The sequence below is a fragment of the Mobula hypostoma genome, chromosome 4 (assembly GCF_963921235.1).
Source record: "Mobula hypostoma chromosome 4, sMobHyp1.1, whole genome shotgun sequence".
Taxonomy (NCBI): Eukaryota; Metazoa; Chordata; class Chondrichthyes; order Myliobatiformes; family Myliobatidae; genus Mobula; species Mobula hypostoma.
Window position 1 is genome coordinate 122,188,826 of NC_086100.1, and position 60,948 is coordinate 122,249,773.

General features: G+C 41.4%; 1 protein-coding gene across 2 annotated transcripts; it reads left to right on the forward strand.

Moving 5' to 3' along the window:
• The first annotated feature begins 17,690 nt into the window (after positions 1 to 17,690).
• lsm6 (LSM6 homolog, U6 small nuclear RNA and mRNA degradation associated) lies at positions 17,691 to 43,050 on the forward strand. 2 transcript variants are annotated; one of them, XM_063046447.1, is made up of 5 exons: positions 17,691 to 17,829; positions 29,301 to 29,476; positions 39,113 to 39,229; positions 41,440 to 41,553; positions 42,705 to 43,050. In XM_063046447.1, exons 3-5 carry the CDS (start codon positions 39,136 to 39,138, stop codon positions 42,737 to 42,739), a joined length of 243 nt encoding a protein of 80 aa, XP_062902517.1. In that variant the 5' UTR covers positions 17,691 to 17,829; positions 29,301 to 29,476; positions 39,113 to 39,135; the 3' UTR covers positions 42,740 to 43,050. The 2 variants fall into 2 exon arrangements, with proteins under 2 accessions (XP_062902517.1, XP_062902516.1); XM_063046446.1 differs by lacking the exons at positions 17,691 to 17,829; positions 29,301 to 29,476 and adding an exon at positions 34,926 to 35,078 and having other exon boundaries at positions 42,705 to 43,045.
• The last annotated feature ends 17,898 nt before the right edge of the window (positions 43,051 to 60,948 follow it).

The following is a 60,948-nucleotide window of genomic DNA, read 5'->3' on the forward strand; positions in this document are numbered from 1 at the left end:
CAAGAGGATCTTCAAGACAACTCTGAAGATGCTTCGCTCGGTAGGGTTGATTCTGGCCAGCAGGGGATCCCCAACCGTCATCAAGCTACTGCTCATAAAATTAAAGTAACACAAAAGAAAATTATTGCCACTTGGAATGTAAGAACCCTATATCAAGCAGGAAGATTGGACAATGTGATAAATGAAATGGAAAGACTAAAGATTAACATTATGGGAATTAGCAAAGTTCATTGGATGGGTGCTGGAACATGTCAGATTAGAAATAAAACACTAGTTTATTCTTGTGGAACATCCCATACTAATGGAGTAGGAATTCTAATGGATGAAAACATAGCAAAAAGTGTTTTAGGACATTGGGCAATATCGGAAAGGGTGCTCCTTGTTAGATTCAGAGGACACCCATTTGATTTAGCAATTATACAGGTATATGCACCAACAACAGATGGAACAAATGAGGATATAGTTAAATTCTACGAAGAGCTTGAACAAGCAAAGAATGGATGCAAATCTCAGGATATCGTTATTGTCATGGGAGATCTAAATGCTAAAGTAGGACAAGGTGCTGATGGAAATACCATAAAAAAATTTGGACCAGGGGAAAGAAATGAAAGAGGTGAGAAATAGGTAGAATGGTGCAAGATGAATAATCAGATCATTATGAATACCTACTTTAAAAGCCATCCAAGATGCTTGTGGACCTGGAAAAGTCCAGGTGATAACACTAGAAATCAAATTGACTTTATTACTATAAACCAAAGATTTAGAAACTCAGTGACTCAATGCAAAACATATCCAGGTGCAGACTGTAATAGTGACCACAACCCAGTAGTATGTCATGTAAAAGTAAAACTTAAAAAACTAAAGAAGCAAAAACCTGAACAATCCCTTGACTACTTGCAATTAATTAAAGAGGAAAACTTAAGACAAAAATTTACTATTGAAGTAAGGAATAGATTTCAAAGTCTAGAAATAGAATCTGTTGAAGATGATAGCAATCATGTAGAAATGAAATTTAACTCTCTAAAGGATGCCTTGGTAGAATCAGCAAAGTCAGTGATTCCTAAAAAAGAAAAAAAGCACAAAGAATAAATGGATGACAGATGAAATCAAAAACCTAATGGATGAAAGGAGACAGAAGAAAACAAATCCTATAGAATATAAGTCCTCGGATAAAAAAGTTAAAAGCTTATGTCAAAAAACCAAAGAAGAATGGTTAAACCAGGAATGTGAGCAAATAGAAAGAATCCCTATTACTGATCCAAAAAGGTTACATCAACAAATCAAGAATATCACTGGAAAAAAGCTCCTCTGTTCTTCAGGTGGATGTTTGAAAGCAAAGGACGGTACCATTATCATGGAAAAAGATGAGATTATAAACAGATGGACTGAGTATATTCAGGGATTGTTTGAAGACGATCGAGGCGAAAAATCAGAAACTAAGAAAAACGTTGAAGGTCCAAGTATTTTAAAATCTGAAGTTCGTAATGCAATAAATAAGATGAAGAAAGGAAAGGCAGCAGGTCCTGATAAATTAGTAATAGAACAAATTATTGCTCTTGAAGATTATGGAATTTAAAAACTTACTGATTTAGTCAATGAAATTTATGAGACTGGAATAATACCAGAAGAGATGAAAAAATCAGTATTTATCACGCTTCCTAAGAAAGCTGGAGCAATAGAATGTGAATTACATAGGCCCATAAGTTTAATGAGTCATATCACCAAGATACTTCTAAGAATTTTGTTGACCAGAGCTAAAAGTAAGATACAAGCTGAAATAGGTAAAGAACAATGTGGTTTTGTGAAAGACAAAGGTACAAGAAATGCAATATTGATGTTAAGGATACTATCAGAACGAGCTATTCAAGTGCAAACAGATTTGTTTGTTTATTTTATTGACTACACAAAAGCATTTGATAAAGTGAAGCACAATAAGTTATTTGAAATATTACAGAAATCTAGATTCGAAAGACCTCTGCCTAATCAGAAATCTGTACTGGGAACAAACAGCTGCTGTAAGAATAGATGGAGAAGTGAGTCAGTTTACGAGAAGCAAGAGAGGCGTTAGACAAGGGCGTGTTTTCTCCCCTGATTTATTTAATGTGTACAGTGAAACAATATCACAAAAACTAAGAGGCAACTTGGGAATCAAAGGTGACGGTGAAAACATCAATAATTTCAGCTATGCAGATGACACTGTGTTAATTGCAAGTACGGAGGAAGAACTACAAAATTTAATTGATATAATTGTTGAAGAAAGTGCAAAAATGGGTCTATCAATTGCAAAAAGACAGAATGTATGGTGATATCCAAAAAGAAGGAGAATCCTATCTGCAAGCTGAGAATAAATGGGGAAGACATAAAACAAGTAAAGAACTTTTGCTACTTAGGAAGATGGGTGACATCAGATGGCAGGTGTGACTTGGACATCAAAAGAAGAATAGGGATGGCAAAAGACACCTTTACAAGAATGAAGAGTATACTGACCAATACTAAACTAGGCATGACAACCCACCTCGAGTACTGAAATGTTACGTTTATCCAGTTGTGTTACATGGCTCAGAATGTTGGACAATATCTAGTAACATGAGGAAATGAATTGTAGCATCAGAGATGTGGTTTTTGAGGAGGATACAAAGAATATCATGGACGAAATGAATATCTAATGAGGATGTCATGAACGGGGCAAACATAAAAAGAGAAGTAATGTATGAGATCATGAAAAGGCAACGTAACTTCATTGGATATGTGATTAGGAAAGAGGAGTTAGAATGCACGGTAATTATGGGAAAGTTTGAAGGGAAGAAAGCAAGAGGAAGACAAAGACAAATGATGATGGAGACAGCAGCCAGAGAACTGGAAATGAATACCAATGAATTGACCCGAAACAGGAGTGTGTGGGTCATGGCAGTTAAAAATCAAATGGCACGGCACCAGATGATGATGATGATGATGAAGATAGTAAGTCATTGACATTGCTATCCAATAGGTGTCACAAACCAACCCGATGTTTGTTTCAAGCCGATCCCCGCTTTGCCTTTACAAACCCATAACATCACTCTCCACAGAATTTGAAACAGCAAGCATCTTTGCTATACATGCTACCTCGCTTCCATCAATCTGACCACCTGTGTTTAATCACCCTAAATCTGTGGAAAGTTAAAAGCACAAACACGAGGAAATCTGCAGATGCTGGAAATTCAAGCAACACACACAGAATTGCTGGTGAATGCAGCAGGCCAGGCAGCATCTATAGGGAGAAGTACAGTCGACGTTTCAGGCCGAGACACTTCGTCAGGACTAACTGAAGGAAGAGCTAGTAAGAGATTTGAAAGTGGGAAGGGGAGGGGGAGATCCAAAATGACAGGAGAAGACAGGAGGGGGAGGGATGAAGCCAAGAGCTGGGAAGGTTGATTGGCAAAAGGTATACAGAGCTGGAGAACGGAGAGGATCATGGGACGGGAGGCCTGGGAAGAAAGAAAGGGGGAAGGGAGCACCAGAGGAAGATGGAGAGCAGGCAAGGAGTTATTGTGAGAGGGACAGAGAGAGAAAGAAGGAAAAAAAAGACAATAAATAAATAAGGGATGGGGTAAGAAGGTGAGGAGTGGTGTTAACAGAAGTTAGAGACATCCCATTCCTATTCTGATATGTTAATCCACGGCCTCCTCTACTGTCAAGATGAAACCACACTTAGGTTGGAGGAACAACACCTTATATTCCGTCTGGGTAGCCTCCAACCTGATGGCATGAACATTGACTTCTCTAACTTCTGTTAATGCCCCTCCTCCCCTCCTTACCCCATCCTTTATTTATTTATTTATTTATTTGTGTATTTTTGTTTGTTTGTTTATTTATTATTTTTTCTCTCTGTCCCTCTCACAATAACTCCTTGCCTGCTCTCCATCTTCCTCTGGGCTTCCCTCCCCCTTTCTTTCTGCCCAGGCCTCTCATCCCATGATCCTCTCCCTTCTCCAGCCTCGTATCCCTTTTGCCAATCAACTTCCCAGCTCTTCCCTCCCCCTCCTGTCTTTTCCTGTCATTTTGGATGTCCCCCTCCCCTTCCCACTTCCAAATCTCTTACTATCGTTTCTTTCAGTTAGTCCTGACAAAGGATCTCGGCCCGAAATGTCGACTGTACCTCTTCCTATAGATGCTGCCTGGCCTGCTGCGTTCACCAGCATTTTGTGTGTGCTGCTGTGGAATTTTTACGGCTTTTTCTCTAATACGATCCTTCACCTAACCTAACGCAATTCATCTCATTGGTACATCACAGTTACAAACATGTCTCTCTTGTCACATATTGCGACAAAGGACAATGTGAAGCCCCAGACAGAAGTGGATCTGGGATGCCATGGACTGCTCGCAACGAGTACAACTGGTAACATCCCACCTTCCTGGTAACATGTAATGTGAAATCCTGTTGTTTTGGTCTCAGCAGTGAAAATGAAATATGATCACCTTCCTGATAATAAGATATAACATTCTTTTCTTGCCAGGTTCTTTTTTTTTTGAATCACTTTACAGGATTGTTGGCAAAGCTGGCACTTATTGCCCTTCCTTGTTTGCTTTTGTGAGAGTGATGACGAATTTCTTGAACTGCTGCAGCATATCTGGCAGAGATATTCCCATTGTGTTCTAGGGCAGGAAGTTCCGGGGTTTTGACCCAGCAACAATAAAGGAGAAACCACTTCAGAAGGCATGCAGCACTTGTTTTTCAATGTGATGGATTTGGATGTGGCTCGAGAACATTTCTTTTAGATGGCACATACTGTAGATAGTACAGGGTGTGAACACGGCTTGACACCAGGGGAAATATTCCTTTGAAGTCCTGACTTGTGTCTTGTCAATGGTGGAAAAGACTCTACATGTGAGTCACTTACCTCAGAATATCAGAGTATTCATGTGCCGATTCCAAGTGGGTTTCTGGATATTCCTGGTGGGATCACAATGATGGCGATGACAGTGAGTCCCACCTCTAGTGAAATAGCTGAAGTTGGCTGGTTCTAGGACATTGCTCTGGGAGCTTGTGTGGAGATATCTAGAGTCGACTCTGGATATCAAGAGTTGACTGCAATCATTTCCCTTCATGCAATTTATGTCCGTTCACTCTCCCAGTGGAGGATTTTCCTATTGATTCTCATTCACTTCAGCTTTACCACAGCTTCTTAATCCCTCACCCAGTTACATCTACAGAGGCTCTCATACATACAGATCTCTCTAGCTGAAGAACTCTGTCAAGGAGGCTGCTTCATTCTGAGGGTGCACTGTTACATGAATCACGCTTACTGCACATCAGTTCAAATATACACAAGAGTGTGGATCCAGTTACATAAATGGTTGGGTTTTCATTTGGTGACTCTCAGTTCACCGGTGAGCCAGCCAACTGTGGGAGGGACAGCTCTGGAAAGCCTGTGTAAAGGGCAGAGCCTTCTCCAAGCCAACACTGTACTCTGGAGATATTGATGTAAATGCTAATCTCTGAAAGGTTGCAGAAGATTGGCACTGATTTGGCATGGCTTCCAGCAACACAATTCATGATTGCAGAGGTGACGGTCACATCAAGCATGAATGCTGTAGGGAACTGTGTGGATATTTTCACTGACCAAAAATTTGACTCCATGGAATATGCTTCAAGTCAGTCAAAATAGTACATGCAAAACTGGATCATGTTCAGAAGATGTTGCTCAAGCTTAATTAGGAATGGCATAGGAGGAGATAAACAGAGAGGTCCAAGTGGGTGTGGAATGGAGAACTAACTGGAATCTTAGGTTGAAACGTGGGAGCTACCGTGCTCTGGATTCAACAGTTTCAGATAACCAGCCATCTAGTTTGTTTCAGAACTGGCTGGTCTGGTTAAAGAACCAACTTGAATTTGTTTCTCATTCTCCACAGTTGATGGTGCAGTATTTCCAGGATTCTCTTTCATCCTGGATTTCCAATAGCTAGATAGAGTGCGTCAGATCTCACAATTCCAGCATTTGTTTTCTTTTCTGTTTTTAATCGCATCCTTCAATTTACATCTTCTCTGAACAGATGAGCTCCATTTTAACAACTCTCCACCACCCTCTCTAAGTCAGCACAACCACCAGAATTTCAACATTTCAACCATAGAACTCAGCCAAACAATGCAATGGCTGGCAGCCTTTGCATCAAGGCATATCAGGATGAATGCCTCTTGCAAATACACTATGCCATAATTCACTCTTATTGAATGCACTACGCCAAGCTTTCCAACTCTGTATAAGTTAACAGATCTTTTCAAATTTCCAGAAAAATCCAGAGAAGTTCAAAGAGAATTTGCATCTGGATACCCTTCTCCTTGGTATAGGTGTGAACATTGTTACTACTATAAGTTGTTAAAATTAAAAGAGATATAAATTTCCAGTAAGAAATACATGTTTTTTTAAATCTTATTTGTACCTGTGATTTAAATTGGCTGCTGATTTCTCTGGATTACAATACCAATTATTTGTTAGAAATACTGCATTTTCTATAAAGCTATTTGAGAGATTATGATGTGAAAATGTTGTATAAATATAATTTCTTGCATACCTTGTTCATAAAATGTATCAAAAATAGAAGTTTAGTCACCGGGAACAGAAATAAAAATGATCATAATTGTCATGACTGATATTTATTAGCTTATAGGTCAAAATACAAAAGCACATAAAAAGCAGTGTGAAGACATAATGCATGAAAATGCATTTAATGCATTTAAAAGACTCAAATCATGATATATATGCACATTAACCATAATAATTTCAAGAGTCCCATACCCCAGCTGAAACTAACTGACCTGTCCTGATTCATACCATATACCTACACCTGCACCAACTCATTATCCAGCTTGGGTTGAACTGTAGAAATAAATGTTGGCACCGACCCAAGATTGGGCATCTTCTTTAACTAATGCCAACCTCAACATTCTGATAAAAGTGATGGGCGTTGGAAGAGAGGTGCGCTGCTTGGGAATCCTGGAATCCCCCCATGACAAAATGAGAAGACAATGAGAGAAGTCAATCAGGAAGGTCATCACATTCTTTTCTTTTTAATTCTTTTTATTAATTATTATTGAAAATCAACAACAGAGAAAAATACATCTAAATAATCAAGATAACATACCCATATGTAGAGTAAGAGTTAAACTATCAACCAGGCTGAACAGTATATCGATAATAGGTCATCACATTCAATATTGCCCATTGAGCATGGTTCCAGATTGGTCAGAAGTTTGATGACTTCACACATATGATCAAGGTCAGAGTAAGAGTAAACAACAGTAAAGTCCATCTGCCAACTATTACATGTGGACCTGTTCTGTGCACTATCACCACATTATTCACATAACAATAATGCCCAGCCATCAACACTCCTATCTATGCCCCAGGACACTCGCATGCTTAACACTGTTCCAACAATCATAGGCTCATTTAAAACCTTTTACACTTCTAGCTTTCAAACCTGGCAGAACGTTACACAAACACATTGCAACAGTGTCATTAATATTCTTCAATCCACTTGCAGAGGAAGCTAGTAAGGGGAAAAAAGAATTGGCAGCCATAGATGGCAGGAAGCCCTGCCATGCTTAAAACCCTAGCCACATTAAGTAAAGGACGCCCATGACCTTGAACTCAGCCATTGCAGATCAATGTTCAGCAGAAGAATAGATCTTTTTATATATCTGAGTGCTCAAAATCAATCCTTCTTCTTACAGCTCACTTCCTCATCATCCCACAACTCGCCTGCCTTATTCAATGGAGGTGGCTTAAACCAGCTCCTCTTAGTTGCTCTTCTTGTAACCATGACTGCCACATTGAGCCAATTCAATTTCAAGTACCTAGGAAAAAGCACCTGACTTGTCCCAGCTGATGATCTACCATAGCTGGACGGAGAATACATGGCCTGAAAAACCTGTATTCTCTCTATTTTTTCAGCATTATCAGTACACCACCCGTCTGCTTCATGAGCACAAAATAAAATCACAAGTGTTCAGTCACTTCCACAACAGTGCTAGCGAACTCCCTTGTATAGCACTACTGTTTCTGCAACAGTAGATCTTATGATTGAATATCCAGTGTTAGTAGCACCTTTCTTCAGAGCTCTGACCTCAGGAAGTGGCACTGAATAACACACTTACCAAAGCTGAACCATACCGCCAGCAGTCCTTCAGTTATTAGTCAGTGTGGGAACGGAATGACTCTATGATACATTGGTGGGAGACAGTGACAGAACCAATATGGATGATATATATACTTGGCATTAATCTCATCGGCTTAGCTTTTGTAGATCAGTTCCCGGTGACAGGAATGATTCCTGCTCAGTGCTTGTGGAGACAAGAGTCCAGTCATCATTTTAAAGAAGCCTTTCATTGTACTGTGTCGTACTACTAACATACAAAATGCAATTGTCTCTGGCAACTGAAAACTGGGCAGTGAGTCATCAGCAGATGAAGAAATAGAAACCACCATAACCTGTACCCACATGTCCTCTTTGGTGTTAAAGTTCTTGAGTGTTGTAGAAGCTTCACCCAGCCAGACAGTTGGAGAATATTCTGTCACACTCCTGACTTACCCCAGTAGATGGCAGACAGGCTTTGGGTGAGTTTCTTGCAGCAGGATTCCAAGCTTCTGACCTGGTCCAGAAGCCACATTATTTATATGACTACTCCAGTTTAGTCTGGGGTCAGTGGTATTGGCGGTGGGTGATGGCAATGCCATTGAATATCAGGAGATGATAGCTCGATTTCCCCTTGTTGAATATCGTCATTGCCTGGGGCTTGTATGCTGTGGCTTTTACTCGACCCCTATCAGCCCAGGCCTGGATATTGTCCGGGTCTTGATTCATTTGGTTGTGGTCTGCTTCATTCTCTGAGGAGCTGAGTATAGTGGTGAATATCAGTGGTCATCAGGGAACACCTCTAGCTTCCTCTATTTAACACTGTACAACAGAGATGGTGTAGTCACACAGCTAGTTGATCAGCTGCCTCTATTCTGACTTGTGGAGTTTGCATTTCTCTCTGTAATTACATGATTTATTCTGCGTGTTCCGTTTCCCTACCACGTTCCAAAGCTAGAACATAGACTCTAGAACAGCACAGCACAGTACAGTCCCACCAGCCCACAGTGTTCAGTCCACCTTATATGTTACTCGAAGATCAATATAACCCTTCCCTCCTACTGGTTTGTATTGGTTAATTGACTACTGTAAACCTTGGGGGACCATTAACAGGAATGTGGAGAGTATTTTACAAAAATGGTATGAGTGTAGATGAGTACTTGGTGGCTGGCATCAGTGGCTAGAGTCTGTTCCTATGCTGTCAGACCCTCTCTCAGTGAAATTTTATAAGGCTGTCCACCAATACTGTTATGGTCTGCTTGTTGTACATACCAGCTCCATAATTTTAAATGTATTTTGGGTAGAAAATGCAAAATATTTACGAATATGCCTAAATGAAGATATATTTTCTTAGCTGGTTTAGTTCCTTGAAAGAAGTGTAGAAGTACCTTTTGTGGCACAATTGTGGTTCACTGTTAAAATTCCCTGAATTAACCAGTTGGCAGTTTTCTGAAATCATCCGCGAAAACGGCTGTAATAAAATGAGTCCAAAGCACAGCTACAGAGCACCATATTGCCACAGGTTTCAAGCCCACATAAAGCTGCTGGATCAGGAGCTCCCACAGTAGACAGATTTGACTTTGTGCTGGGGATTTTATGGGCAGGGAAAAAAAAAGGATATTCAACTCTCCGCAGCTTGGGGCCTGGGAAATTTTAACTGTCTGCTAAATTCAATTTGTTTTCTCCTGTTATCCTTAAACAAAGCTCTGTTTAGAATGTTTGAGTTTTTAAACTTTGCAGCTGTTCTGCCGACAAGTTTACTGAGAACAGCTCAGCCACAGAAAATCTGTCAGCAATCGACGTGTTTTTTTTTGGTTTCTGTCAGCTGACAAAACAAATGGGCTGTGGATTCCAGAGAATCTGTTTGCAGAGTTGGCCATTCTGATTTGGACGAGCTCACTTTCAGCTGATGGAACAAAGGGTAGAGGTCAAAATGCTGGCTCAGAATTGACTGACTGCACCATCTGTGTTAAGTCAAGAAGAACAAATCTTTGTAGTTTGAAAGGAGCATCCTGTTCCACCCCTTCCCAGAGTTCCCAAATGTGGTAATTAAAATATTACACTTAACATCTAACAGAAGCATCCTTTGTTTTGTTTTGTTAGTCTGAGAAATAGTTAAAATGAAACTGTGCAGTAAAGTTAAAGGAAAGTTGTTGTGTCCCCCCCGGGGGCGTTTTCAGGCAGGCTCTGTTTTCTGGAACAGCCTGTTCTTATAGTTCAGCTGCACAGGCTGCATTTGGCAGCAGCAGGAAGGCTGAACTGTTACTAACTTTTTATTGGCTGCCACTCAAACTTTCTGATCAAGTTATTTATTAATCTTACTTTTTATATTCTGTTATTTTTTAAACTTCAACTTGTCCAACATAATGCTATCAGTTTCATCACAAATTCATTTGGTGAGAAGTGGTGCATGGCAGGCTCTGCTGTCTCACCTCCTTGTCAGTCATGTTTCGTTGAATCCTGAATCATTTTATTGTGGCACTGCTGCACATATCAGGTGGTGCAGATCATATTTAATATATTTTCAGTTTAAATATAGTTGTTTCTCATACTGAAATAAAACAGAATATTTATCATTTACCATTTTGATTTAAACTGTTTTCATAAACACTACAATATTTCAAACAGCATCTGGACTACAAATTCTGTCCAGTACTTCAAATTTTTATAAAGATATACTCTGGACTGGCTTGTAAATGATCATGTGAATGAAAGAGAGGGAGGGAAGAGGGAGAGGGAGAGGGGGAGAGAGGGAGAGAGGAGGAGAAGGGAGAAGGGGAGAAGGGGAGAAGGGGAGAAGGGGAGTGGGAGGGGGGAAGAGAGAGAGGGACAGAGAGTGAGAGAGAAGGAGGGAGGGAGGGAGGACGTGTGTGAGAGAGAGAGAGAGAGAGAATGAATAAGATTTCTCCAATGTGATGCACTTTAATTAGTTAACCTCTATGACATAGTCAAAGTTTAAGGGTCAAGGTACATTTATTGTCAAAGTATTTATGTCGTATACAACCCTGAGATTCGTCTTCTCCAGATAGCAACGAAACTAAAAGAAAATGAAAGGTGTTAAAAGAAAAAAATCAACCCCAGCACAAAAAAAAGTTGTGCAAACAGCAACAAGAACATCACCCCCCCATATGCAAAAAAACAAATTGTGTAAATGGCATCAAGAACATCAACCCTGCTCCCAACACCCTTCCGCCCACGCTCAAAAAACAAACAAACAGATCTTGGATATATCAGCAAAAACGTGACTGATCTTGAATTCAAAATTCAACTGTTTATTCTTCGAGCATATTGCAAAGTAACTGACGGTTCAGAACCCTTGACTGTAAGTGGACAATGAATATCTTAGTGAACTCAATGTCTACTTTGAGAGGACTACGTCTACATGCCACAGTAACTGTAGAAGTTCTTGGCACAACGTCATTAAAATAGATATATTAATAGACACCTCTGGGAAATGATCTAATGGGTAGATAATTGATAGATAATGCACTAAGTGACATGTTTAGAACAATGTGACATTATAATGATGTAAAGTGAATCAGAGGTAATCACAAGCCTTCAAGCCATGTGGCCTATCATTCAAAATGTACTATGTCATTTCAGTGTTGATTCTATTAACATTGTGACGTACTGACAGACCATGATTTTAATGGGCAAATGATCTCAAAGTTTTTGTTAGTTAGGGATTTGTTCCGTAGGAAGACAGTGAGCACTGGAAGTGTCATAACTATTACTCAACTTTCCTCATTATGAATACTGTAGCAGGAACATACTGGGATTTCAATATCTTGAGTATTATACAGTGAAATTTTCTATACTTCCTGCATACAACAAGAACAATATTTTCATCAATAACCAACAAATGTCAAAAAAAAACTAAGACTACTGCTTTAGGAAATTGGGATAGTTATACTCAAAATATTTCAGAGTGGAAGTCAATAGTAATTTCAGATTTAATCACACATCGTTTAATCTTGTTCCTGACAAATATCTTGTAAATAAAAGTTAAAATACTGCATTGTACTAAGATATTGGTTGTTCATGTGTAAAGCGCCCAAGGTGGGGCTGAAGTGATGAAGAGATGAGTGAATAACAGAAGGGAATGAACGATTAGCTGCCACTGCTGAGGAGATTATATGCTATATTAGGTTGGAAAGACAGAGAGAAATGTAAGGATAGAAGCTCTAAGTAAAGAACTGTGCTAAAATTCTGTGCTTGTGTCTTAATAGCTTCATTTAATTGAATGATTTAGATCTGAATTTGGATCAAGCTCATCCATAGCCCTGGGCGTTGTAGGGAACGGCTACTGGTTAGCTTATTTCTGACTCCTCTGTAAACACATTGAAAAACAGAAGTCAGTGATGAGCTGGAGGTCAATGCCAACATCCTCTGGTAATCCTGGACAGTCCACTGTATCCAGTGGCAAAGCACTGTGCATTCAGTCTCTCAGGTCTACACCACCCATGTCCAGCATAAGTTGCATAACCACTCTGAATAGATACGTAGTTTATTTCTTTTCCTTCATGTTTTAATTAATTTTTTTGAATTTCAGGACACTTCTTATTAAATTTACTTTGTAACTGATGTTTATTTTGTTTAAAACATGTCTAAATTGCTGTTCTTGGTCTCTAATTACATAATATTTAAATACACCAGACGGAGGGAGCCATGAGAAGTCGTCACTGGCTATATACTCTATCCGTGATTCTCATAACTTTATGCACTCAGTGGCCACTTTATTAGTTACCCTCTGTACCTAATAAAGTGGCAGCTGAGTGTATGCTTCTGGTCTTCTGCTGCGGTAGCCCACCCACTTCAAGGTTGTGTGTTCAGAGATGCTCTTCTGCACATCACCGTTTAACATGTGGTTATTTGAGTTACTGTCACCTTTCTGTTAGCTTGAACCTGTCTGACCATTCTCCTCTGACCTCTTTCATTAACAAGGCATTTTTGCCCATAGAACTGCTGTTCACTGGTTGTTCTCTGTTCATCACACCATTCTCATGTAAACTCGTGTGTGAAAATTCTAGGTAATCAGCACTTTCTGAGATACTCAAATCACCCCAGCTGGCACCAACAATTATTCCACATTCAAAGTCACTTAGATCACATTTTTTCCTCATTCTGATGTTTAATCTGAATAACAACTGAATCTCTTGACCATGCTCGCATGCTTTTATGTATAACTTGCAGCCACATGATTGGCTGATTAGATATTTGCATTAACGAATAGGTGTACAGGTGTACCTAACAGAGTGGCCACTGAGTGTAAATTTCCATCAAGTCTCCCCTCAGCCTTCACTCCTCCTGAGAAACCACCCCAGGTTTGTCCAACCTCTCCTTACAGTACATGTTCTTTACTCCTGGTAAACCTCATCGAAACGAACTCCATAGTCCCCACATCCTTCCTATAATGGGGTGACCAGAACTGAACGTGAAAACTCCAGTTGCGGCCTGATCAGAGTTTTATAAAGCTGCAACATCATTTCCTGGTTCTCTTACTTAATTCCTTGACCAATAGAGGCAAGCATATCATACATCTTCTTCACTGCCCTATCAGCTTGCGTGTCACTTTCAGGGAGACATGGATATGGACTCCAAGATCCCTCTGTACATCGGCCCTGCATTAGTTCCTTTTACATTTGATTCTCAAAGTATAGCATCTAACACTTGCCTGAACTAGATCCCGCCTGCCATTTTTAGAAAACCTACAGCACACTACAGGCCCTTTGGCCCACAAAGCTGTGCTGAACATGTCCTTACCTTAGAAATTACCTAGGATTACCCATAGCCCTCTATTTTTCTAAGCTCCATGTTGTGTCTGGTTCCATTCATGAGTGACCACGGTGATTTTCAAGAAGACCAATTTTGTCCCCCGCCATACCCCTGCTCCCAAATATATCTGTAGAAGCCCCATCCCATCCGACCGAGCAACCCCACATCCACCCCCAGTCCTCCTGATTCCCCGTCCAGCATTCTCCTACATCTCTCACACTTGCCAAGTGCCTCACTTGACAGTAACTTTCAACAACTTGAGGGTAATTAAATTTAATAGCAACTTGATAGTAGTGGCACATAATTTCCATTATGAAGAAAGCAAGGCAGCACCCCTACTGCCCTGGACGTTTGCTAAGATTCGGCATGTCAGTTCAATTTTTGATAAATTTCTGTAGATATGTGGAATTGAAAGGATGAGCATGGTGAGACTAGTGTTCTGAGTATATCTCAATACAAGCAGTATTATAGGAGAGGTGGGCACGCGTCCAAGTGGTTAAGGCATTCGACCATCGATCTGAAGGTCGGGAGTTTGAGCCCCAGCTGAGGCAGCATGTTGTGTCCTTGAGCAAGGCACTTAATCACACATTGCTCTGCGATGACACTGGTGCAAAGGTGTATGGGTCCTACCGCCCTTCCCTTGGACAACATCAGTGTTATGGAGAGGGGAAACTTGCAGCACGGGCAACTGCCGGTCTTCCATACAACTTTGCCCAGGCCTGCGCTCTGGAGAGTGAAGACTTTCCAGGCGCAGATCCATGGTCTCGCAAGACTAACAGATGCCTTATATAGGAGAGGTAGATGAGCTCAGGGCATGGATCAGCACGTGGAATTATGACATTGTAGCCAAGGGATAAGAAGTGGGTGACCACATTAATGGGATCATATTACAAAGCACTATCATGCCGGACCCTTTGATAGTCCTCTAGTCTGTCTACAACCCAATCAATCTTGATGTAATTGGCAAACTTACTAAGCCACTCATCCACATTTTAATCCAAGTTATTTAAACATATCACAAACAGCAGAAGTATCACTTCAGGTTCCTAAGGAACACCACTAGTCACAGACCTCCAGACAGGATAGAACCCATTGACCAGCTACCCTCTATTTTCTATAGGCAGGCCAATTCTAAATCCAAATGGCCAAGTCAGCATGGATCCCATGTCTCTTAATCTTCTATATGAATCTACCATCGTGGACCTTGTCATATACCTTACTAAAATCTGCCTAGACAACATCCACTGCTCTACCTTCATCGATCACCTTGGCCATCTCCTCGAAAAGCTAAGAATGTGCCCTGCCTTGCACAAAGCCATGTTGACAGCCCCTAATTATTATTCTTATTTTTGTCTTGAACAAACTACTGCTTCAGCCTGTAAATGTTTAAGAATTTTGATCCTCTCCCTCAAATTCAGATATTGACTTGGGTTCTGGAGCCAGCTAAATCGCTATTTTCACTCAGAACAACTCAGGAGGTCACTTCTGGCGAACAAGTTCACTGGACTTCAGGTCCGCGGTTGACTGATGAAAAACAAGTTTTAAATGATGGCCATATGCCACTTCTTTCAGAAAATGTTTTTGATGACTTCTGATGACTGGTAGAAGAATATTGCTCAAGCTTAATAATACAGAGTTTGTTAAGAAGTCTTTGCTGGAAATGTGTGTGGTTATTATATGAGAATAGAATTTATTATTAACACATCTGAGATCAAATAATGAGCGTACACTCAGTGTCAACCTTAGGTGTGGTGAATAGCCATGTGGACAAGGTATGTAGCTGATGAAATTTCAGAAAGATTGTTTACAATAGAATTATTTATAAATCTAGGCAAATATGGAAGCCATTTTCCACACGGAAAGAGAGTACAAACTACAATGAAATAACCACCAGTTAAATCACGAACAAAAGAAAATCTGTAGATACTGGAAATCAGCTACAACCTTGTACTTCTTCCTTTCCTTCCCCCCCCCCCCCACCTTCTTACTCTGACTTCTAATCTCTTTTTTCCGGTCTTGATGAAAGGTCTCAGCTCGAAACATTGACTATACTCTTTTGCATAGATGCTGCCTGGCCTGCTGAGTTCCTCCAGCATTTTGTGTGCATTACTAATTATCAGTTAATCTGTTTTTGGTGGCGTTAGTTGAGGGAATAAAGTTAGCTCCAATGTACTGAAAGTCCCTTTCACTTATTTTCACAATCTACTTGAACAGGGTTAGGGAACAAGGATACACAAAAGAATGCAGATTCTGTAATCTGGAACAAAAAAACTAAATGCCAGAGGAATCAACAGGTCAGCCAGCATCTGTGGAGGTAGATGGTTGGTTCACGTGTTGGGTGTCAGGGTTAAGGTAAAGTTGGTTTACTTTCATCTGAAAAATTTCACTCTTCCTTCAGTGTGATACTGAAGTGTTTATTCAAAGTCATTGTCTTACTGGAGGGGCACATCTTGAATTTGCAATGTTCTCTTTCAAAGATGAGAATTATACTAATTGAGCCAAGCATGAAGAGCATTTTGGTCACAAGCAGTTATATCCCTCATTTGAATTAGGACAGTTAACATACATTTGGCCAAAATAGATTTCTAAACTCGCTTTAACTGCATTATAAAGTCAGATCTTTCTTCCCTTGTTGGTCCTACATATATAAGTAATTTATGCCCCTCCCATAAGGTAATATACGTGCACTTGAAGAAATAATTGAATAGTTCAGTCATTGGGATCTGCGATTCGCTGACACTCTCTTGCTTGATTCTGATACTTTCCTATACGTGATAATGGAAATTTAGAGCAGCACGGTAGGGCAGTTGCTCTACAGAGCCAGCAGTCAGAAGATCGAGTTACAATTCCTGCCGCTGTTCGTAAGGAGATTGTATGTTCCGCCCGTGACCACATAGATATCCACCAAGTGCTCCAGTTTCCTCCCACACTCCAAAGACATGTGTGCTGGGGTCAGTAGTTAGAGGTTGGCACTGGAAGCATGGTGACGCTTGCAGGCTGCCACTAGCACATCCTCAGACTGCGCTGGTTGCTGATGCAAACAACACATTTCAACTGCATGTCTCAATGTCTCGACGTACACGTGAAGAATAAGGTTAATCTTTCTTTAATCTTTGTACAGTTTTCACAAAAGAGCTCAACAGGTCAGGCAGCATGTCTGGAGAGTAATGGACAGTCAATGTTTGGGTTGGGACCCTTCTTCAGGATTGTGTCTCCATACAATTTATGATACTTACATTATATTTTCAAGCAATAATTGTTTTATTTTTTAACTCTAATTTTTTCACCTTATCATTTATGATATACTGAAAATATAGGATTACGGTGCACACAAGTTTCCAAAACAAAAAGCAATTCCACTTTATACTTACGTGTCTGTGTAATACACCTCCCCCTACTGCAAGATTTGTGATGGGAACATAGTCTTTTTTTCTAAGCCCCTTATTATCGCCACTCTGTTCCTAAAATGATTGGAACTGATTGGAAATGATTGGAAATTTGAGAATTTCCCAAATTTCTCATCTCCTGGGGGTGTGAGGGAGTGTAAATTTAAAGACAGCTGTTCCCTGAAGTAATGCTATTGAGCTTGGAAACTCCTCGGAGGGCAACACAGTAAATTTCATGAGTCACAATGCCCAACGCATTATTATTAAATTCTATTTTTTTCCTGTCTTTTAGCAAGGGAAGATGTTTAATAACTACATCCTGTTTATGAGAACAATTTGTTTCACAGGTGAGAAGAGGATGTCCTTGTTCCAGACTTGCACAATACTTGCGAAAGGTCACTGAATGTTTTTGACTGTTATTCAGGTGCTCAATCATAACAACTGCACCCAAACTTTTTCTGAGATATGTTTTTCTACCTGGATCATCCCTGGAGCTGCATCTTAACATCATCATTCATCGGTACTTGTGAAAGAGAAATGCTTTTGACAAGAGGTAAAGGAACATTGGCAGTGATTAATTCAATGTGAAACACCACAAAACAGACAGATTGTTTTCTGATTTCTGGGTCAGATCATATCTTAAAAAGTTTGTAGTTGCTTATTTTGTTCTTGAGGTGTTTGCATTCCTCCTTTTTCGTTATCTATTTTTGTATATCTGTTCCATCGGTCTTTTGTTCATGGTGTTCAGCTCAAATACATCTTTGGATGTATTGTGCTGCCTAATAATTTTAGTGCCTATGGAACTCTTCATGGTTTTCTGTATGTTATATTTAATTGCAATTGTATTTACTACATTTTGCTTAACTTTCTTCAGATTTTATTACTATCAAAATTTTAATTACAGTACACATTAATTGAATGTTGGTAGATGCGAGGTCGTCCACTTTGGAAAGAAAAGTGAAAGAGCAGATTACTATTTGTATAGTAAAAACTTGCAGCATGCTGCTGTGCAGAGGGGCCGGGGAGTGTTTGTACATGAATCACAAAAGGTTGGTTTGCAGGTGCAGCAGGCTATCAAGAGAGCAAATGGGATGTTGGCCTTCATTGCTAGAAGGGTTGAATTTAAGAGCAAGGAGGTTCTGCTGCAATTGTACAGGGTACTGGTGAGGCCACATCTGGAGTACTGCGTGCAGTTCTGCTCTCCTTACTTGAGGAAGGATATACTGGCTTTGGAGGTAGTACAGAGGAGGTTCACCAGGTTGATTCCAGAGATGAGGGGGTAGACTGTGGGGAGAGATTGAGTCGCCTGGAAATTCCAAAGAATGAGAGGAGATATTATAGAAACATATAAAATTATGAAAGGGATAGGTAAGATAGAGGCAAAAAAGTTGTTTCCATTGGTAGGTGAGACTAGAATTAGGAGACATAGCCTCAAGATTCAGGGAGTAGATTTAGGATAAGGATGAGGAGGAACTGCTTTTCCCAGAGAGTGGTGAATCTGTGGAATTCTCTGCCCAATGAAGCAGTGAAGGCTATCTCACTAAATATATTTACGGTAGGGTTGAATAGATTTTGCATGGCAGGGGAATTAAGGGTTATGGGAAAAGGCAGATAGGTGGAGATGAATCCATGGCCAGGTCATGATCTTATTGTATGGTGGAGCAGGCTCAACGGGCCAGATGGCCTACTCCTGCTCCTATTATGTTCTTATTTTCATGGTTACTAACTATAGCTGCATTATCAATAAAAAAGGTGCTATTTCATACCACAGATCTTTGAAATGTTTAACAGTTAATGGTTAAACTTTGTACCTTGCTAACTATTCTGATGCATTTCCATTTTGTATCATGAATCTGAGAAGCTGTTGGATACAAAGATTAATAAACAGGACTTCAAGGTCCACACAGGATGTATTCAGAATTGTGGTGTGGGGTATACTGGTTGATTGAAGTTATGAATGCTTTCCGAATGACATAAATGTTGAAGAGATTCATTGGTATTGCAATCTGTCTTTGGAAAGTTATATTCAAAATATATAATTAAGATATGGGAGCATAGGAAATAGAAGTAGGAGATTTGATGCCTTATATATTTTAACCCCTGGCTTGTTATCTTGGAGGTATGATTAGCTACTTCTACAAACTGAGATCACTGTTGTCTAAAATTGATTCACAAGAAACTGAAGATGCTGAAATCTGGAGCAAAATGCAAATTGCTGGAACAGCTCAGTAGATTGAGCAGTATGTGTTGTGGGGCGGGGGAGGGGAAGAATTGTTAGTATTTTGAGTTAAGGCCCTGCAACAGTCCTTTAAAATTGATATCCATCAGAAACTACAAAACATGAAGAAAAGCTGAAGTTGCAAGGCAGAGATAGTCAGAACTTTGCAGACAGACACTTTCAAGATGAGTGGTAAACGTCACAGGGTTTCACTGATGACTGCTCGATCTAGGCTAATATGCCAGATATAGTCACTTAGCTAATCTTAGCTCACAAAGTGTTGCAATGCTGCTATACCTGGGCTTGGATGGATCAAATCATCTGAGTTTAGTTTCATAGATTCATTGAGTTATACAGCATGGAACAAGTCCAACTCACCCATGTTGACCATGATGCCTATCAAAGCTAACACCACCTGCTTGCATTTGGCTCATATCTCTGTAACCCTTTCCTATCCATGTAAAGTTTCTGATATTCAGTGTTTCCTGTTGAAAGATACCCTTGCATGAATGGCTCGTGCAGCCAAACTCAGATGGTCATAAAACCCACCAAAACATCTATTGCTTGGGTTCACATTTAAATGTGTCCACCAAGAGGCAACTAAGGTTGGCCATGGAGATGTACTTTAATATTATTTGCAAAACACTGGGAAAAATATATTTGAGTGAAGAGGATTACGTTTCACACTCGCCCTTATGTTGCCAAGGAATTTGTTGATGAATGTTATTTCTGTAATACTTCTTGATGCTGAATATACTGGGATCTGTGCCATAAAAACAATACAAAATTTTACGTACCCTAATGGCTTGGTATTAAATTCAAAATATTTTCAACCAAAGAGATTAACAAGACATTAACACTAACCAGTGACATAGTAAGACATGGTGGCTATGATGATCCAGATACAATCTATGTTGTGCACAGATTTATCCAAGTTTTGCACAATAGTTATGCAAGTGAGAAACCACAAGAGTATCTGACTTCCCCACACCACAAGAGCTGGTGACTGCTGGACTATCCACTGCTCTATCCATTCTGTTATCTCTCTCAGCTTGGTCCCAAAACAAAAGTTGTGACTCAAACGATGTCACAAGAAATTTGATGTACATAGATCATCTCAAGAAATCTATAAAGATAGCTTTCCTCAGAGAGTGCCTCAGACGTAACATGAGAATCCACAACCAAAAGAAGATGCGGTGTTGGCGCTATAGAAGCCCACCACAATTAGCACGTGTGATGGGACTCTTTGCTCCTTCAACAGAAGTTAGCAGAGGAGAATGATCTGAGATCTTGGAGCTAATTATCTGCAAAGCTGTGCTTTAATTGAAACTTCCAGCATGTCTCAAGAGAAAAACTCCACAAGCATCTGAAGGCTGAGGAACTAACAAAAAATCTGTGACCTAAGGAAAGTTGGGGGCCTAGAGAGCACAGGAGGTGCAGGATATCACTAAACCATGACATGCATGGTGCCTCCAATGTTATCAAGACTGGCTACTTCAAAGGCCTGTCATGCTGAGTGCCAAGGTCGGAGGGGATCTTATGAAAGATGGTGTAAAGACCATAAGACCATGAGATATAGGAGCACAATTAGGCCATTTGGCCCATTGAGTCTGCTGTGCCATTTCATCATGGCTGATCCAATTTTCCTCTCAGCCCCTATCTCCTGCTTCCTCCCCATATCCCTTCATGCCCTGACCAATCAAGAATCTATCAACCTCTGCCTTAAATATACATAAACACTTGGCCTCCACAGTAATCTGTGGCACAGAGTTCCATAAATTCACTACTCTGGCTAAAGAAATTCCTCCTCATCCCCTTTCTAAAAGAACGCTCCTCTATTCTAAGGTTACGTCCTCTAGCCTTAGGCTCTCCCACCATAGGAAACATCCTCTCCACATCCACTCTATCAAGTCCTTTCATCTTTCAATGAGGTAATCCCTGCAACACCTGCTGAAAGAAGCACTTTGAAAAGTAGTTCCAGGTTTGACATGAACATCCTTGACTCCATTCCACAGTAAATCATTCAGCCCAGTCTAATTGTCAATGTTGACCAAGATGTCAAATGAATACTGCAAAATAGGAAGAACTCTAGAGCAGGTAATATCCCTGCAGGTTCTAAAACATGGAGGAACAAATGCAAAAAAATCTTCTTGCACAATAGGGGAAAAGAAGAGGACCTGTCAGAGAATGTTGAAGAAGCTCTGCTCATGATCATCTTCAAGAAAGTAAATAAATCTGACTGTGGCATCAATAAACCATTTTTTTGCTGTTTGTTACAGGGAAAATCTTGGTCAGGACCTTCCTCATCTATCTGCTTGAAAAGGCTGAAGCATTGCTGCCCAAGTTGTAGTCTGGATGCCTTCAGAAGCATGAGGAATATGATCTGCACCATAAAACAACTCCTAGGAAACACAGGGAGCAGCGTCAACTACTATTTATGGCTTCACAAAGATTTTGACTGTGAAAACTGAGAGGAACTGAAGACTGTGCTTCTCACATTTGACTAATTGAAGAAATTTGTCATCATCTTAGATCTACTTCATGATGACAGGCAGACCAAGATCTAAACCAGTCAGCCCACTACAGATCTATTCTCAGTGCACATCACCGCCCCAACATGTTTCACAATCTTTATTGCTGGAGTGTGGCACATTACTTCCAATAAGCTTCCAGAGGAAGTAGAGCTGATCTGCTTCCTCTACTCAAAAACCAAGCTCACACAGACTTTAGTCACTGAGTTGCAGTAAATACAGTACATGATGCTATCATATTGTATGTGTTTGTTCTCAAGCTGAGCTCCAAGTCATCATCAACTCACCAAACCATATGAGAAGGACTTAAAGTTTGTGGAATATAGCTTCTCTTGCAAACTCCCACAATGGCCCTTTGACAATCAAGGTCTATGATAATGGATTATTGTGAACAGTTTTGGGCCCCTTATCTGAGAAAGGATGTGCTGGCATTGGAGAGCGTCCAGAGGAGGTTCATGTGAATGAGAGGGTTAATGTATAAGGAGTGTTTGATGACACTGGGCTTGTACTTGCTGGGGTTTAGATGAATGAGGGAGGATTTCACTGAAACCTATCAAATACTGAAGGCCTCGGTAGAGTGAATATGGAGAGGATGCTTCTTACAGTAGGGAAGTCTAGGACCAGAGGGCACAGTCTCAGAATAGAAGGATGTCCCTTTAGAACAGAGATGAGAGGAATTTCTTTAGCCAGAGGGTGGAGAATCTGTGGAATTCATTGCCACAGATGGTTGTGATGGTCAAGTCATTGGGTATATTTAAAGCAGAGGTTAATGAGTATCAAAGGTTAGGGGGTGAAGGCTGGAGAATGGGTTTGAGAGGGATAATAAATCAGCCAAGATGGAATGGCATAGTGGAAGGTGAGCCTAATTCTACACCTATGTCTTCTGGTCTTGTGATCTGGAAAACATGATCATTTCCCATATCATGATCTACCTATCAGAAATGAAAATCATCACAGAAAGTAGTGTTTAAGTTCAACCCAGCACAACACTCTTGATCCACCACTGATACCTGCCCTCCCCTCTGCTTCTTGAGAGATGCCACCATTGAACAGTGCTTCAAATCCACTGGCAGGAAAGGCTAACCAATTGCAACATCTTCTCCCAAACAAATACGAGATTAAACTTAATCACACCCAAGTAGCTCCAAAGGGCTGGTCATGTTGTTCAGTAACTTAATACCACTACTACTACGTCGACTCAGGCCTAGGTGGCCGGCGTCAGGCACGATGACGGACTCTCCACTTCTCCCTCTCCCTCATCAGAGTGTTCAGTTCATCTACATTAGCTGTGCTGCTGTCTTCTAGGAGCGTGTATACCATAGTCTTGGGAACTTAATACCAGTCTCCCAAAACAGACACTGTAGTCTGAATTCTGTCACATAGTGTCGCACATGTGGTCAGAGAAAATAATTAAAGAATATTCTCAAAACCTGTTTGAGAAAGTACAACATCCCTTGTTATATTTGTTTGCAGAGCTGGAGATCGTGGAGTGAGTTGGAGATGGTTCCTTCTGGAATTGATGCACCAGTTTTAAAAAGCCAGCGGGCCCCATCGGGACTTATCTGTTTGCTTGCGTTAACAGAAACTAGGGTTAATTAGGAAGGACCAATAAAAAGAAGTGGAGTTTGAGCGGAGCACCCATTGTGTGAGAGAACAATGTTAGAGTGTTCATGATTTGGATCAACAGGTTTGGGCAAGCGCAGGCACAGGCTAGAATTTAAGTTTGAGAAGCTAGAGGCATAACAAGTATAGGCAGAAATGTAGTGCTGTCAGTGGAATTCTCTTCTTGTGAGAGGTATGATTTCAGGGTACTTAATGGTCACCCTGATGTCAGCATCTGCAGGAAGTGCACCCAACTTCAGCTCCTGACTGACCAAGTCAAGAAACTGGAGCTGGAGCTGGTTGCACTCTGGACAATCCAGAAAGCTGAAATCTTCATCGGTGAGTCGCTCCTGAGGTGGTCCCACCCAGAGGGCAGGCTTCAGATGGTAGGTGTGTGACCACCAGGAGAAGTAAGGGGATTAATCAGTCAGTGCAGGGTTTCCCTGTGGCCATTCCCCTCAGCCACAAGAGGTCTGACACAGTGAGTATAGGGAGTTAAGGCAAAGGCCGAAGAATGGTAGTAATTTCTGGATTACTCCCAGTGCCATGTGCAAGTCAGGGCAGGAATAGGATGATGATGCAGATGAATGAATGGCTGAGGAAGTGGTGCAGCAGGCAAAGTTTCAGTTTGCTGGATCATTGGGATCTCTTTGGGGAAGGTATGTCCTGTACAGAAAAAGATGGGTTACACCTGAAACCGAGGGGGACCAATATCCATGCAGGCAGGTTTCCTAGAGCTGTTGGGGAAGGTTTAAGCTAATTTGGCAAGGGGATGGGAACTGAAGTGATAAGGCTGAGGACGGGACAGTTGATAGACAAGTTGGTGCCAGGTGCAGTGAGACTGTGAGGAAGCACAGGGAGATGCTAGGGCAAAATTGGAATCAGTGAGATGAGGTGAAGAGTATCATGGGCGTAAAATGGAAAAAGGTGATGAATTCAGCACTGAAGGTGCTATATTTGAATGCACATAGTGTACAGGATAAGGTAGATGGTTGTGTAGCACAGTTAAAGATTGGCAGGTATGACACTGGGTATCACTGAGATGTTGCTGAAAGAAGATCATAATTGTATCCTTAACATCCAAGGATACACCTTGTGTTGAAAGGACAGGCAGGTAGGAAAATGGGATAGGATGACTTTGTTGGTAAAAAACGAAATCACATCCTTATAAAGAGGTGACATAGGATCAGAAGATGTAGAATCCTGTGGGTAGAGTTAAGAAATTACAGAGCAAAAAGACCCTGATGGGAGTTTTATACAGGCCATCAACAGGAAGTGGGATATAAATTTCCAGGGAAAATAGAAAAACCATGTAATAAAGACAATATTCTGATAGTCATGGGGGATTTCAATATGTAGGCAGATTGGTGGCAGATTCCAAGAGGAGGAATTTCTAGAATGCCTACAAGGTGGCTTTTTAGAGCAGCTCGTGGTTGAGCCCACAAGGGGATCAGCTGTTCTGGATTGTGTATTATGCAATGAACTAGAATTGATTAGAGAGCTTAAGGAAAAAGAATCCTTAGGCCAAAGTGATCATACTATGATCGAATTCACCCTGGAATTTAAGAAGAAGCTAAAGTCAGAAAACCTACAGTACAATACAGGCCCTTCGGCCCATAAAGCTGTGCCAAACATATCTTTACCTTAGAACTACCTAGGCTTACTCATAGCCCTCTATTTTTCTAAGCTCCATATAGGCATCCAAGGAGTCTGTTAAAAGACCCTATCGTTTCCACCCCCACCACCGCCACCAGCAGCTCATTCCACATACTCACCACTCTCTGCATAAAGAACTTACCCCTGACATCTCCTCTGTACCATTCACAGCAACTTCTGGAAGCAATTTGGTAGGCACAAAATATATACATCCCACAGAGGTAGAAGCATTCTAAAGGCAAGATGACACAAACGTGGCTACCAAGAGAAGTCAAAGCCAACGTAAAAGCAAAAGAAAAGGCATATAATAGAGCAAAAATTAGTGGGAAGTTGGAGGATTGGGAAGCTTTTAAAAACCAACAGAAGGCATTAAGAAGGAAAACATGGAATACAAAAGTAAGCTAGCTAGTAATATAAAATAGGATACCAAAAATTTCTACAGATACATAAAATGTTAAAAGAGAGGTGAGAGTGGATATAGGACCACTGGAAAACGATGCTGGAGGGGTAGTAATGGGGGACAAGGAAATGGCAGACGAACTGAATAAGTGTTTTGCATCAGTCTTCACTGTGGAAGACACAAGCAGAATGGTGGAAGTTCAGAGTGTCAGGAGTTAGAACTGAGTGAAGTTACCATTACTAGGGAGAAGGTTTTTGGGAAACTGAAAGGTCTTAAGATAGATAAGTCACCAGGACAAGATGGTATACACTCTAGGGTTCTGAAGTAGAAGGCTGAAGAGATTATGGCAGTATTAAATAATGATCTTTCAAGAATCAATAGATTCTACAATGGTTCTGGAAGACTTAAAAATTGCAAATGTCACACTTCAAGAAGAGAGAAAGGCAGAAGAAAGGAAATTATAGGTCAGTTAGTCTGATCTTAGTGGTTGGAAAGATGTTGGAGTCGATTGTTAATGATGCGGTTTTGGGATGCTCGGAGACATATGATAAAACAGGCCACGGTCAGCATGGTTTCCTCAAGGGAAATCTTGTCTGACAAGTCTGTTAGAACTCTCTGAAGAAATAACAAGCAGGATAGACAAAGGAGAAACAGTTGACGTTGTTTATTTAGATTTTCAGAAGGCCTTTGACAAGGTGCCATACATGAGGCTGCTTAACGAGCTAAGAGCCCATGGTTTTACAGGAAAGTTACTATATGGAGAAAGCAATGGCTGATTGTCAGGAGGCAAAGAGTGGGAATAAAGGGAGCCTTTTTTGGTTGGCTGCCAGTGACTAGTGGTGTTCCACAGGAGTCTGTGTTGGGACCGATTCTTTTTACGTTATATGTCAATGTCTTGGATGACAGAATTAATGTTTTGTTGCAAAGTTTGCGGACTATACAAAGATAGTTGGAGGGACAGGCAATTTTTGAGGAAGTAGAGAGGCTACAGAAGGACTTAACAGATTAGGAGACTGGGCAAAGAAGTGGCAGATGGAATACAGTGTCAGGAAGTGTATGGTCATGCACTTTGGTAGAAGGAAAATAAAGGGTAGACTATTTTCTAAATAGAGAGATAATCCAAAAACCTGAGGTGCAAAGGGACTTGGGAATCCTTTTGCAGGATTCCCTAAGGAAGGTGGTCTAGAAGGCAAGCATGATGCTAGCATTCATTTCAAGAGAACTAGAATGTAAAATCATGGCTGTAATATTGGGGCTTTATAAAGCACTGGTGAGTCCTCACTTGGAGTATTGTGAGCAGCTTTGGGCCCCTTATCTTTGAAAGGATGTGCTGATACTGGAGTAGGTTCAAGAAAGGTTCACAAAAATGATTCTGGGACTGAAAGGATTGTCACATGACGAGTGTTTGATGACTCTGGAGAGGATGTTTCCTATGGCGGGAGAGTCTAGGACTAGAGGACACAGCTTCAGAATAGACGGACATCCATTTAGAACAGAGAAAAGGAAAAATCTCTTTAGCCAGAGGATGGTGAATCTTTGTAATTCATTGCCACAGATGGCCGTGCAGGCCAAGTCATTTGGTATATTTAAGGCGGAGGTTGATAGGTTCTTGATTAGTCAGGGCGTGAAAAATTACAGGAAGAAGGCAGGAGAATGGGGTTGAGAGGGATAATAATTCAGTCATGATGGTGGAGCAAACTCAATGGGCCCAGTTGCCTAGTTCTGCTCCTCCATCTTATGGCTTCTCCCCACTCATTCACGGGAATCACCAGCTGATGAAGTAAGAGCATCAATGATGATGCTGAGCACCCAGAACCCATTTGTTGAGAACACATGGAGGACTACATTAGATGCAGAGGGGGTGCAGCACTTCTAAATTTGCCACCTAGTGCCTCGTCTCTGCCTATACGAGGACCCCTCATTGGTCTGATCATGGATCTCCTTAGAACCTATAGAAATCCAGTTGAAGCAAGTCATAAGAAGAGGAAAAGAAACAAATTGCAGTGATAAACAGACACTGTTGAGGCACAAGAATGAAGAATATTCTTTCAACACTGACCACTACAATTGAAACACTACCATAGTGAACCAGCGCCATCAGGAGGGAAGATTTATAACACAAATATTTTGAACTCAAATTGAACAAACTTTTACTTGAAAGAGAATGTATTGCTAAATTCTTTGCAGAATTAACCATTTGTGTCAAGAGGAATTTTTTGATCATGATTTTCCCTGGAAAGAGTGTTTATTATTACCATTAATCAACCCCTTTGATACCATTTCATCAAAATTCAGCACACTTACATTCCATATCACTATTTTGTAATTTAATCTTTGGGAAGGCTGGCTTGTCAGGTGTAGTGTCTTGTGTCATACAAGTATCTCTCCAGACAGATGATGACAGGCATTTTAACACCTGTGAGATCCCTTCTAGGTTCACAGCCAGTTAGCTGAACTATGTCACAGATTGAACAACAGTTATGAGTAACATTTTCTTATAAGCAAGTGCAAAATCAAAAGGTCAAAGTGCAGAACTAATGTACTTACTATGAAAGTGAACCATATAATTTCAACCCATGGCTCCAGTCATCTTCCTGGTATTAAATCAATGATAATCGGGTAATGTCATTTTGTAATAATGGTTTTCAAGAGAAACCTTTCATGCAACCTCTCAACTCTGGATTGACTTCAGGTACACGGCAAAACCAAAATACCAGAACTGAGGGGTTATAGCTATGAGGAAAAAAAAACTGGTCAGGCTTTCTAAAAAAAAGATAAAAGAAAGAGCTATCTTGAAAACTATGAAGTTATTTGATAAAGCAAATACAAAGAAGAGATCCCCAAATCTGGATTAACCAAAACTAGGAACCAATAATATAGCACAGTCACTAAAAATAATCCAAATAGGAAACAGAGGAGAAACTTCTTTAAATCTACTGAGGGGTGTTACATTATTGAGTAGTTGAGACACTCATCCCTCCTCCCAAGTGGTACTATAGTCTCCATGAAACAATATCTCCAATTTCTCTACCCTCAGTCTCTCATCCACCAGATCCCCATCTGACGCATTCTGTCCCATTATTCCCAATCCCAAGACCACATCTCTGATTTCCCCAGTTTAACCAAATCTGACTAGTATACCTCACAATATGATTGGTACCCTCCCCTTTCCCAAGTCCTCTGCAACCAGCCCTGCCCCCATTCCCATACTACATTAATGCAGTTGTTATTTTAGGGTGTAAAATCTGCTTAAGAAGAGGACATCCTATAGTTAATTTCAACAGGATGTCCAGGAAACCAATATTTCCAGGTTTCCCAATTAGAAATTCTGACACACTCCTGTTCGTTTCAGAGCCAAATAAATATCAGAGTTTTTGTTTCGTATGATTCTGTCAGAATAGACAGAGGATCTGTTAGAAAGAATTTTAATGCTTTTATCGTATCTTTTAACATCATATTTAGTTCATTTTCTATCATCCCAGATGTTCCAGATCTTGCTTGACTAACTCTATAACAAATAATCTGTGTCTTCTGAATCCATTGTGAGAACTTGTTTGATGTCGGAAGGAACAGCAATATTACCTTAATAGTTCCAGTAATGCAATTTTGTTTTTCAGCTCAGATGTGGAGTTTGCACATTTTCCCATTCACCATGTGGATTTCCTGTGGGCGCTAGTAAAGATGACACTAAATTGAGTGGAAAAGCAAACTGTGCAGAGGATCCAGAAAGTCTGCAGAGATATGGGCAGGTTACATGAGAGGACCAGAGTCTGGTAAACGGAGTACAATATAGGTAAATATGAGATCATCCACTTTGGAAGGAAAAATAGAAGTTCAGATTATCATTTTAAGTTTTGAAAGATTTCAGCTGTTGTACAAAGAGATTTGGGAGTGCTTGTACATGAATCGCAAAAGTCTGGGTTACAGGTGCAACAGAATATCAAGAAGTCAAATGGAATGTTGACCTTCATTGCCAGAGGCATTGAATTTAAGAGCAGAGACGTTAAGCTGCAACCATGTAGGGTACTGGTGAGGCCGCGCCTGGAGTACTCAGTTCTGGTCTCCTAACTTGAGGTAGGATATACTGGCTTTGGAGGCAGTGCAGAGGAGATTCATCAGGTTGATTCTGGAGGTGAGGGGGCTAGCCTATGAGGAGAGGTTGAGTCACGTAGGATTAAACTAGCTGGAATTCAGAAGAAGGAAAGGGAATCTTACTGAAATATATAATATTATTAATGGGATAGATAAGGTAGAGGCAGGAAAGGTGCTTACATTGGTAGGTGAGACTAAAACTAAGGAACATCGCCTCAAGATTTTGGGGAGTAGATTTTGGATGGAAACTTCTTTCTCAGAGTAGTGAATCTGTGGAATTCTCTGCAGTGGAGGCTACCTCATTAAATATATTGAAGACACAGTAAGATATATTTGTTCTCATTAAGAGTAGATAGGTGGAGCTGAGTCTACAGCTGGATCTGCCATGACCTTATTGAATGGTGGCGCAAGTTCAATGGAGTAGTTGGCCTACTCCTCTTTCCGCTTTTTTAAGATCTGGTGCTGTGAGGCAATGATTTCTATCTGTGCCACTGTGTTGCCCAAGTTATTTCTCTAACTGATAATCATTGCTCATTCACTGCCAAATGGGCCAGGTGGCCTACTCCTGCTGCTATTTCGTATGTTCTTATGACTGTATGTTCCTGATCTCAGTTAACCCGAACAGCGCTTCTCATAATCAAATATTATAGCTATGGGAGATAGTCACTGGAAATTCTCAATAACTGATGCAAATAATTCTTCCACCAATTTTCAACCTACAGGAGAATCAACACAGAAAGTGGCAGCTCGATACTTTCTCACAAGGTCTGAAGGAAATAAGTTCACATTGACCAAATCTGGGCAGCAATTTGTCTCAATACTCTGACCAATATCAATCCCTCAACATCATTCAATCTGATTTCTTTCTGACTATCTTATTGGGTTTTACAGCAAATTGGATTGCAGAGCCTGGTTGTGAGGTTTCCCAAAACTATAACGGGGATTTCAAAGGTACCTCCTTAGTTGCAAAAAGTTTTTTAAAAAGTCTTTCAAAAAGTTATTTTATATTTGTTATTTCCTTTTTCTTATCCCATGACACCATGAACTATTTCTTAGCTGAGAGGGTGTGGAATGAATTTCCCACCTGTCTCATTTAAATGTTATCTTCCTATTTATATTATTGAAGGAGCAAATGATTTCTCTCGCACTTTTGAAATTCTGATTTCTTTTTGTTTTTATAAGTGAAACCTTTTAACTAAACTTTGTTAAAAAAATAGAAAAGTAGACACAGTGACACAACATCTGAAAATTGTTTAGTCCCAATGGCTCTGATCCTGGTGCTCTGCAGATATTATAAAATTGGATTACATGCAATGAGTCATGAGATACAAATAAGCTGCAGCCTGGTGAGGTGAGGAGGAATTGGTAGGTCTTATATCAGCTTCTTGAAGGGTAAGGTCCCATATCACTTCAGAGGGCAGAGCAGCCGACAGACAAAAGTTGAAGAACATTCACACAGCATTGCCTACATGAGATAACTAGGCTCAGGTTCAACTCCAACCTTGCCAATGGCTTTCTGTGGAGCCTCGAGTTCCTCCCATCCGGCAGTTAAATGGTGTCAATCTATGAGGGCAGAATTTCTAGTATTCATTATAACACAAACAGAATTCAACCAGCATCAGATGGCTGCACTGGTGATTCTGGCTTCTGGCATCCAAAGTCAGCTTGCTTCCAACTAAGGCCATACTGCTGTCATTATGTTCTCTGGTCCCATAGATTTCACAAGTATCTCAGCACCCTAGAAATTTGTCTTCCAGTACATTGCTTAGTTAGATGTCCTGCTTTGATGTGTGTAGTTTGCATTAGTTTCCTCTTCCATATGACAGCAAGTGACTGGTTGCAGCATTGCCACCCCAACAGGCCCCTTCCAGTTTGTGTTAGGTCTAGATAATTCATAAATAACCATGAAACGGAGATGGTGACCTATGCTTTGAACTGCAGCAGTTCTTGGGGTAAAGGTATGCCTACTGGGGAGCAATTTCCAGGAACTATATGTGAAGGATCTGTGATTTATTTCCAAGTTAGGATAATATGTGGCTTGAAGGAGTACCTTCTGATAGTAGTAGTCTCTTGCACTTGCTGCCCTTGTTTTTCTTGCTGTAGAAGTTGTAGGTGCAAGAGGTGCTATTACAGTAGGTAACTTCAGTTTATTTTACAGGAGGTGCACTCTACTGTGAGAGGAAAATCAATGTTTAGGCTGGTTGATGCATTACTAATCAAGATGGTGTCAGCCTTCTTGAGAGCTGTTGGTGCCATACACACGCAGGCAAAGGGAGAGTAATCCATCATGCTCCTGATGTGTGCCTTGTGCATGATAAAAAAAAATCCTTAGGTGTCAGAAGGTGAGTCACTTATTACAAAATATCCAACTGAACTGCTCTTGTAGCCACTGGTTACAAGAGCCACATGGTTTGGTTCAGTTGTGATCCCTAGCATGTTCATCGTGGAAATTCAGTGATGACAGTATCATTGGTTGGCAAGGGGTGGTGGTTAAACTCTCCATGCTGGAGTTAGTAATTAGCTGGCACCTTTGTGGAAAACATATATTGCCCCTCAGTAAGTCTATAGCTAGATATTGAATGTGTCTTGTGCATGAGGGTGTGAACTCCTTCTTTTGGCAAAGATTGCTCATCAGCCAGCTAGCCTAGACTGCTGAAACTCACTCAGTACATCCAGGCCCAATGTTGGTCATGGCAACCACAATGTCCTCCACTGAAAGTACTGATTATCCATCATTTTGATAACAGCCATTGGAGAACCATTGCATAAAAGCATGACAGTCAAAAGCAAACAGAAGATGATCGGTTAACATTGTACGGTTTTGATTGTCATTTTAAGTACAGAAGAAATTGGCCATGTTATTTGTCCAGTTATGACTTCCATCTGTGCAGAAGGAGACTATAACTCGATCAGTAACAGAGGGGCAAGAACATGCAAACTGTGTCACAATGAGAATGCAGGCTTCTCTCCATTCAGAATTGGTGCTTGCTCTATTCACCAATGGCATGGTGAGAAGTCATTTACTTAACATACTGCAGTGCATACGGCGAGGGAATTCTAATATCGATGTTACAGAGGCAACAAAAAGACAAAGTCATGGATAGGGAAGGTATGTCCCTAGGGGAGAATCCCAAGTGATTTGGAATTTATTTTCGAAGCTGGCCCTGCCCCTCTGAGCCATGATTTCTCCACTATAACAAGCTTGCTATCAACCACTCAGCTGGCTACCAGAGTCTCAAGCTCGAGAGAGCTGTGCAGGCATACAGTGAAAGGTAGCAAGTCGCATCACATCAAAACGTACAAAGAAACAGAGTGTAGGATCTGGCCAGGTTGTCAACACAGGCAGTAAGTGTTGCCAGTTCCCAACAATGGGCACACACACCTGAGCAGTCAGGGTACGGCTCTGAGACCCTCATCTCAGCACCGAGCGGCTGCACCAGCCTGCACAGCACACAGCACACAGCACCAGGCTCTTGGGAGCCCCTGAACACCAAGCTGCAGCTTGAAAATTGTATGCTTCATCAAAGTTCAAAGCAAATTTATTATCAAAGTACATATACTGTATACAACCCTGAGATTCATTTTCTTATGGGCATTACTGCAAGTACAAAGAAACAAATAAAAAATCAAATAATAATAATAAATAACTAAGCAACAAATGTCTAGAAAATGAGATTGTCATTGAAAGTGAGTCCATAGGTTGTGGGAACTGTTCAGTGAAGGGGTGAGTGAAGTTATCCTCTTTGGTTCAAGAGCCTGATGGTTGAACGATAATAACTGAACCTGATAGTGTGGGTCCTGAGGCTCCTGCACCTTCTTCCTGACGGCAACAGTGAGAAGAGAGCATGGTCTGAAGGGGGTGTTTGATGGTGGATGCACTTTCCTGCGACAGCACTCCGCATAAATGAGCTCAATGGTGGGGAGGGCTGTGCCCATGATGGACTGAGCTAAATTCTCTACTCTGTGTAGGCTTTTCCATTCAAGGGCATTGGTGTTTCCATTCCAGGCTGTGATGTGGCCAGTCAATATACTCCCCGCTGCACCACACACAAAATGCTGGAGGAACTCAGTAGGCCAGGCAGCATCTATGGGAAAGAGTAAACAGTTGACGTTTCCGGCCAAGACCCTTCATCAGGGCTGGAATCAAAGATGAGAGGTCAGTGTGAGAAGGTGGGGTGAGGGGAGGAAGAAGTACAAGGTGGCAGGTGATAGCTGAAACCAGGACAGTGGGAGGGATGAAGTTGATTAGTGAAAGAGATAAAGGGCTGCAGAAAGGAGAAGCTTATAAGAGAGGGCTAAAGACCCCACGGAAGAAAGGGAAGGGGGAGGAGCACCAGAGGGAGTTAATGGGATGGTAAGGAGACAAGGCGAGAGAGGGAATGGGGGAGGAGAGGGGAGGGGCAATTACTGGAAGCTCGAGAAATAGATGTTCATGCCATCAGGTTGGAGGCTACCCAGACGGAATAAAAGGTGTTGCTCCTCCAACCTCAGTGTGGCCTCATCACAATAGAAGAGGCCATGGACTGAATGTTGTAATGGGAAGTAGTTCTTCCAGTATTTTGTGTGTGTTGTTTGTATTTCCACCATCTGCCAATTTTCTCTCCACTGCGCAACGAGAAGTTTGTCAAAGCTTTAGATGAGACGCTGAATCTTCGCAAGCTTAGATTCTAACAAAGCAGAGGCGATGCCGTGCTTTCCTTGTAATGGCGCTTACGTGCTGGGCCCGGGTCAGATCCCCCGAGGTAATTTGAAGTTGCTGACCCCGATGAGGACTGGCTCAGGGATCTCTGGTTTCCCCCTGTTGAAGTCACTATTCAGCACTCTGGTCCTGCTGACTTTGAGTAAGAGGTTGTTGCTGCTAGGGCCTCACTGAGCAGATTTTCAATCTCCCTCCTGAATGCTGATTCGTCACGACTGCGGTGTCGTCCGCGAGTTTAAATATGGCACTGGCACTCTGCTTATCGTTTGCAAATTGCCTTAAACATTGGCGAAAAAAAAACAAAAGAGGGAAAAAAACTGCAACTTTTCAAGAGTTTTACTTGTTTAAACGCTGTAACTTTATTGCGAGAAATAATTCGCCATTTTTAAGGAACATGAATTGACTTTAATCTTGTCCCAGCGAGGCTTCTGTAACAGCGGCGGATGGGTGTTCAGGCGTGTGATTGGTGGGTTGGCTGGGGGTCGGAGGTCGGAACTGCCTAGGCCGTGCGGTGGTCGAATCAGTCCGGGATTCGGGATCCGGGATCCGGGTGTCAGGTTCGAAACGGGTCGGGCCACGTCCGGATCGATTTCAGCGGCGCGTTGTAAGTGAACGCTCGGTTTGTTCTCTCGGGGTGGCGGCAGGTTCGGAGACCCGCTCCCTCGCCAATCGCTGAGCACTTACTCGGGCCTTCAGCAGCTCTGCCCTACCTGTTCGTACGAGTCGTGACTGCTTTTATTAGACAGGCAGCCTATAGTTTTGTAAAAGCTTCTGTGCTGATGTCGACTCCCAGCCACAACCAGATTCTCCCATTTTATGTTATCGGCACTTCCTTACTCTGCATTTCATTGTGTGTTGAGCTAGCCGCCCCTTCGATGATTAAGTATTGTTCACCCAAATTGCTGCTTATGGTCGAGGACTGCATATTCTTTCATAGTTTGTCTCAAAAATGGAAATAACTTCTCGTGACGAATTCCTATTCGCCGTGAAAGCACTAGATCCTTTTTTAGCTTCACGTGACATTAGACAACTGTGTCGTATATAATCATTCACCTCGTGTGCTTTTTAAAAAAAAGAGATATTAACGGTTTTTAGCCTCAAAGCCCTTGTATCCATGCTCAAACCCCCTCAATCTCCGTCGCAAGGTACAAAAACAATGCGTCCATTGCTTCAGTCTTGCCCACTAAACTTAATCCTTTTTACGCTCATTCTGCTCTTTTTGCCTTTACGCGGTCTTTTCCTGCTTGTGTTTTTGGTACGTTTGGCATCCTCTTGCACTTTAATATCTTCTCATTTCCGACTGCAAAATTTTTCCTATGAATGTCCTGTCCCTTTACACCTTTTTCCCACATCAGGATGTCCTTGCATTTTCCTTGAAGAGAAATGACCTGTTTGCTTGCCTCCCCCTCCCCCGCTTGTTCTAAATCATTCTCTTACTCGTCAACTTCCCCTTCAGTTAGTTTCCAAATAAATAATGTAACTGTGGGAGCATGTGTAGGTCTGAATTGTAAGTATTGGTGGAATCTGAACAATACTTTGTTTCATTCCTACTTAAGAGTGTGGGGTCCTCTTAACTCTTCCTTGTGTATTGACTGTGTTTTGATTTCGCTTCCTCCTCTCGTGTAATTTAATTATCTTCACTAGTTGCCACCCTGCCCTCTCAAGGTCCATTTCCAATGATTCCCCTCTATTTCTCATTCCAAGGTTAGTGACCAGTATTCATTACAAGCCTACAGATTCTCCTGCCCTTGCTTGGCTAAACCTTGTGCCTTCCTGCTTCCTGTAAGGACTCTATTTACAAACTCCTTGTTTCTCTGACTCTGCTGCATCTTTTCTGATGACAGCTCCTTCCTTAGCACCATTTTTGAGATAGTTTCTCTTTATTTAATTGTGACCTCCCTTCAACTTAGTTGTCAGAGCTCTGCTCTTGCCTCTTCCCAAGGTGAGCAAAGATAAGACCCCCTTGTCTTTACTTTCTAGCCCACCATTTCAATTGTGTTCTTTGCAATGTGCAATATCTTAAATGTGACATGAGTTTCCCTTCCCTATCCTTTCAGCATTCCAAAGGAATCTTCTCCCAACCTTCTCAATATCCATTCCCCTTTTCACAGTTCTTTCCCATGCAAATTCAGGAGATGCAATACCTGTTATTTTACTTTCCTCCATTCCCAGGAATGCCTGCAAAATCAATGACCATATGGTCTATTTTAGTGTTTTTTCTAAAGGGTGACTGGGGACTTGAAATCTGTTGATAGCAGTTGCCAAACTTCTACAGCTGATGAATCAAGCATGCCTTCAAGTTGAACACCAGTTAGCAAAATTTTCCTAGGGCAACAAGAGGTGCAGTGTCCTTGGGATTGCAATATACGGCAGCTCAGAGTGCAACAGGAATGATTTAGTTGTAGCGCTACTGTTGGAGCTGGCCAAGACATTGTTTTTTAAAAAAAAAAGCTGTCCAACTAGGCTTCTTGTAGTTAATGAGAGAAATAATACTTAACGTTGTCCTCCCCAATCTACCTTTCACACCTCTCCATGATGGTATTTTTAGGAGTAGTCTTTTCAGAGATAAAGCCAAACTTCACACTGACACCAGCCTCCTCATGTTTTAACACATACCTATTGTCATGAATTTCATGGATTCTCAACCTGTGGACATCCATGACGCACCAGAGTCTCCTGTACCAGTTCTATAGCCTCACGAGCGGACATCCTTCACTGTACCATCACCATTAAGCCAGTAGATCAGCCCTCATTTAGAGAGAAGCGATGCAGCACTGCTCGATATGCCTGTCCTCAAAACAGGAATTCTAATTTTAATCCTCACCTGTAACCTGCTTACTAACACTCGTTTGAATTCCAGCAGAGCGCCTGACCTAATTTTAACCTTGCCCTAGACATTCAATCATGAAGTGAAAGTGATTACTTTTGACACCAAGGGGCCATTTGGAGGGTCAAGTGATCAAAGAACTCTGGAAAATTAAAGTCAATGGGAATTGAGGGAAAACTTCAGAATCATCCACGAGAAGTAAAATAATTGTGAGATTGGATATGTGGTTTATTTATTTATCTAGTGAGACTGTGTGGAGTAGGGCCAACCGACCCTTCGAGCCATATCTCCCCAGCAACCCTGACTAATCCTAACCTAATCACGTGGCAATTTACAATGACCAGTTAACCTACCCGATACGTCTTCGGGCTGTGGGAGGAAACTGGAGCACCCAGGGGGAAACCCTCACATTGCACAGAGACTCCTTACAGGATGGTGCCACCTTTAAACTCTGAACCCTGGAACGCCCTGAACTGCAATAGCACTACACTAACCTCAATGCTACCACAGCATCTAACTCACGACATCGTGGTGTTATTCCCACCACCAACTCAGAATGATGCTGTGGGGCTACCTCCTCTGTTCAGTTCTTTTCAGCTATTTCTGTCTTAAATGAGAATAGTTAATGACTGTGCGAAGTACTAATCAGTTCAGAACTTCTCAAAAAAAAAGTCTGCAACAAGATCTCTACAACATTGAGGTTTGGGCTAATAAGTGACAAACAGAATGTTTGTCATACAAGTGCTAGGCAGTGGCCATTTCCAGCAAGTCTTACCGCCTCCCTTTAACCACCATTAACGTCCTAGGACAGAAGTTCCCAACCTGGGGTCCACGGACTCTTTGCTTAATGGTCTGTGGCATTAAAAAGTTGGGAACCCCTGCTCTGGAAGTTATAGGAGCTCTGATCACCCTTGATGAGAAATGTAGTTAGACCAGATGCACAGATACATGGTTACAAGGAGGTCAGGCCCCATGTACTTTAACGAGTAACTTCTTGACACCCCAAAACTTTTCATCCACCTATGAGGCCAGGTATGGAGATGTGATGGAATCATCTTGGTTTATCTGGCTGACTGCAGTTCTAACACACTTGAGTATTTCAGTTTAGCAGGACGCAGTAGTCTCATTCGCTGGCATCCTGTTTGCCAGCCTAAGCTGCCATTCCAGTAGGGATCATTCTGCCTGACATGAATGCACCTTGGTTACAGGGAAAAGCCACAGCAGTGTCATGCTCCGATTTCCTTCACAGGCCACTTAGAAACATTAAGTTCTTTTGTTGCTGGGTTAAGTTTTGAATCTTACTGCTTAACAACACAGACGGCAAAGCTTGAAGGCATTTACTGTTACCATGATAATGTGAGAAGGTTTCCAAGTGTTGGTGCCCACATCCTGTGCGTGAATGCGCACAACAATTTCCCTGCTTTTAAATGCTATCTCTGAATATTTTGCTGCTGGTAGATGGAGGTCTAGTTTACTGCTTCAGCTAAATAATGGAGGATCATTTTCTCAAGTTCCGGGTGTGGGTTAGAATGTACTCCTTTGCGACGCAGTTGTGAGTTCTACTGAGTCTAAAGTTTGTGCTTAAAATTCAGAACATTTGTTTTCTCCCCCAAAGCTAAACACAGAACTCTCGATGAAATCTTTTAGTGTGTTCTCAACAGTTTTTCTCTGTGCTCCCTAATCCACCCATTCCCCTGCGTTTGTTTCCAGCTTTTCAGCAAGATTTATAAATTACTGAAATGTTTTTCACTTCTACAAAACCTCCTCTTTGAATTATTGTTGCTGCTGTTATTGGGTCTCTTCTCTTGCAGGTACTTCGGCGTAAGGACACAAAATGAGCCTGCGAAAGCAAACGCCCAGTGATTTTCTAAAGCAGATTATAGGGAGACCTGTGGTGGTCAAGCTGAACTCGGGTGTGGATTACCGAGGTACTCACGAGTGACAGGCTTGAATGCCTGTCACCTGTTACATCTTGAGATAGCCCAAAATGCTTTACATTGTAGTCAGAGTTGTAAACTGGAATGTACAAGAGGTTTGTATACAGCAAGCCCAGGCGAACCTCAGTTTATAATGACCAGATCTTGTGCGTTCATGGTGTTACAGATTGAGAAGTGTAGAAAACGATATTAAGGCTGTCCATAAGATATTGAAGCAGCATTAGACCAGTCAGCCCATCGAGTCTGCTCTGCGATTTGATGTTGACTGATTGACCCTTTGAGTCTGATCAATTTCCCTCTCAACCCCATTCTCCTGCCTTCCTCCCGTAACCTTTTACACCCTGACATCAAGAATCTTATCAACCTCCGCCTTAAATACACCCAGTGACCTGGCCTCCACAGCCACCTGTGGCAGCAAATTCCACAAATTCACCACCCTCTGACAAAAGAAATTCCTTCTCATCTCTGGTCTAAATGGATATCCATCTATTGTGGGGTTATGCCCTCTGGTGCTAGTCTTCCCCTACTATTGGAAATTTCCTCTCCACATCCACTCTACACAGGCCTTTCAACATTCAATAGGTTCCAATGAGATCCCCCCTCATTCTTCTAAGTTCCAGCAAGTACAGGCCGTGAGCCGTCAAACACTGCTCATATGATAAACCTTTCAATCCCAGAATCATTTTAGTGAATCTCCTTTGAACCCTCTCCAGTGTCAGCGCATCCTTTCACAATACTCCAAGTGGGGCCTCACCAGTACCTTATAAAGCCTCAGCATTACATCTTTCTTTTTATATTCTAGTCCTCACTGCCGACTCAGCCTGCAAGTTAACCTTTAGAGAATCCTGCACAAGCACCCTAAGGTCCTTTGTACCTCTGATTTTTTGAATTTTCTTCCCGTTTAGAAAGCAGTCTATGCTTTTATTCCTTCTACCAAAGTGCTTGACCACACACTTCTTGACACTGCATTCCATCTACCACTTCTTTGCCCATTCTCCTAATCTAATTCCTTCTGCAGCCTCCCTGCTTCCTCAACACTACCTACATCTTCACCTCTCTTTGTATCGTCCGCAAACTGGCCACAAAGCCGTCAATTTCGTTACCCAAATCATTGATACACAACGTAAAAAGAATCAGTCCCAATACCACTCCTGTGGACCACCACTAGTCACCAGCGGCCAGTCAGAAAAGGCTCCCTTTTTTCTCTTGCCAATCAGCTAAAGCTCTTTCCATCTTTTCTCTAATACCATTGGGTCTAATCTTGCTAAGTAGCCTTATGCGTGGCACCTTGTCAAAGGCCTTTTGAAAATCCAAGTACACAACATTCACCAATTCTCCTTTCTATATCCTGCTTGTTATTTCCTCAAAAAAATTCTAACAGATTTGCCAGGCAAGATTTTCCCTTAAGGAAACCATGCTAACTTTGTCCCATTTTATCACGTGTTCCCCGAAACCTCATCCTTAACAATCGACTCCAACATCCTCCCACCACTGAGGTCAGGCGAACTATAATTTTCTTTCTTCTGCCTCCTTCCCTTCTTGAAGAGTGGAGAGACATCTGCAGTTTTCCAGTCCTGTGGAACCATGCCAGAGTCCAGTGATTCTTGAAAGATCATTACTATTCCTTGGCGTTGACATGGTGCTGTGCTGTTTTGACCTGACTTTTGTCCTATTTTGACTTGAAAAGAACAAGCAGGACAGGAACACCTTTTAAAGAATTAATATCCCTAATTTTAGTGATGGGGAGTTCTTGCTGCTGGGAACATTTGTACTTGTGTGTAGGGAAATTAGCAAATGTGGTTTCTTGTGAAATGAATTTGAATCCTCAGCGTTTCAGTTTTAGATTCGACTGTTGATAAATAGTTACCTTTCTTACAGTGATAAAGGCTTTCACGTATTTGATGTTACCATTTTCTTCTATGGCATGGATGTGTCAGGATTTTTATTATTATTTTCTCAGTTAAGACATTGAATATGCTACTTGAGATAAATTGTCTATCCACACAATTATCAGGCTAAACTATAAACTTGCATTTGAAGTTAGTATTAATTTAGTTTTAATAGTCAGTTTTAGTGAATGGGTCCCTAAAGTTTGCAAACTGTTAACAAATTGTATAGCTCAACATTGAAACCATGTATATTCAGCATTCTAGGACTGAATTGGAATATATTTTCATTGCATCTGTCTGATAATTTGCTAGGTGTTTTAGCTTGTTTGGATGGGTATATGAACATCGCTTTGGAACAAACAGAAGAATATGTAAATGGTCAACTTAAGAACAAATATGGAGATGCATTTATTCGAGGCAACAATGGTAAATTGGTTTTTCTTTCATAGTAAGATATGAAAATTTAGTTTCTATTTTATTGGCAAATAAAATTGCCTATGTGTTGTTTCTTAAGATCTTTTGAAGTGAAGTCTCTGCCTGTAACTTCAGTCTGTGTGATCCCATGCTTTCTCCTGTTTTATTTTCTTTTGCCTGTTTGGTTTTCTTCTCATTTGGTATCATATTTTTGGAAGAAATTTAACATTTTATAAGTGTCATTGCTTTACCTTTGATAGGCTTGCTGTGGGTAATTGGTTTTTTTTCTTTTCATTTAGTATCATATTTTTGGAAGAAATTTAACATTTTAAAAGTGTCATTGCTTTACCTTAGATAGGCTTGCTGTAGGTATAGTTGTAAGCCTAGCTTTGCAAGCACATGAAAGTAAAAATCTAACTTTATCTGATCTCATTGAAAAATTTCCCTTGCTGCACAGCAGAGTTTGTTTGTTTGTTATAGGTTGAGAGTTTGCTTTTGTTCTAGTCTACTGAAACATCATTTAAGAGTTCAGTTGTGTTACTGAGCAAAGTAGATTTTGAGGGAAAAGACAGACTATCAGTTGTACTGTATTTGGAAACTTTTCTGATTGTGCATTCCCTTTTCAATTTTAAATAAAATATTCTTAAAATTAAGTAAAGGTACCCCTCTGTATCAGGCATAATCCCTCCTGAAATAATTTACTGTCCTGATGCCCTATTAAAAACTCGTGAGGGAAATAATTTGACAAAATATCCAAATAAGCAAATTTTAATGATTTTGATATCATTAGATGTTTTAATGACTTCGGACAGGGATATATTGGGACTGCTAAATGTAAGGCAATTCTTGCAAATTAACTCATCTCTTAAGAAATTAATTATTATTTAAAAACCATTCTCTGAAAATTGACTGAATCAAAGCCTTTGTTTTTGGATATCTTTCATGTCCAAATTAATTGGAGCCACAACAAAGTTTATGAAACAGTATTTTACATCAATTAAGCATGATATTTCCTTTTGAAAAGTTGATATGTTTTCTCTGGTCTTTTTCTTCACAGTAGTTCTCATAAATATCTGTTCTCAGTAGGTAGTTTGCTCTAGTGTTTAGTATTTTAATTTTAAACTGGAGAATCCTGTTTCACTTTTTTTTGCTTTCTCTTTCAGTGTTGTACATAAGTACACAGAAGAGAAGACTTTAGGTGTTGTATACTGAATGTTTTTTTATGTAACACTGATCTTTAGCTTTTTTGAACATTATTTGTCTACACATGGTTTCTTGAATAAGAATGATTTTTTTTTATACCAAAGTATGTATCTTAGTTTGGTTTACCAGATAGTAGCTGTGATGTATATGTCAAACACGTGTTATTCAGGCAAGCACTGTCCTGTTTTGGAAATGTTGTATAAAATTAAAACAAACAATATGTTTTGAGAGAAGCTAATATAGTGCTGAAAATATTGTGAATAAAGGACTTGAAATACATGTACTTTGTTAAAATTCAATAGCATACAATAAAAAAAAACATCTTTACAGGTTTATTTTAGATCATGCCAGTTGACAGGGGAGGACAAAGCAGAAACATTTCTTGTATCAGAAATGATAATGATCCAATCATTTCTTCATTACTTTTCATGTTTTGCTTTAAATATCCCTTTCCAATTAGTTCTACAGTATTTATACACAGCATAATCCATACTAGGTGCAATGATGCTGACTAATAGATTGCAGTTGCTTTTGGAAATGCCAGCAATCAGCAGCTTGACCCTCGGAAAATCTCTTGGATCTTGTTGGCCTAAGACTTCCTGCGGGCTGTTCTGTGTGTCAAAAACATTAACACTGAAGAAAGAGTCCACACTCTTCATACTGCTCTCCAGTTTAGGCCAAGGAGACCATGTGTCAATTCATTCAAGCACTGACTTTGCATAAAAAGGGAACTGCTTTAATATTTTCCTTGAAAAGGTAAATTATTTAAAACATTAAAATATTTATTTTTTTAAAGATAGTTTTAGATATCTATTCTTTAATTTGTTTTAAATGTCCTGATTACCAGAGATATTTATAATGTAACATAGGCTTTTACAGCCAGCTTTCTATCTCAAGGTATGCCTGTTGGGAAGGCGGAGTGGCGGTAAGCTGCTTGCAGTTCTGCTTACAAGTGCGGGAGGTGTGTTGGGATCTGGGGCAGTAAACACACAATCAAGCTGGAGGGCGTTTGAGTCAGCATTCATGTGCAGGCTCTTCAAAAGAGCAAAGGTAAATCCACTTCCCTGCTCTCTCACCTTAGAGCAGCATTTTTTCCCTTTGTTTACATATCAACTTCTGTCCTAAAATATATAATTTTATCCTGTATTAGAAACATGAGAATGCAGATGCTGGAAATCCATAGCAAGACACAAAATGCTGAAGGAACTCAGCAGGTCAGGCAGCAGCTAATGAGAGGAATCAACAGTCAACCCTTCATCAGCACTGGAAAGGGAGGAGGAAGAAGCTGGAATAAGGTGTTGTGGGAGGGGAAGGTGTACAAGCTGGCAGGTTTTAGGTGAAGCCAGCTGAGGGGGAAGGCTGGTGGTGGAAGGGGTGATGAAGTGAGAAGCTGGGAGGTGATAGGTGGAAAAGGTAAAGTGCTAATGAAGAATTTGAGAGGAAACCACTCCTCCTATCTTATCTATCCCTTTCATAATTTTATATGTCTCTATTAGATCTGCTCTCATTCTTCTGAATTCCAGTGAGTACAGACCCAGGCGACTCAATCTCTCCTCATAATCTAACTCCCTCGTCTCTGGAATCAACCTGGTGAACCTCCTCTGCACTGTCTCCAAAGTCAGTATATCCTTCAATTAATGAGACCAGAACTGCACACAGTACTGCAGGTGCAGCCTCACCAGTACCCTGTATAGTTGCAACATAACCTCCTTGCTCTTAAATTCAATCCCTTGAGCAATGAAGGCCAACATCCCATTTGCCTTCTTGATAGCCTGCTGTACCTGCAAACCAACCTTGTGTGATCCATGCACAAGCACTCCCAAGTCCCTCTGCACAGCTGCATGCTGCAGTCTTTTACCATTTAAGTAATAATCTGCTCTTTCCTTTTTCCTTCCAAAGTGGATGACCTTGCATTTATCAACATTGTACTCTTATCTGCCAGACCCTTGCTAACTCACTTAACCCATCTGTATCTCTCTGTAGACTCTCAGTATCTTCTGCACAATTTGGTTTTCCACTCAATTTAGTATCATCAGCAAACTTAGAAACACTACACTCAGTCCCCTCTTCCAGATCGTTAATATATATTGTGAACAGTTGTGGGCTCAGCACCGACCCCTATGGCACACCGCTCACCACTGATTGCCAAGCAGAGTAACACCCATGTATCCCAACTCTCTGCTTTCTATTAGTTAACCAATCCTCTATCCATGCTAATACATCACCCCCAACTCTATGTATCCTTATCTTGTGGATAAGTCTTTTACGCAGCACGTAATCGAATGCCTTCTGGAAATCTAAGAAAATAACATCCATCTGTTCCCCTCTATCCACTGCACTCGTTATATCCTCAAAGAACTCCAGTAAGACATATGACAAACCTGCCATCCTTGGAATCGGAGAGATTAAACAAACTACAGTTTACTCTGTAGAATATAGAAACATACAAAATTCTTGCAGACGCAGGGTTGATATTTCCTTAAGTAAGGGTGCCTAGAACAATTGACCAGAGTTTAAAAATATAATGTTGGCCATTCAGAGAATCATCAGAATTTCCTTCCCCAGAGAGCAATAGAGCTTATTTACTGAATATATTTAAACATGGAGCACTATTAAATACGTAAGGAAATCAAAGTATATGAGGTTAGTAAAGGAAAGAACGCTTTAGGTAAAGAGATTAGTCATGATTTTATTGAAAGAGCAGGCACGTGGAATCAGAATCAGGTTTAATATCATGACATCATAAAATTTGTTTTGCCGCAGCAGTATAGTGCAATACATAATATAAATTTAAATAAGCAGTGCAAAAAGAGAGAAAGAAAATAGTGAGATAGCGTACATGGGTTTATTCATCAGATGGCCAAGGGGAAGGATCTGTTCCTATAATGTGGAATGTCTGTTTCAGGCTCCTGTATCTCCTTGATGGTAACAATGAGAAGAGGGCATGTCCTGGGTGATGGGGTCCTTGATGATGGACGCCACAATTTTGAAGAATCGCCTTTTGAAGATGTCTGTGATGCAGGGGAGGTTAGCGCCCATGATGGAGCTGGTTGAGCTTGGAAATTCCTTCAGCCTTTTCCGAGCCGGTGCAGTGACCCCTCCATACCAGGTGGTGATGCAACCAGTGGGAACACTTTCCATGGTGCACCTGTAGACATTTGCTAGAGTCATTGGTGACGTACCAAATCTCCTCAAACTCCTCTTAAAATATAGCCGCTGTCATGCCTACTTTTTAATTGCACCAAAATGTTGGGTCCAGGATAGATTTTCAGAGATGTTGACACCCAGGTACCTGAAACTGCTTACCCTTTTCACTGCTGATCACTTAATGAGGGTTGAACTTCCCCTTCCTGGAGTCCACAGATGACATTTGAGCTGTGTCTAGCCACACAATCATGAGTTCAGAGAGAGTAGAGCAGTGGGCTAAACACGAATCCTTGGAGTGCACCAGTGTTGATGGTCAGCAAGGAGATCTGCAATTGACTATGGTCTCCTGTGAGGACGTCAAGGATCCAGTTGCAGAGGGAGGTACAGAGGCCCAGGTTTTGGAGCTTGTTGGTTAGTACTGAGGGTATGATGATGTTGAACACTGAGCTATAATCAATAAACAGCAGCCTGCTATTGTCTATGTGTTCCAAGGTCAAGTGGGGAGCCAGTAAGATGGCTTCCACTGTAGACCTAATGTGGCAATGGGCAAATTGCAGAGGGTCCAGATTCATAAGACCTAGGAGCAGAATTAGGCCATTTGGCCCATCGAGTCTGCTCTGACATTCAATCATGGCTGATACTTTTTTCCCCCCTCTCCTCAGCTCCACTCCCTGTAAGCTTTGATGCCATGGCTAATCCCTGTTTAGACAGGAGTTGGTTCTAGCCGTGACCAATCTTTGCATTTTATCACAGTTGATGTGAGTGCAACTGGGCGATGGTTGTTGAGCCAGTCCATCCTGCTCTTCTTGGGCATTGGTATGAATGTTGCCCTTTAGAAGCAAGTGGGACTCTGACTACAGCAGTGAGAGATTGAAGGTATTGTCAAACACTCCTGCCAATTGGTTGACATGAGTTTTCAGTGCCTTACCAGGTACACTCTCAGGGCCTGAGGCTTTGCGAGGGTTTACCCTCTTGAAAGATTTTCTGATGTTGGCCTCTGAGAGTGACAGAGCACAAGGTCACCAGATGCTGCAGATTCGCATAGACGTAGTTTTATTCTCCCTTTCAAAGTGTGCATAAAAGGCATTGAGCTCATCTGGGAGTGAAGCATCACAGCTATTCATGATGTTAGGTTTCTCCCGGTACGATGTAATGGTCTGCAAATCCTGCCAGAACTGACATGCATCCAATTCTGTCTCTAACCTAAATTGGAGTTGTTTTTTCACTTTTAAAATAGGTTGTACCTGGACTTCTTGTATAATTCTGGATCACCGGTCTTGAATGCTACTGATCTAGCCCTCAGCAGACTATGAATCTCCCGGTTCATCATGGCTTTTAGATTGGGTATGTCTGATGCGCTCCTGAAGGCACACACTCACCCACACAGGTCTTGATGAAGTCAGTGATAACTGTGGCATATTCATTCATATTTGAAGATGATTTCCTAAATATCGTCAAGTCGAACTGATTCAAAGCCATCCAAAAAACACTTCTCCAACTCCCTTCATCTGGCAAAATGGCCTTATTTCTTATCCTTTTCTTTATTTTCCTGCTACAGGCTCTCTCTCTCACTCTAATAAAAGGAAAGAGAGGTGTCCCCTTTCACAGCGAGAGGGGAGACATAACAAAACAACTCGCTGATTTACAGTGTTAAAAGTCTGCCGTGCTGCTTTTTCTCCCCCAGTTTCTCTGCCTGGATAATCGAAAGCAATCTCTCCTCCACCAACGAGGCAGATGCTTTTCACTGAGTACAGAGCCTCTGGCTTTCTCCTGCAACGCTTAAGTCGGCCTTAGAATCAGCCTGTCCACTAGGCCGCAAAACTTTGGAGCCCTGAAGGCACGCTCGTCTTCTAGACCGCGTCCTTGGGATATCGAAAAGTGGCTGGTCATGAGGCTCCGGGAGTGAGTCCCACCACTGCAAAGAACTGAAGTCTGAGTGTAACTCCAGGTCAGGGTCTTCAACAGAACCTATCCACCCTGAAAAGGAAAAAGAGAGACATCAAAGGCAGAGATTAAGCTGCTTTAATAGATGAACACGAAGGAGTTTCCATTGAAGGTCATGCAAAGTTTATGAACCCTATAGAATTTTTTCTATTTCTGCATAAATATGACCTAAAATGTGATCAGATCTTTATGCAAGTCCTAAAATGAGATAAAGAGAACCCAATTAAATAAATGACACAAAAAAACCATAATTGTTCATTTATTTATTGAGAAAATGATCCACTTTACCTGTACTTGTTGGAAAAAGTATGTGAACCTCTGCTTTCAGTAACTGGTGTGACCTCCTTGTACAGCAATAACTTCAGCCAAACGTTTCTGGTAACTGTTGATCAGTCTTGCCCATTAGCTTGGAGGAATTTTAGGTCATTCCTCCTCCCAAAACTGCTTCAATTGGTGGGCTTCCTTGCATGAACTGCTTGCTTCAGGTCCTGCAACATTTCTATAGGATTAAGGTCAGGACTTTAACTTAGTCATTCCAAAACATGAATTTGGGGCAAAGCAGCCTCAAACCATGCTTCACAGTTGGGATGAGATTTTGGTGTTGGGCGTGCAGTGCCCTATTTCCTCCAAACATAGCAATGTGCATTTCTGCCAAAAAGTTCAACTTTTGTCTTATCAGTCTACAGAACATTGTCCCAGAAGTGGAGTAGAATGCCCAAGTGGTCTTTTGCAAACTTGAGACATGCAGCAATGTTTTTTTTGGACAGCAGTGGTTTCCTCCATGGTGTCCTTTCATGAACACCATTCTTGTTCATTGTCTTTCTTTAGTGGACACATGAACAGAGACTTTAGCAAGTTCTAGAGATTCCTGCAGGTCTTTTGCCATTACCCTTGTTTTTTTTAACCCCTTTTAGTATTGCACAATGTGCTCTTGGTGTGATCTTTGCAGGATGCCCACTCCTAGGGAGCGTAGCAACAGTGCTGAATTTCCTCCATTTGTAGAGAATTTCTCTTACTGTGGACTGATGAACAATTAGGTGTTTCGAAGTACTTTGGTAGCCTTTTCCACAGTTCTTCTAGGGTCCTCTAAAAGTTGTTTTGATCAAGGCATGGTGCATGTAAACAGATTTTTCCTGAGAAGAGCAGGTTCTATCAGTAAGCTGACTTTGTGTGTATTTTTTATAGAGCAGGGCACCTCTACAACCCGCACCTCCAATCTCATCGCATTGATTGGAACACCTGACTCCAAATGGCTTTTGTAGAAGGCATTACCTCAGAGATTCACATACTTTTTCCAACAAATACATGTAATATTCTACTATTTTTCTCAATAAATAAATGAACAAGTAAAATGTTTTTTGTGTTATTTATTTAATTAGGTTAACTTTATCTCATTTTAGGACGTGTTAAGAACTGATCACATTTGAGGTCATATTTTTGCAGAAATAGAGACAATTCTACAGGGTTCACAAACTTTCTAGCACCACTCTATAGTTAAATTAAGATAAGCAGTACAAAAAACAGAAATAAAACAAAAGAGTAGTGAGGTAATGTTCATGGGTTCAATGTCCATTTAGAAATTGAATGGTAGAGGGGAAGATGCTGTTCCTGAATGACCAGGTGTGTGCCTTCAGGCTTCTGTACCTCCTTCCTGGTGGTAACAATTAGAAGAGGGTATGTCCTGAATGGTGGGGTTTTTAATGATGGACGCTGCTTTTCTGAAGCACCGCTCTTTGGAGATGTCTTGGATACTATGAAGGTTAGTACCCATGATGGAGCTGACAAATTTTACAATTCTCTACAGCTTGCTACAATTCTTTGCAGTAGCAACACCTTCCCCCACCTACCCGCAATACCAGATGGTGATACAGCCAGTTGGAATGCTCTCCATGGTACATCTGTAGAAATTTTTGAATGTTTTTATTGACATACCAAATCACTTCAAACTCCTAATGAAGTATAGTCGCTGTCTTCCCTACTTTATAGCTTATTAATACGTTGGGATCAGGTTAGGTCCTCAGAGATATTGACACCCAGGAACTTGACACTGCTCACTCTCTCCACTTCTGATCCCTCTATGAGGACTGGTGTGTGTCACCTCATCTTATCCTTTCCAAGGTCCACAATCAGCTCTTTGGCCTTACTGACGCTGAGCGCAAGGTTGTTAATTGCGAACCGCTTGACTCGTTGGTATATCTTGCTCCTGAACACCCTCTCATCTCCATCTGAGATTCTGCCAACAATGGTTGTATCATCAGCAAATTTATAAATGGTATTTGAGCTATGCTGAGCCACACAGTCATGGGTGTAGAAATAGTAAAGAAGTGGGCTAAGCACACATTCCTGAGGTGTGCCTGTGTTCATTGTCAAAGGGGTGGAGGTACAGCTATCAAACGCTCCTCATAAGTTAACCCATTTATTCCTGGGATCATTCTTGTGAACCTACTCTGGACCCTCTCCAATGCCAGCACATCCTTTCTTAGATAAGGGGAACAAAACTGCTCACAATACTGCTCACAATACTCCAAGTGCAGTCTGACCAATTTCTTATAAAGTCTCAGCATTATATCCTGACTTTTATATTCTAGTCATCTCAAAATGAATATTAACATTGCATTTACCTTCCTTATCACTGACTCAACCTTCAAGTTAACCTTTAGAGAATTCTGCACAAGGACCCCAAGACCCTTTACACCTCTGATTTCTGAATTTGTTCCCCATTCAGAAAATAGTCTATCCCTTTACTAATTTCTACTAAAGTGCTTGACCATACAATTCCAATACTATTCCATCCGCCAACTCTCTGCCCATTCTCCTAATCTGTAAGTCCTTCTGTGGACTCCCTGCTTCCTTAACACTATCTGGTCCTTCGCCTATCTTTGTATCGTCCAGAAACTTGGCCACAAAGCCATCAGTGCAGTCATCCAAACCCTTGATATATAATGTGAAAAGAAAAAAAACAATCCCAATACCGACTCCTGCGGGAAAACACTAGTTACCAATAATCAACTAGAAAAGGCTCTGTTTATTCCCATTCTTTGCCCCTTGCCAGTCAGTCAATCTTCTATCCATGCTATTATCTTCCCTGTAATACCATGGGCTCTTATCTTATTAAGCAGTTTCATGTGTGGCACCGTATCCAAGGCCATCTTGAATTCCAAGTAAACATCTACTGCCTCTCCTTTGTCTATACTGCCTGTTATTTCCTCAAAGAATTCCAGCAAACTTGTCAGGTAAGATTTCCCATTAAGGAAACCTTGCTGACTTCAGCCAGTTTTATCATGTGCCTCCAACTACCTTGAAACTTTACCATTAATAATGGACTCCAAAATCTTCCCAACCACTGAAGTCAGGCTGCAGGTCTAAAATTTCCTGCCTTTTGCCTCTCTCCCTTCTTAAAGAGTGAAGTGATAGTGGCAATTTCCCAGTCTTCTGGAACCACTCCAGAACCTAGGGATTTTTGAAAGTTACTACTAATGCCTCCAGAATCTCTTCAGCTACCTCTTTCAGAACCCTGGGTGTAGTCCATGTAGTCCAGGTGATTTATCTCCTTATAGACCTTTTAGTTTCCCAAGCATCTTCTGCTTAGTAACAGCAACTACTCTCACTTCTGCCCCCTGACACTCTTGAACTTCTGCATATTGTTGGTACCTTCCGGATGATGAATATCATCTCTTATAAAGTTAAATCAAGCAACATAGGTGACTGCAGGGCTTTGCCTCCAGGTGAGCTCAATGCTTGCTTTGACTATCAAAACATGGAGGAACCATCACAACTTCCCACTGCCCCTGGTGATCCTGTGATTTCAGTCTCTGAGGCCGATGTGTGAGCAGCCTTCTGGAAGATAAACTCATGAAAAACATTTGGCCCAGACAAGGTACTGGCCAAGTACTAAGGACCTGTGCTGATCAACTGGCTGGAGTGTTTACTGAGATCTTTAACCTCTCGTTTCAGCAGTCTGAGGTACCTGTCTGCTTAAAGTAGGCTTAATTTATACCGGTGCTAAGAAGAACATGGTAACTTGTCTCAATGACTATAGTCCAGTAGCACTTACATCCACAGTGATGAAGTGTTTTGCGAGGTTGGTGATGAAACATATCAACTCCTGCCTGAGAAGCAACTTGGATCCACTCCAATTTGCCGACTGGAGACAGAGGTCCACAGCTGATGCCACCTCAGTGGCCCTTCACTTAACCCTGGAACGTCTGGATAGCAAAGTTGCAAACATCAGGATGCTGTTTATTGACTACAGCTTGGCATTCAATAGCATCATCCCCTCAAAACTAATCAACTAGCTCCAAGACCTTGGCATCAGTTGGATCCTTGATTTCCTCACTTGCAGACGCCAGTAGGTTCAGATTAGCAACAACATCTCCTCCACAATCTCCATCAGCACAGGTGCACCACAAGGCTGTGTGCTTAGCCCCTGCTCTACTCACTTTGCACCTACGACTGTGTGGCTAAGCACAGCTCCAATGCAGTATTCAAGTTTGCTGGTGACATTGGCCGAATCAAAGGTGTTGGTGAATCAGTATATAGAAGAGAGATTGAAAACCTGAGTGAGTAGTGCCATCACACCAATCTCTTACTCAATGTCAGCAAAACCAAGGAGCTGACAATTGACTTCAGGAGAAGGAAACCAGAGGTCCATGAGGCATTTCTCATCAGAGGATCAGAGGTGGAGAGGGTCAGCAACTTTAAATTCCTCGTTGTTATTATTTTGGAGACCTGTCCTGGGCCCAGCATGTAAGTTTAGCTATGAGGGAAGCATGGCAGTGCCTCTACTTCCTCAGGAGTTTGTGAAGATTCATCATGACATCTAAAACTTTGATAAACTGCTTAGACGTGTAGTGGAGATTATATTGACTGGCTGCATCGCAGCCTGATATGGAAGCACCAATGCCCTTGAATGGAAACTGTAGTGGATATGGCCCAGCCCATCACGGATAAAACCCTTCCCACCATTGAGCACATCTACATGAAACACTATCGCTGTCACAGGAAAGCAGCAAACAATTTGAAGGATCCCCACTACCCAGGTAATGCTCTCTTCTGCCAGCTGCCATCAGGAAGAAAGTACAGGAGCCTCAGGACACACACCACTATGTTCAGTTACAGTTACCCCCCTCAACCATCAGACTCTTAAAACAAATGGGATAACTTCACTCAACTTCACTTGCCCCATCATTGAAATGTTCCCACAACCTACTGATTTGCTTTCAAGGACATCTCATGTTCTCAGTATTTATTGTTTATTTATTTGTAATTATTATTTATTTCTTTTTGTATTTGTACAGTTTGTCATTTGTATTTATTTGTATGTGTACTTATTTTATTTCTTACATCCAAGGGAGTAAAACTCTTTATGTTGCATTTATGTCGCAATATGCAAGCAATAAAGAGGGGAAATGTGGAAGGATATTGCCAAACATAATTGTTTTGTATACATATATGTACAGTCAGATACACAATCAGATCAGTGTACAGTCAGTTACACAATCAGATCAGTGTACAGTCAGACACAATCAGATCAGTGTACAGTCAGACACACAATCAGATCAATGTACAGTCAGATATACAATCAGATCAATGTACAGTCAGTTACACAATCAGATCAGTGTACAGTCAGACACACAATCAGATCAGTGTACACAGATACACAATCAGATCGATGTACAGTCAGACACACAATCAGATCAGTGTACAGTCAGTAAGGCACACAATTAGATCTTTTGCGCACTGGTTGAATGCCCGAGTTGTTGTGGCCTTTCATTGATTCTGTTATATATATTATCCTATGGATTTATTGAGTATGGCCCCAAGAGAAGAAATCTCAGGGTTGTATATGGTGACATATATGTACTTTGATGATAAATTTACTCTAAAACTTTGACTGACATAAAATATGTATTATACAGTATTCGTATGCTATTTCTTTCTTCCCCAATACTAGCTGTCCAGCATTATTTTCTGGCGGTGATATCCTCTCTCACCTTTCTTTCACTCTCTATACTGTATATCTGAAAAATTGTCTGGTATCCTCTTTTATATTATTGGCTAGCTTAATTGCATATTTCATCTTTTCTCTCCTTAATGCTTTTTTGTTGCCTTCTGTTAATTTATAAAAGCTTCCCAATCGTCTAGCTTCCCAAAAGTTTTGCTTCTATGCTGTCTTTGACTTCCTTTACTCCACTATAATACTAATACATCTGAGTTTAGCATCTCCCTTTCAAACTGCAGGGTGACTTCTGTCATATTATGATCACCGGCTCCTAAGGGTTCCTTTACCTTAAGCTCCCTAAACAAATCTGGTTCATTACACAACACCCAATCCAGAACTGACTTTTCTGTAGTGGGCTCAATTACCAGCTGCTATAAAAACCACTTCATAGGCATTCTACAAATTCTTTCTCTTTGGATCCACTTCATATTGATATACCCCATGACTATTGTAACATCTGCTCTCACTCCATCCTCCCGCCACCCCACTAGGAATAGGGTTCCCCTGGTCCTCACCTACCACCCCACCAGCCTCCGGGTCCAACATATTATTCTCCGTAACTTCTGCCACCTCCAACGGGATCCCACCACTAAGCACATCTTTCCCTCCCCCCCTCTCTCTGCATTCCGCAGGGATTGCTCCCTACGCAACTCCCTTGTCCATTCGTCCCCCCCATCCCTCCCCACTGATCTCCCTCCTGGCACTTATCCGTGTAAGCGGAACAAGTGCTACACATGCCCTTACACTTCCTCCCTTACCACCATTCAGGGCCCCAAACAGACCTTCCAGGTGAGGCAACACTTCACCTGTGAGTCGACTGGGGTGATATACTGCGTCCGGTGCTCCCGATGTGGTCTTTTATATATTGGCGAGACCCAACGCAGACTGGGAGACCGCTTTGCTGAACATCTACGCTCTGTCTGCCAGAGAAAGCAGGATCTCCCAGTGGCCACATATTTTAATTCCACATCCCATTCCCATTCTGACATGTCTATCCACGGCCTCCTCTACTGTAAAGATGAAGCCACACTCAGGTTGGAGGAACAACACCTTATATTCCGTCTGGGTAGCCTCCAACCTGATGGCATGAACATTGACTTCTCTAACTTCCGCTAAGGCCCCACCTCCCCCTCGTACCCCATCTGTTACTTATTTTTATGCACACATTCTTTCTCTCACTCTCCTTTTTCTCCCTCTGTCCCTCTGAATATACCTCTTGCCCATCCTCTGGGTCCCCCCCCCTGTCTTTCTTCCTGGACCTCCTGTCCCATGATCCTCTCGTATCCCCTTTTGCCAATCACCTGTCCAGCTCTCGGCTCTATCCCTCCCCCTCCTGTCTTCTCCTATCATTTCGGATCTCCCCCTCCCCCTCCAACTTTCAAATCCCTTACTCACTCTTCCTTCAGTTAGTCCTGACGAAGGGTCTCGGCCTGAAATGTCGACTGCACCTCTTCCTACAGATGCTGCCTGGCCTGCTGCGTTCACCAGCAACTTTGATATGTGTTGCTTGAATTTCCAGCATCTGCAGAATTCCTGTTGTTTACTATTGTAACATTGCCCTTTTTACAAGCCTTTTCTATCTCCCATTGTAATTTGTATCCTGGCAACAGTTTGGAGGCCAGTACATAACTCCCATCAGAGTCTTTTTGCCCTTGCATTTTCTTAATTCTATCCACACGGATTCTACATTTTCCAATCCTTTTCATCTTTTTCTAGCCATTTGATTCAGTAATATAGCCACCCCAGCCCCTCTGCCTACATCAGAATCAGCTTCATTATCACTGCCATGTACAGTGAAATTTGTTAACTCAGCAGCCCCAGTTCAATGCAATACATAATATAGAAGATAAATAAATAAGTAAATCATTTATAGTATATGTATATTGAATAGAATAAAAATTGTGCAAAAACAGAAATAATATATATTAACAAAGTGAGCTCGTGTTTACAGGTTCAATGTCCATTTAGAAATCGGATGGCAGAGGGGAAGAAGCTGTTCCTGAATCACTGAGTGTGTGCCTTCAGGCTTCTGTATCTCCTACCTGATGGTAACAGTGAGAAAAGGGCATGCCCTGGGTGCTGGGGGTCCTTAACAATGGACGCTGCCTTTCTGAGACACTGCTCCTGGGTTTGTTGCAGGCTAGTACCCAAGATGGAGCAGACTAAATTTACAACCCTCTGCACTTCTTTCGGTCCTGTGCAGTAGCCCCTCCATACCAGACAGTGATGCAGCCTGTCAGAATGCTCTCCACGGTACGTCTGTAGAAGTTTTTGACTGTTTTTGCTGACATACCAAATCTCTTCAAACTCCTAATGAAGTATAGTTGCTGTCTTGCCTTTATAACTGCATCCATATGTTGGGACCAGTTTAGTTCCACAGAGATCTTGACACCCAGGAACTTGAAACCACTCACTCTCTCCACTCTGATCCCTCTATGAGGATTGGTATGTGTTCCTTCATCTTACCCCTCCGGAAGTCCATGATCAGCTCTTTCATCTTACTGACGTTGAGTGCCAGGTTGTTGCTGCGACACGACTCCACTAGTTGGTATATCTCACTCCTGTACACCCTCTCGTCTCTATCTGAGATGCTACCAACAATGGTTGTATCATCAGCAAATTTGTAGATGGTATTTGAGCTATGCCTAGTCACAAAGTCATGGGTATATAGCGAGTAGAGCAGTGGGCTAAGCACACACCCCTGAGGTGTGCCAGTGTTGATCGTCAGCGAGGAGGAGATGTTATCACCAATCCGCACAGATTGTGGTTTTCCAGTTAGGAAGTCAAGGATTCAATTGCAGAGGGAGGTACAGAGGCCCAGGTTCTGTAATTTATCAATCAGGATTGTGGGAATGATGGTGTTAAACGCTGAGCGATGAAGAGCATCCTGACATAGGTGTTTGTATTGTCTAAGGCCGTGTAGAGAGCCATAGAGATTGCGTCTGCTGTTGACCTATAGTGGTAACAGGTAAATTGCAGTGGGTCCAGGCCCTTGCTGAGGCAGGAGTTACAGTCTTGTCATGTCCAACCTCTCAGAGCATTTCATCACTGTCGACGTGAGTGCTACCGGGCGATAGTCATTAAGGCAGCTCACATTATTCTTTTTAGGCACTGGTATAATTGTTGCCTTTTTGAAGCAAGTGGGAACCTCCACCCATAGCACAATAATGTTCTTCTTTCATCCATGACTCAGTGATGCCCACAACATTATGCCTGCCAATTTCTAACTGTGCTACAAGTTCCTCTACTGCACCATTCTGTATATATCCGTATACTGTGTGCATTTGAATATATGCTCCTTCAGCCCTGTATTTATCGCCTTCTGCAAAGTTGCCCCCTTGTTACCAGAAGTTAAATTATTTTCCCTTTCTAAACTTTTTTGTCTTTTTCTTATTCTGGAGACTTTTGTAAACTCTTCTGCACTCTCCTTGCCTTTCACTTTATCCACACTTTTCCAAACTTTTGAACTACTCTTTCATTTTAAAATACACTTGCTCCATCAACTAGCTATCTTTCCTTATAGTCTCATTCCATACTGCATCTACTTGTTACCAACTGCCCCATCCTCAGCCCCATCACTTTGGTTCCTATCCCCTCCCAAATTAGTTTAAGCACCCCCCCCCCGGCCCATCAGTTCTAGCAAACCTGCCCACAAGAATATTGTTCTCTCTGGAGTTCAGGTGTAAACCATCCTTTTTCTACAGGTCATACTTTCCCCAGAAGAGATTCCCAATGATCCAGAAATCTGAATCCCTGCTCCTTGCATCAGCCATGCGTTCATCTGCCAAATTATTCTATTCTTACTCTCAGTGGGGTGTAGCACAGACAGTAATCCAGAAATTACTACTCTTGAGGTCCTGCTTTTCAACTTTCTACCTAACTCCTGATCTCCCTTCAGGATCTGATCCCCTTACCTACCTTTTGTCATTGGTACCATTATGTATATCTGCCTCTGACTCTTCATTCTCTCTTTTAGAGTGCTATGGACTGACTCTGGCACTTGGGAAGCAAGTTGAGTTATTTCTGAGCCAAATCTTACAAAATCTAGAACTGTGTATCAGGTCATGAAAGAGGTTAAAACATGCCAGAAAAAATATTTGGGAAAGGAATTGAAACTCTTGAACAGGCTCTTATGTATTTACATACTACTGTCAGTGACTTATGTACTGGTGTCCCAGCTATTCGTTTTTTTTTAATAAATTACTTTGATGGAGAAATAAAGATTGGAGAGGCATTAACTTTGGTGGCAAAGCCAATAATATGGATATAGAAAATTGCAAAGAGGCAAAAGTAGATGAATATAATATGTGTAACTGGCAAATAGATTCAATGTAAAGAATGTATTTGGTAAAGAAGACAATTAATCAGTATTTTTAACAGGTGGGAATTGAGAATGGTGAGATCCAAGTACAAAATCATTAAAACTAATGGACAGACACAAAGAATAAACTGACAGTCGGGCATTGTCCAGAGAGAGCTGGGATACAAAGCCATGGGAGCTACAGCTGGACAGAACTCTGGCCAGACATCACTGAAGTGATGTATTTAGATTTGGGCAATACCTCAGGAAGGATATCCTGGCCTGGGAGTGGCCGCAGCACAGATTTAGCAGCTGTAAAAGGTTACACAATGGGGATTGATTTTACAGGATATAAAAGATTAAATGGTTATCCTTTTTTTTTGGTATACAATTTGATTAAAGGATTGATTGGGAAGTTTTGGACCAAGGGCCCAGAAGTAGGGTTGGACCATTGGAGTTGCTACACATTAAGTCTGGTGGAAATCTGGAACTCTTTCCAACCCCAGAGAAGGCTGAAGTAAAGCCAAATGAACATAACAGAAAAGATTGTTAGATGTGAGCCAATGAAAGCTGAATTACTTTATGGGAGTTAGATATTTCTTACAAGAAATATGTTATAACTGTCACCCAAAGAAACTTGCCCAACTATCATTTAGAGTGGATTTGTTTTTTGCAGGGTAGCAAAGGAAGCGCATTAGTTGAGTAACTGTATTAGTGAAAGGACTCGTGCACTGTTTTATGCACTAATTGCATGTAAAAGTTGTCTTCCATATATTTCAGTCCTTATAGTTATTTCCTAACAGAGTTTCCTGCCAATCTGGAAAGTGGACCAGGCACATCCTATCGTAATTTACCTTGTCTTGGTTATCATTTCCTCAATGTATTTTCCACCTGATGACATCACCAGCATCTGCAGTGTGTGATTCTGACTTACTGACAGATATTGGGCAGAAAACTCATGACCTTCCACCTTTGTTCTTCACTCACAATAAAACAAGCAGCATATGATGGGGAAGGTTGGGAAACATCTGTGATTTAAAGTGACCTACTGAGGCATGTTTGATTTTTTTTACATTCTCTCACATTCTGCTTTGCAGGGAGTGCTGGCAAGTACAGTAGATGCTGCAATCTGTGGTCCTGACCTTTGATGAAAACTGGGCAATGACTAATACGAAAGAGCATTGCGTTGAACTTCTGAACTCATGTGAAAAGAAGTATAAAAGCACCAGAAACATTGTAAAAGGCATGAGGATGTTACCAGACAATGAGATTTGGAATACCTCTATCTGGACTTTAGTGTGCATTTATTAGATTGAATAGGCCAGGTGTCTTTCTCAGGAAAGAAAGGCACCTGGCCTGAACAGATTAGATATGGCAAAGTTATTCTCCATGGTAGGGGAGTCTAGGACAGGAAAGCACGACTTCAGGATTGAAGGAAATCCATTTAGAACAGATATGTGGAGAAATTACTTTAATCAGAGGGTGGTAAATCTGTGGAATTTGTTGAAATGAGCGGCTGTGGAGGCCAGATCATTAGGTGTATTTAAGGCAGGGATAGATAGGGTCTTGATTAGCCAGGGCATCAAAAGGTATGGGGAGAAGGCAGGGGAGTGGGGATGACTGGAAGAATTGGATCAGCCCATGATTGAATGGCGGAGCAGAGTCAATGGGCTGAATGGCCTACTCCTGCTCCGATATCTTATGGTCCTGAAGAACCCTGGAGCTGAGAAAATCTGCAACCGGCTACTGCAAATTGATCCAGGGCTTCAAGCCAGAGAGAACAGCTACTTTCCCACAATTCGGATTCTTGGACTGACCAGCACAATCTTTTTCTTCTTTTTCCTTCTCTGTCTTTTTAAATTTATGTATTATAAATTCTGGGGTTAAGGGCATGATCACATAAATGGTCAGGAAAAGGGAATTCAACAATCAGGTAATTAGCTGTAGTGGGTGGGGTATGGCTCTTATTTGGAGACTGGTGCCTTCAAAAGAGGGCAATGGAGGCTCGGAGGCTTCCTGGACCGTAAATTAACTGGACATTTACATACCTCAGGGGGAATTGTGATAATAATTATTTCAGGATTGTGTCAAGTCACTCCCTTAATTTGACTGGGCACCTTCTGGCATGAGTGGTGCCTCACAGGAGTGGGACTGGGGAAGGAGACGGTAAGACCAAAGGATAAAAGATATTAAGTAACAACGTAAATTCCAGTTTAGAAAGTGCTGTTATTCCAGGAGTCCCAAATAGTTGTCGCTCCTCACTTATTGGGGTCTAATGTAACTTGTTGTAAGTGGAACTTGGATCAGCTGTTTGAGCATTACTCACATGTGATTACAATTCGAATGGAAATAGACTAAGAAAGTGGAAGGACTTACACAACCTTGGAGTCCTTGCATACCAGTCATTGTAAGCAAACACTCAGGAAAACAAATGTTATGTTGGTCTTCACTGCAGGAGGAGCAAGGTTAAGTTACTGCCGATGCTCAAGGCTTTGGTGAAATCTCACCTGGAGTTTTGTGTGCAGTTTCCCTCTCATTTGTGGAAGAATGCTCTTGCTATGGAGAACGTTTGACAAAGATTTACTTGAAAAACCCGAGATCCTGCAGAAGTTAGAAATCAGAGTAGCACACACTTCTGGTCAAGATGGCGTCCACGTACAATGCTCCCTCAATCAACATCTTCCAGATAGCTCACAAAAAACTTTTTTACTTCTTTTATGTCTGTTTTTTACCTTAAATGTGTTTCAGGGACTCTAGTTTGGAGATCGTCTGAGTGATCCAGCGCTTTGACGTCTCTGAGAAGATTCTGGGA

What these genes read in the sequence shown, in the direction of transcription:
- lsm6 (XM_063046447.1), top strand. Translation starts at nt 39,136, where the DNA reads ATGAGCCTGCGAAAGCAAACGCCCAGTGATTTTCTAAAGCAGATTATA. An exon ending in CTCGGGTGTGGATTACCGAG is followed by an intron (nt 39,230 to 41,439) that starts GTACTCACGAGT and finishes ATAATTTGCTAG; the next exon opens with GTGTTTTAGCTTGTTTGGAT. An exon ending in ATTTATTCGAGGCAACAATG is followed by an intron (nt 41,554 to 42,704) that starts GTAAATTGGTTT and finishes TTTCTCTTTCAG; the next exon opens with TGTTGTACATAAGTACACAG.